Genomic DNA, 60,948 nt, shown 5'->3' on the forward strand with positions numbered 1-60,948 from the left:
CAGGGAACACCAGCCTTCTCCTCCTCCATATCAGGGAACACCAGCCTTCTCCTCCTCCATATCAGGGAACACCAGCCTTCTCCTACATATCAGGGAACACCAGCCTTCTCCTACATATCAGGGAACACCAGCCTTCTCCTCCTCCATATCAGGGAACGCCAGCCTCCTCCTCCTCCATATCAGGGAACACCAGCCTTCTCCTTCTCCATATCAGGGAACACCAGCCTTCTCCTCCTCCATATCAGGGAACACCAGCCTGCTTCTCCATATCAGGGAACACCAGCCTGCTCCTCCATATCTGGGAACACCAGCCTGCTTCCCCCAAAGTGATCGATAGTATATAGTGATGTTGATCGGTCCGTAACCCCCGACATTTAAAATGTAGGCGCCAGCAGAGGGCTTCAAAGTAGGCCTATGACTCCTTTCCAATCGGAAAACTCCCGGTTGCCGCATTGAAAGTGCCCTTCGTCGCGAAGTCTTCCTCCACGAAGTGCTGTCTGCAGATCCTGCTAACTCGAGCTGGCACTTCCTTCCTCTTCAGGTCTTCAAAACGTTGTGGGTCCTTGAGCAGCCGACGGGGATTTTGTTTGGAGCCAATTCATACAGCCTGGCGCTATACAGTTCATGTTTGAATTACTACGTGTTGTTGCCATCTTTGTTGTCTGCCACCTAACCTCACTCAATTCAATTCAATTCCAGGGCTTTATTGGCATGGGAAACATGTGTTAACATTGCCAAAGCAAGTGAGGTAGACAACATACAAAGTGAATATATAAAGTGAAAAACAACAAAAATTAACAGTAAACATTACACATACAGAAGTTTCAAAACAATAAAGACATTACAAATGTCATATTATATATACAGTGTTTTAACAATGTACAAATGGTTAAAGGACACAAGATAAAATAAATAAGCATAAATATGGGTTGTATTTACAATGGTGTTTGTTCTTCACTGTTGCCCTTTTCTCGTGGCAACAGGTCACAAATCTTGCTGCTGTGATGGCACACTGTGGAATTTCATGGGAGTTTTTCAAAATTGGATTTGTTTTCGAATTCTTTGTGGATCTGTGTAATCTGAGGGAAATATGTCTCTCTAATATGGTCATACATTGGGCAGGAGGTTAGGAAGTGCAGCTCAGTTTCCACCTCATTTTGTGGGCAGTGAGCACATAGCCTGTCTTCTCTTGAGAGCCATGTCTGCTTACGGCGGCATTTCTCAATAGCAAGGCTATGCTCACTGAGTCTGTACATAGTCAAAGCTTTCCTTAATTATGGGTCAGTCACAGTGGTCAGGTATTCTGCCGCTGTGTACTCTCTGTGTAGGGCCAAATAGCATTCTAGTTTGCTCTGTTTTTTTGTTAATTCTTTCCAATGTGTCAAGTATTTATCTTTTAGTTTTCTCGTGATTTGGTTGGGTCTAATTGTGCTGATGTCCTGGGGCTCTGTAGGGCGTGTTTGTGTTTGTGAACAGAGCCCCAGGACCAGCTTGCTTAGGGGACTCTTCTCCAGGTTCATCTCTCTGTAGGTGATGGCTTTGTTATGGAAGGTTTGTGAATCGCTTCCTTTTAGGTGGTTGTAGAATTTAACGGCTCTTTTCTGGATTTTGATAATTAGTGGGTATCGGCCTAATTCTGCTCTGCGTGCATTATTTGGTGTTCTACGTTGTACACGGAGGATATTGTTGCAGAATTCTGCGTGCAGAGTCTCAATTTGGTGTTTGTCCCATTTTGTGAAGTCTTGGTTGGTGAGCGGACCCCAGACCTCACAACCATAAAGGGCAATGGGCTCTATGACTGATTCAAGTATTTTTAGCCAAATCCTAATTGGTATGTTGAAATTTATGTTCCTTTTGATGGCATAGAATGCCCTTCTTGCCTTGTCTCTCAGATCGTTCACAGCTTTGTGGAAGTTACCTGTGGCGCTGATGTTTAGGCCAAGGTATGTATAGTTTTTTGTGTGCTCTAGGGCAACAGTGTCTAGATGGAATTTGTATTTGTGGTCCTGGTGACTGGACCTTTTTTGGAACACCATTATTTTGGTCTTACTGAGATTTACTGTCAGGGCCCAGGTCTGACAGAATCTGTGCATAAGATCTAGGTGCTGCTGTAGGCCCTCCTTGGTTGGTGACAGAAGCACCAGATCATCAGCAAACAGTAGACATTTGACTTCGGATTCTAGCAGGGGGAGGCCGGGTGCTGCAGAATTTTCTAGTGCCCGCGCCAATTCGTTGATATATATGTTGAAGAGGGTGGGGCTTAAGCTGCATCCCTGTCTAACCCCACGACCCTGTGTGAAGAAATGTGTGTGTTTTTTGCCAATTTTAACCGCACACTTGTTGTTTGTGTACATGGATTTTATAATGTCGTATGTTTTACCCCCAACACCACTTTCCATCAGTTTGTATAGCAGACCCTCATGCCAAATTGAGTCGAAGGCTTTTTTGAAATCAACAAAGCATGAGAAGACTTTGCCTTTGTTTTGGTTTGTTTGGTTGTCAATTAGGGTGTGCAGGGTGAATACATGGTCTGTTGTACGGTAATTTGGTAAAAAGCCAATTTGACATTTGCTCAGTACATTGTTTTCATTAAGGAAATGTACAAATCTGCGGTTAATGATAATGCAGAGGATTTTCCCAAGGTTACTGTTGACACATATTCCACGGTAGTTATTGGGGTCAAATTTGTCTCCACTTTTGTGGATTGGGGTGATCAGTCCTTGGTTCCAAATATTGGGGAAGATGCCAGAGCTAAGTATGATGTTAAAGAGTTTTAGTATAGCCAATTGGAATTTGTTGTCTGTATATTTTATCATTTCATTAAGGATACCATCAACACCACAGGCCTTTTTGGGTTGGAGGGTTTTTATTTTGTCCTGTAACTCATTCAATGTAATTGGAGAATCCAGTGGGTTCTGGTAGTCTTTAATAGTTGATTCTAAGATCTGTGTTTGATCATGTATATGTTTTTGCTCTTTATTCTTTGTTATAGAGCCAAAAAGATTGGAGAAGTGGTTTACCCATACATCTCCATTTTGGATAGATAATTCTTTGTGTTGTTGTTTGTTTAGTGTTTTCCAATTTTCCCAGAAGTGGTTAGAGTCTATGGAATCTTCAATTACATTGAGCTGATTTCTGACCTGCTGTTCCTTCTTTTTCCGTCGTGTATTTCTGTATTGTTTTAGTGATTCACCATAGTGAAGGCTTAGACTCAGGTTTTCCGGGTCTCTATGTTTTTGGTTGGACAGGTTTCTCAATTTCTTTCTTAGATTTTTGCATTCTTCATCAAACCATTTGTCATTATTGTTAATTTTCTTTGGTTTTCTATTTGAGATTTTTAGATTTGATAGGGAAGCTGAGAGGTCAAATATACTGTTAAGATTTTCTACTGCCAAGTTTACACCTGCACTATTATAGTGGAAAGTTTTACCCAGGAAATTGTCTAAAAGGGATTGAATTTGTTGTTGCCTAATTGTTTTTTGGTAGGTTTCCAAACTGCATTCCTTCCATCTATAGCATTTCTTCATGTTACTCAGTTCCTTTGGCTTTGATGCCTCATGATTGAGTATTGCTCTGTTTAAGTAGACTGTGATTTTGCTGTGGTCTGTTAGGGGTGTCAGTGGGCTGACTGTGAACGCTCTGAGAGACTCTGGGTTGAGTTCAGTGATAAAGTAGTCTACAGTACTACTGCCAAGAGATGAGCTATAGGTGTACCTACCATAGGAGTCCCCTCGAAGCCTACCGTTGACTATGTACATACCCAGCGTGCGACAGAGCTGCAGGAGTTGTGACCCGTTTTTGTTGGTTATGTTGTCATAGTTGTGCCTAGGGGGGCATATGTGGGAGGGAATGCTGTCACCTCCAGGCAGGTGTTTGTCCCCCTGTGTGCTGAGGGTGTCAGGTTCTTGTCCGGTTCTGGCATTTAGGTCGCCACAGACTAGTACATGTCCCTGGGCCTGGAAATGATTGATTTCCCCCTCCAGGATGGAGAAGCTGTCTTCATTAAAATATGGCGATTCTAGTGGGGGGGATATAGGTAGCACACAGGAGGACATTTTTCTCTGTTAGGATCATTTCCTTTTGAATTTCTAGCCAAATGTAGAATGTTCCTGTTTTGATTAATTTAATGGAGTGAGTTAGGTCTGCTCTATACCAAATTAGCATACCCCCTGAGTCCCTTCCCTGTTTCACACCTGGTAGTTTGGTGGATGGGACTACCAGCTCTCTGTAACCTAGAGGGCAACCAGTGGGTCCGTCTCCTCTATACCAGGTTTCTTGCAGGATGACAATGTCTGTATTACCGATTTCTTTGGTGAAGTCCGGGTTTCTGCTCTTTAGGCCAAAGGCAGATGACCTCAGGCCTTGGATATTCCAGGATGATATAGTGAAGGCTTTTTGTTCCATAGAGTGTCCAATGTCGTTGCTCGTGGTTTGGCCTCAGGCCAGTAAGTGTGAGCAGAGCCTGCTGAGCATCTGGTACATGCCATTGGCTTGGGCGTGTGTGAGAGTGGGGGTTGGGACTGTTTGCCCGCTCACTACCTGGGCGTATGTGTGGCTTCCATGTTGAGGCCCTCTTTGCGGGGGTGGGGTGCATGGGGTGGGCAGGAGTGGCATAGGTCTGATCTGAGGGGGCCTAAATGGGGTGTGGGCATGGTTGACGTGGGGGGGTGTTGATTGGTTGGGGTGGGGGTGTGGATGTGTCTGGGTGTACTGTGGTCTGGATGTAATTCCTCTTGGCGTGGGTCCTCTATGTGTAGGTCCAGGGAGGGGTCCTGCAGGTCTGGGAGGGTGTCTCGCTGGTCTGGGTGGGGTGTCTATTGATCTGTTGCTCCTGTGTGAAGTGTTGGGGATACGTTTGAGAGCAATGTCCTTTAGAGTCCGGGCAAAGGTGGGCACTGCTGCCTTGTAGAGGTGGACCTGGTCATAGAGGCTGTTCAAGTCCAGGGTGGAGTGGTGGGCCAGGAAAACATTTGGTTTTGAGGCACAGTCACGGGAAATACTTGCGTTTACCCAATGTATTGTGGCAGGGTGGAAGTCTTTTCGTGGTAGCAGGGTGGAGATAACCACTTGTGCGTTGGGGAAAGTAGAAGAAGCCTTTTCAATCACTCCCTTCAGTGCTGTGGCCACTCTTTCCTGCTGTGCTCTCAGGTCGTTTGTGCCTGTGTGTATTATTATGTGGCTGGGTGAACCTAGTTGGTCCTCAGACAGAAGGTCGAGGGCGCGCTGGGTGTTTGGACACCAGAGTTTAGACACACTGTGTTTGTGAAAATGTTTTTTTTCTTCTATATATTTCCCATTTGAGTCCATAAGTAGTACAATCTGTGTCTTGTGTTTGTACTCAGTGGGTGTGAGGGGGTTGTCAGAAGGGCTATCAGGGTGGCTGACAGGGGGGGTGTTCAGAGGGGGTGAGAGCCGCTGGGCTTGTGGTTCTTCATTTGTCTATTCTGCTGTGATGTCGACTCTATGGTCAGGGTCTGGTGTGGACTGTTCTGCTGTGGTGTCGAGACTTTTGTCAGGTGCTGAGGTGGGCTGTTCTGCTGGCTTCTCTGTGGGGGTGGCCACCTCTCTAGTGGGTTGTTCTCTGCCACACGCCGTCCCCCTCAACCTCTCCTCCGTCCCCCTCACACTCTCCTCCATCCCCCTCAACCTCTCCTCCACCAACAGTCTGATCCTCTCCTCTAATGCTCTGTTCTTCTCCTGATTCTGCTCTTTCTCCTGTTGAAGTTGTCTCACTCTCTTCGATTCACTCTCCATGTGAAAACTCAACACCACAATCTGCTGATTTCTGGCAATTTAACATGGCATATCTCAAATAAACCTTGTCGACGATCAAAATACTAAATATAGATGGTTTTTTTTAATGTTAAATGGACATGTTTATTATTAGTGGATTGAATATATCTCTTTGCTTATATTTATTTCCTAACGTGTTTCCATTCCCATTTAAGGCAATATCTTATTTAGTCAAATATAATATACAAATTAGCGGCTTGGTCGATACTGCTTCTATATAGTGTAACAATACATAGATGTGGCTGTATACAGTCCACTCAGACCTGTCCTGACGTTCTGACTGACACGTTATCATCTACCTTCCAGCCCTCCATTCACCCACTCAGACCTGTCCTGACAGGTTGTCATCTACCTTCCAGCCCTCCATTCACCCACTCAGACCTGTCCTGACACGTTGTCATCTATCTTCCAGTCCTCCATTCACCCACTCAGACCTGTCCTGACAGGTTGTCATCTACCTTCCAGCCCTCCATTCACCCACTCAGACCTGTCCTGACACGTTGTCATCTATCTTCCAGTCCTCCATTCACCCACTCAGACCTGTCCTGACAGGTTGTCATCTACCTTCCAGCCCTCCATTCACCCACTCAGACCTGTCCAGACACGTTGTCATCTATCTTCCAGTCCTCCATTCACCCACTCAGACCTGTCCTGACACGTTGTCATCTACCTACCAGCCCTCCATTCACCCACTCAGACCTGTCCTGACACGTTGTCATCTACCTACCAGCCCTCCATTCACCCACTCAGACCTGTCCTGACACGTTGTCATCTACCTTCCAGCCCTCCATTCACCCACTCAGACCTGTCCTGATGTTCTGACGGACACCTTATCTACCTTCCAGCCCTCCATTCAGAATAACTAATTTCTGTAAGTACATAGATGTAGATAATGAATGTTCACTAGTGGCTAACGTAGTTAAAAAATATTCATTTAATCTTTATTCAGATACAAAAATGTTGATTTTTTTTATTTTACCTTTATTTAACCAGGCAAGTCAGTTAAGAACAAATTCTTATTTTCAATGACGGCCTAGGAACAGCAGGGTAACTGCCTGTTCAGGGGCAGAACGACAGATTTGTACCTTGTCAGCTCGGGGGTTTGAAATTGCAACCTTCCGGTTACTAACACTCTAACCACTAGGCTACCCTAGGATACTAATGGGAAACATTCATGAAGTAGCAGGGAAATGTTGTAATAACACTGCTGGGAACATTCATAAAGTAGCTAGGAAATGTTTTTTTTGTCAGCAACTTATCATCGTTATCCGAACTACGTTATCACATTTTCATACAACTTTAGCTTGAAGACTAAGGGCTCTATTGAATCCACTACGCCCAAGTTCAGCTTTACAGCGTGATTGAAATGTAAAGGCAATGCATTCAAGGTAAACCCTGCACGTGTCGGCTCAATCCGAAATGACCTTTTATATTTTTATAGCGGAATCTGTAACACTTCAGCTGTACAGACTGAATAGAGCCCTGGTGCACAAATTAACTCAATGAAACCAAAATACTAAATTCATGAAGGTTATAATTAAGAAATACACACTGGGTCCATGCTTTCGAAACATAAGCAACCGTTTCCATTTTAAAAACAGGTTCTCCGGCACAAAATGCTGATCAGGAAATTAAAATCCTAAATTTACTGAAGAGTGAATTGAATAAGGAACTACCTCTTTCTTCAGCCTTAAACACAAACACAGTGCTATTGCCTAATATCCATATTGAATAGACTATATTACAGGAACACCAAAATGTAGGACCGACAACATTGATATTGCCTAATATCCAGATTGTGGAAAGAACCAAATCAAATCAAATGTATTTATTTATATGGCCCTTCTTACATCAGCTGATATCTCAAAGTGCTGTACAGAAACCCAGCCTAAAACCCAATGTTTAGAATATGGTATGTTTACAGGTTTAACTCTCATTATCATCCAACAGATGGCAGTATTGCAGTCCCATTATCACCCTACAGATGGCAGTATTGCAGTCTCATTATCACCCTACAGATGGCAGTATTGCAGTCTCATTATCATCCAACAGATGGCAGTATTGCAGTCCCATTATCACCCTACAGATGGCAGTATTGCAGTCTCATTATCATCCTACAGATGGCTGTCTCATTATCATCCTACAGATGGCAGTATTGCAGTCTCATTATCACCCTACAGATGGCAGTATTGCAGTCTCATTAGCATCCTACATATGGCAGTATTGCAGTCTCATTAGCATCCTACATCTGATGGCAGTATTCCAGTCTCATTATCATCCTACAGATGGCAGTCATTATCATCCTACAGATGGCAGTATTGTAGTCTCATTATCATCCTACAGATGGCAGTATTGCAGTCTCATTATCATCCTACCGATGGCAGTCTCATTATCATCCTACAGATGGCAGTATTGCAGTCTCATTATCATCCTACAGATGGCAGTATTGCAGTCTCATCACCCTACAGATGGCTGTATTGCAGTCTCATTATCACCCTACAGATGGCAGTATTGCAGTCTCATTAGCATCCTACAGATGGCAGTATTCCAGTCTCATTATCATCCTACAGATGGCAGTCATTATCATCCTACAGATGGCAGTATTGTAGTCTCATTATCATCCTACAGATGGCAGTATTGCAGTCTCATTATCATCCTACCGATGGCAGTCTCATTATCATCCTACCGTTGGCAGTCTCATTATCATCCTACCGATGGCAGTCTCATTATCCCCCTACAGATGGCTGTCTCATTATCGTCCTACAGATGGCAGTATTGCAGTCTCATTATCGCCCTACAGATGGCAGGCTCATTATCATCCTACCGATGGCAGTCTCATTATCATCCTACAGATGGCAGTATTGCAGTCTCATTATCATCCTACAGATGGCAGTATTGCAGTCTCATTATCACCCTACAGATGGCAGTATTGCAGTCTCATTATCACCCTACAGATGGCAGTATTGCAGTCTCATTAGCATCCTACAGATGGCAGTATTCCAGTCTCATTATCATCCTACAGATGGCAGTCATTATCATCCTACAGATGGCAGTATTGTAGTCTCATTATCAGCCTACAGATGGCAGTATTGCAGTCTCATTATCATCCTACCGATGGCAGTCTCATTATCATCCTACCGATGGCAGTCTCATTATCCCCCTACAGATGGCTCTCATTATCGTCCTACAGATGGCAGTATTGCAGTCTCATTATCACCCTACAGATGGCAGGCTCATTATCATCCTACCAATGGCAGTCTCATTATCACCCTACAGATGGCAGTATTCTAGTATCATGATCATCCTACAGATGGCAGTCTCATTATCATCCTACAGGTGGCAGTATTGCAGGCTCATTATCATCCTACAGATGGCAGTCTCATTATCATCCTACAGATGGCTCACTGCAGGCTCATTATCATCCTACAGATGGCAGTATTGCAGGCTCATTATCATCCTACAGATGGCAGTATTGCAGGCTCATTATCATCCTACAGATGGCTGTCTCATTATCACCCTACAGATGGCTCACTGCAGGCTCATTATCATCCTACAGATGGCCGTATTGCAGGCTCATTATCATCCTACAGGTGGCAGTCTCATTATCACCCTACAGATGTCTCACTGCAGGCTCATTATCATCCTACAGATGGCGGTCTCATTATCACCCTACAGATGGCTCACTGCAGGCTCATTATCATCCTACAGATGGCAGTATTGCAGTCTCATTATCACCCTACAGATGGCAGTCTCATTATCACCCTACAGATGGCAGTCTCATTATCATCCTACAGATGGCAGTATTGCAGTCTCATTATCATCCTACAGATGGCAGTCTCATTATCGCCCTACAGATGGCTCACTGCAGGCTCATTATCATCCTACAGATGGCAGTATTGCAGGCTCATTATCATCCTACAGATGGTAGTATTGCAGTCTCATTAGCATCCTACGGATGGCAGTCTCATTATCACCCTACAGATGGTAGTATTGCAGTCTCATTATCACCCTATAGATGGCAGTATTGCAGTCTCATTATCACCCTACAGATGGCTCACTGCAGGCTCATTATCATCCTACAGATGGCAGTCTCATTATCACCCTACAGATGGTAGTATTGCAGTTCTTTAAAGACGTTTATCTCGAGTCAGGAGGACTCGAATCAACAGTCTAGAAGGGGAATATTGGCAAATTTGTCAAATGTCTCTAACCCCTCGAACACAATGTTGGACTCTGTCAAAGTGCCCACCTCTCTCACTCAGGGAGAGATACATCACAGGGTTCCCCCCCATTCACTGCCGCGCTAGATACAACTGTGTGGAATATCACAAACCTATGAAAATAATCAACTTTGTCACATCGATTGTGAGATACGCCATCTACTTCTTATGTGATACATTTGGGTTTTGGGCTCACATCTACTTCTTATGTGATACATTTGAGTTGTGGGCTCACATCTACTTCTTATGTGATACATTTGGGTTGTCTCACATCTACTTCTTATGTGATACATTTGAGTTGTGTGCTTACATCTACTTCGTATGTGACACATTTGTACTTTTTCTGAGATCTTTGCCGAGCAGGAAACAGCAGTGTACTGCTCCTGCAACCAACACAAGCAGGAAACAGCAGTGTACTGGTCCTGTAACCAACACAAGCAGGAAACAGCAGTGTACTGCTCTTGCAACCAACACAAGCAGGAAACAGCAGTGTACTGCTCTTGCAACCAACACAAGCAGGAAACAGCAGTGTACTGCTCCTGTAACCAACACAAGCAGGAAACAGCAGTGTACTGGTCCTATAACCAACACAAGCAGGAAACAGCAGTGTACTGGTCCTGTAACCAACACAAGCAGGAAACAGCAGTGTACTGGTCCTGTAACCAACACAAGCAGGAAACAGCAGTGTACTGGTCCTGTAACCAACACAAGCAGGAAACAGCAGCGTACTGGTCCTATAACCAACACAAGCAGGAAACAGCAGTGTACTGCTCCTGCAACCAACACAAGCAGGAAACAGCAGTGTACTGGTCCTGCAACCAACACAAGCAGGAAACAGCAGTGTACTGCTCCTGCCACCAACACAAGCAGGAAACAGCAGTGTACTGCTCCTGCAACCAACACAAGCAGGAAACAGCAGTGTACTGCTCCTGCCACCAACACAAGCAGGAAACAGCAGTGTACTGCTCCTGCAACCAACACAAGCAGGAAACAGCAGTGTACTGCTCCTGCAACCAACACAAGCAGGAAACAGCAGCGTACTGGTCCTATAACCAACACAAGCATGAAACAGCAGTGTACTGCTCCTGCAACCAACACAAGCAGGAAACAGCAGTGTACTGCTCCTGCAACCAACACAAGCAGGAAACAGCAGTGTACTGCTCCTGTAACCAACACAAGCATAGGGCTGTAACGTGTGCCATGTTATCTGATGAGAACCGCTTCAATTTAGCCTGCAAGTAAATCCCTGATTGTAATTAGCTGATACGCATTTTCTGCCAGAGAACCTGTTTTAAAATGTCAAATGGATTATATATATATAATGTATCAGCTCACGGATCTGTTTTATATTCCTCCATTTAATAATTACATTTTACAACTTTCCAAATCATATCATTAACATCTGAGGGTTCATCCAAAATCAAATCCACATTTTAAATTGTAACTTTATTGTAATTGTAATCATGTCTCAAGAGGAAAAAACTAAAGTAGGACTTTTTGGGGGAGATTTGATAAAAACAACACTCAAACATAAGTCAGAACACTAGCCTTGTCTATGCTCTCATGTGATTTCAGATTCTCTGTCCGGGAAAATGTCTTTCCACAATTAGGTTCCCGAACTAAAACTCTATCCAAACTCTATCCAAACTGTGTTTATGTTCTCATGCCTTTTCAGGTTCCCTAACTTGGAACAATGTTAAGGCTTCTCTGCAGAGTGTATTCTCTTATGTTTGTTTAAGTTCCCCAACTGGGTAAAACTCTTTCCGCACTGGGAACAGGGGTAAGGCTTCTCTCCAGAGTGTATTCTCTTATGTTTATTCAGGTTCCCTAGCTGGATAAAACTCTTTCCACAATGGGAGCAGTGATAAGGCTTCTCCCCTGTGTGTGTCCTCTCATGCTCTTTTAGGTTCCCTAACTTGGTAAAATCCTTTCCACACTGGGCGCAATGGTAAGGTTTCTCCCCTGTGTGTGTCCTCTCATGCTCCTTCAGATTATCTAACAACCTAAAATTCTTTCCACAATGGGAACAAGGGTAAGGCTTCTCTCCAGAGTGTATTCTCTTATGTTTGTTCAGGCTCCCTAACTGGGTAAATCTCTTTTCACAATGGGCGCAGTGGTAAGGCTTATCTCTAGAGTGGATTATCTCATGCTTTTTTAGGTTCCCTAACTGGGTAAAATCCTTTCCACACTGGGAGCATCGGTAAGGTTTCTCCCCTGTGTGTGTTCTCTCATGCTCTTTCAGATTATCTAACAACCTAAAATTCTTTCCACAATGGGAACAAGGGTACGGTTTCTCCCCAGAGTGTATTTTTTTGTGTTTGTTTAGGTTCCCTAACTGGGAAAAACTATTTCCACACTGGGAGCAATGGTAAGGTTTTTCCCCTGTGTGTGTCCTCTCGTGCTCCTTCAGGGTATCTAACAACCTAAAATTCTTTCCACAATGGGAACAGGGGTACGGTTTCTCTCCAGAGTGTATTCTCTTATGTTTGTTCAGGCTCCCTAACCACATAAAACTATTTCCACATTGGGAGCAGTGATAAGGCTTTTCTCCTGTGTGTATTCTCTTATGTTTTTTCAGGCTCCCTAACAAAGTAAAACTCTTTCCACACTGGGAGCATTGGAATGGCTTTTCTCCTACGTGTGTCCTTTTATGCTCTTTCAGCTTCCATGACCACTTAAAACTCATATTACACAGGGAGCAGTGATGTCGTCTCGCTGGTTTGGGAGTCTCTGTGTCTGGTTCCCCTGAAGGACTCTTCCGTCTGTCAGAGTGAGAGGCTGGTCTCTTTCCTGCCAAAAACAAAGAGTATTTGGTTAAACTGAGAGACCTGAATGAAATATCCTCATGATAAAACCTGTCTTCCTATGAGGTTTAATCTAGAGACTAGATCCCTCATTATAAAACAGTACATTTGGATCGTGGATACTGATTGGTTAATAGCCGTTAGTTATTCATGATGATCCCTGGGTAATGCCTGTTAACAATTATATTTGAATTATCCCTATACAACCACTGTCCAAGGACCTGCCAGGCAATTTATAAACTAATCTCCACAATCCCACAGCCAATTTATAAACTAATCTCCACTGTCCCATAGCCTAGCCAGGAAATTCATAAACTAATCTCCCCTGGAAAAAAGCATCTAGACATTATTACCCCATTCTTCTAGTCTAGTAGTGAGTAAAATGAGGTAAGCTAGTTTTGCTGAAGAGAATAACGTTTTGAAGTTGAGGACTTCTCCCCTTCTCACCATCTCTAATTCAGTTCTACGTGTAGGCTAAAGGCTAGACCTTGTGTTTAGCCAAGCTGACAGCAGCTAGCATAGCTTGGTGGTAGCTGCAGCTGGCAATCCTCTCTAGTTAATATTTCTCTGTCAAATCAGTTCGCTGACAGCAGCTAGCTAGCATAGCTTGGTGATAGCTGCAGCTGGCTATGCTCTCTTGGTGATATTTCTGTCAAATCAGTTAGCTGACAGCAGCTAGCTAGCATAGCTTGGTGATAGCTGCAGCTGGCTATGCTCTCTCGGTGGTATTTCTGTCAAATCAGTTAGCTGACAGCAGCTAGCTAGCATAGCTTGGTGATAGCTGCAGCTGGGTATCCTCTCTATCACAAAGCTATGCTAGCTAGCTGCTGTCAGCTAACTGATTTGACAGAAATCTCAGGTCAAGACCCCGGTGAGGACGACGAGCACGCAGATGAGCATCCCGGAGACGGTTTCTGACAGTTTGTGCAGAAAATCTACAGTTGCGCAAACCCACTGTTTCATCAGCTGTCCGGGAGGCTGGTCTTAAATGAAGAAGCTGGTCCTGGGCTGGTCACACGTGGTCGGCAGTTATGAGGCCGGTTGGATGTACTGCCAATGTACACGACATTGGAGGCGGCTTATGGTAGAGAAATTAACATTAAATTCTCTAGCAACAGCTCTGGTGGACATTCCTGCAGTCAGCATGCCAATTGCACGCTCCCTCAAAACTTGAGACATCTGTGGCATTGTGTTGTGTGACAAAACTGTACATATCAGTGGTCTTTTATTGTCCCCCAGCACAAGGTGCACCTGTGTAATGATCATGTTGTTTAATCAGCTTTTTTGATATGCCACACCTGTCAGGTGGATGGATTATCTTGGGCAAAGGAGAGATGCTCACTAACAGGGATGGAAACACAAAATTAGAGAGAAATAAGCGTTGGATACATATGGAACATTTCTGAAATATTTTATTTCAGCTCCTGAAACACAGGATTTATATTTATTGTTAAGTGTACCCTACAGATGAAGGCTACACGTGGACATAAACGTTGCCCAACTTGAGCGTAGATACTCTAGCTCCGATCACAGCCATTCAACTTTGTTTTAAAGCCACCATTGGCTTCATGGTGAAATCCATGAGCAGTTTCCTTCCTCTATGGCAACTGGGTTAGGTAGGACGCAAGTATCTTTGATAGATCTAAAGTAGGGTTGGGTGGTATACAGTTTTTTGCGAAATACCGATATTGAAGCGCGGACCGGTTTGGGTTTTTAACTTGACCTTCTATACCGGTATTTTGAATGTTTGGTTTGTTAAAATGTGATACGCAGTGTGTAACGTCCATTTTTATAGTTCGATACTTGAGTCATCTCTCTCTCTATGCGGCTTTCCACGTCCCTCTGTCACAGGAGCGCATTTGGATGTTCGTCAACAACAAGACACTTGCGTTCAGTCTGCATGGTCAATGGTTGATAACAACCATGCAGTTGTCACTTTGCTTCTTAAATATAAATCTACTAGCATTTTATATACTTACACTATTAGCTTGTGTTTCTTGCATGTGCAAACAGCTAGTTTGTCTTTTATTAGCAAATTGTTCCTCGATCTTGTTAGCCGCTAATGCTAATCGCTAACTTAGCTAATAAATGTACTGAGTAAGAGCAAGCGTAATGTTATTTATTTAACCTTTATTTAACCAGGTAGGCTTAACAAGTTCTCATTTACAACTGCGACCTGGCCAAGATAAAGCAAAGCAGTGAGACCACAAACAACAACACAGAGATACACATGGAGTAAAACAAACATACATGCAATAATACAGTAGAACAAAAGAAAACAAAAAGTCTATATACAGCGAGTGCAAATGATAAGGAAGTTATTATAATTAGCTATACAGCCTGATAACACCAGTGACGGTGTAGACCTAAATCAGCATGTTGTTCGAGCAACAGTGTCTTCTAAATTAAAAGAGGTACAACGCAAAAGCAAGAATAAGCTACATGAAGAAGCTAAGAGAAAACATTCAATGTTGCCAAAGATTATAGGGTCCCCCTAGGAAACACCTATCAACACATTAGTTCCTACCCTGTCACAACGTCCCTGGCATTTTCATTCGTTGTTATGTCAAACGCTGTATTCAAAGTGCCCACTATTATATTCTAACTATATAATTAGAATAGACATTCTAGTCCCATGATTCCAACAGTTAACCCAAGTGTTTTGCTCTAAATCGCAAGTCAAATTGCAAGATTTGGTTAAAAATAAGGCCCAGATATCTAGCCCATATTGAGCATTCCTACTTGGCGGTGTGGAAATGATCTCAAATGCAGGAATTGGTTAACATGATGACTTTTTTTTTGGGGGGGGGGGGGGGGGTTGAAGTTGAATTGAACAGTATAAACCAATCAGAATGGAGAAAAACTAATTGAAATCACTTGGAATATATGTGCTGCCACCCTAATATCACTCACTACTCATAAAGCAAATGTAGAAGTTTTATTATTAAAAAACGATTCAGTCAAATACCGTCAATTTATGTTAAAATACCATGATAGAACATTTTGACCATATCGTCCAGTCCTAATCTAACGTGTAATTAATAACTTCACCTCAAGCTCAAAGGGATATTAAATGTCTGCTTCTTGTTGTTGTTAAACACACCAATAGGTGACCTTCTTTGTGAGGCATTTGAATTTATATATTTTTTGTAAATACACTACCGGTCAACCATTTTAGAATACCTACTCATTAAAGGTTTTTCTTTATTTTTACTATTTTCTACATTGTAGAATAATAGTGAAGACATCAAAACTATGAAATAACACATACGGAATCATGTAGTAACCAAAACAAGTGTTAAACAAATCAAAATATATTTTATATTTGAGATTCTGCATATAGCCACCCCTTTGTCCTGATGACAGCATTGCACACTTGGCATTCTCTCAACCAGCTTCATGAGGTAGTCACCTGGAATGCATTTCAATTAACAGGTGTGTCCAAACTTTTGGCAGGTACTGTATATAAAAAAGTTAACCAGTTTAATTTAGACAAATATAAGATTTTTATGCAATGTCCTATTTAAACTTGCCTGAACTCCAACATATAGACCAAGATCTTAAGGATAACGATGCATGTGGTTTCATTTGAAAATGAATAACTTTATATGTGCACATGCTCAGTTGGACTTTTACATGGAATCGCCCTTAAAAATATATATTGGGAAGCATTTAATCCATTAACGTTTTCTTGGAGGATCAAACTCATGGAAGCTTTATAGCGGTAGTCTCCTTTAACACCTGATTTACTGAACACAAGGCACATCTCAACAGGTGGTCCAGGTAAGTCATGGCACGACACATCTCAACAGGTGGTCCAGGTAAGTCATGGCACATCTCAACAGGTGGTCCAGGTAAGTCATGGCACATCTCAACAGGTGGTCCAGGTAAGTCATGGCACATCTCAACAGGTGGTCCAGGTAAGTCATGGCACATCTCAACAGGTGGTCCAGGTAAGTCATGGCACATCTCAACAGGTGGTCCAGGTAAGTCATGGCACATCTCAACAGGTGGTCCAGGTAAGTCATGGCACATCTCAACAGGTGGTCCAGGTAAGTCATGGCACATCTCAACAGGTGGTCCAGGTAAGTCATGGCACATCTCAACAGGTGGTCCAGGTAAGTCATGGCACATCTCAACAGGTGGTCCAGGTAAGTCATGGCACATCTCAACAGGTGGTCCAGGTAAGTCATGACATCTCAACAGGTGGTCCAGGTAAGTCATGACATCTCAACAGGTGGTCCAGGTAAGTCATGGCACATCTCAACAGGTGGTCCAGGTAAGTCATGGCACATCTCAACAGGTGGTCCAGGTAAGTCATGGCACATCTCAACAGGTGGTCCAGGTAAGTCATGGCACATCGCAACAGGTGGTCCAGGTAAGTCATGGCACATCTCAACAGGTGGTCCAGGTAAGTCATGGCACATCTCAACAGGTGGTCCAGGTAAGTCGTGACACATCTCAACAGGTGGTCCAGGTAAGTCGTGACATCTCAACAGGTGGTCCAGGTATGTCGTGACATCTCAACAGGTGGTCCAGGTAAGTCATGGCACATCTCAACAGGTGGTCCAGGTAAGTCATGGCACATCTCAACAGATGGTCCAGGTAAGTCATGGCACATCTCAACAGGTGGTCCAGGTAAGTCATGACATCTCAACAGGTGGTCCAGGTAAGTCATGACATCTCAACAGGTGGTCCAGGTAAGTCATGACATCTCAACAGGTGGTCCAGGTAAGTCATGACATCTCAACAGGTGGTCCAGGTAAGTCATGGCACATCTCAACAGGTGGTCCAGGTAAGTCATGGCACATCTCAACAGGTGGTCCAGGTAAGTCATGACATCTCAACAGGTGGTCCAGGTAAGTCATGGCACATCTCAACAGGTGGTCCAGGTAAGTCATGGCACATCTCAACAGGTGGTCCAGGTAAGTCATGACACATCTCAACAGGTGGTCCAGGTAAGTCATGACATCTCAACAGGTGGTCCAGGTAAGTCATGACATCTCAACAGGTGGTCCAGGTAAGTCATGACATCTCAACAGGTGGTCCAGGTAAGTCATGACACATCTCAACAGGTGGTCCAGGTAAGTCATGACATCTCAACAGGTGGTCCAGGTAAGTCATGGCACATCTCAACAGGTGGTCCAGGTAAGTCATGGCACATCTCAACAGGTGGTCCAGGTAAGTCATGACATCTCAACAGGTGGTCCAGGTAAGTCATGGCACATCTCAACAGGTGGTCCAGGTAAGTCATGGCACATCTCAACAGGTGGTCCAGGTAAGTCATGACACATCTCAACAGGTGGTCCAGGTAAGTCATGACATCTCAACAGGTGGTCCAGGTAAGTCATGACATCTCAACAGGTGGTCCAGGTAAGTCATGACATCTCAACAGGTGGTCCAGGTAAGTCATGACACATCTCAACAGGTGGTCCAGGTAAGTCATGACATCTCAACAGGTGGTCCAGGTAAGTCATGACATCTCAACAGGTGGTCCAGGTAAGTCATGACATCTCAACAGGTGGTCCAGGTAAGTCATGACATCTCAACAGGTGGTCCAGGTAAGTCATGACATCTCAACAGGTGGTCCAGGTAAGTCATGACATCTCAACAGGTGGTCCAGGTAAGTCATGACATCTCAACAGGTGGTCCAGGTAAGTCATGACACATCTCAACAGGTGGTCCAGGTAAGTCGTGACACAAGTTCCTCTATTTGTTCCTCAAGCAAATGAAGAATGACATCACCATTTCTCATCAGACCAACTCCTTTAAGTTAAAGTTAACTTAATTTTGCTCGAAACATTTTTTATTTGTTTACCCTTTTGTGTGTGTAATTTACTGTATTCACATTTATATAAAGCTTTTCAACAGGAAAAGTTACAACAACAACAAATCACTGGAGGATGTATAACAATACCTACAGAACAACATATTCAAGTGTAGAATTGTCTTTTAAAACCACACATTATTTCACTAACTGCAGAGTTTGTCCTTACTGGTGTTAATCAGATCAATGTCCCTGTTTTATAAGATAGTACTCACTGTATTGACTGGTGTTAATCAGATCAATGTCCCTGTTTTATAAGATAGTACTCACTGTAATTACTGGTGTTAATCAGATCAATGTCCCTGTTTTATAAGATAGTACTCACTGTACTTACTGGTGTTAATCAGTTCTCCAGTCTTCTGTTCTTCGTCCTCCTCCAATGTGACAGTAATCTCCCCCTCTTCCTTCTTCACTCCAAAAACGTCTTCCTCCTCTTTCACTGTGACAGTCATCTCCCCATCCTCCTCCTTCATTACAAAAACGGTATCTTCCTCTTCCTTCACTGTATCATCCTCCTCCTCTTTCACGCTGAAAGCCTCTTCCCCTTCTTCTTTCACTGTAACAGCCTCACCTTCTACTTCTTTCTTGACGGTAACAGTCTCCTCTTCCATGAGATTTCCTTTCTCCGTCAAGCAATTCTCAGTGTAGCTTAGTAAACTCATGGTCGGGGATGTTAGCTCATTAGCATTAGCGACTAGACTAGTGTTAACTTAACCAGACAGCTAACAGCAACAACGTCAATATGAAATTAAATGGGATAACTAGTTCTTTCACACAGAAGTATGTTTAAAACATAGTTGCAAATTAAACCAGGAAATTGTCTAAAGAACTTGAATGTTCCGACGTTGTTGTCTAGCGAGCTACCGAGGTGGCTGCAGTTGTTGAAGAAGCGTTCCGTCCACTAGATTATACGTCACAGTAGAAACATCGCCTGAAAGACACATATCGCCATCTGCTGTCTGGAGGGAGGAAACGCAGTTGAGGAGGGAAAACTTTTTCTTTTATTAATTGAATTATATTATAAAGCAGTTCAGGGAAACGTTTTTTCCCTCTCCATTAAATATGAATATTATATCAACACATACAAAGAGCAACAAGTGTTGATTGATTAGTTCAGATATAATACATAGATACATAGATATGATCAAAATAAACACCTACAGTTATTGACACCCTTGATAAAGATGAGGGGAAAAAATGACTGTCAAAAATAAAATAATTCCAATATTTTGCTATATTATTGGAATTTTTTTTTTGTTTTAATGTAATACAAACGCTAAGAGATCGGGTTGAACACAGAGCTCCTTGGCAACACACGCCAATGGTGGGTTTAGAGTCAAGTCAGAATCCAGCAGCAGAGAAGGACTCGCCTGGTGGTTAGAGCATTGTTTTCCCTCCTCAGCAGCTACTCTTCCTGGGGTTTATTATGGATCCCCATTAGTTCCTGCCAAGGCAGCAGCTACTCTTCCTGGGGTTTATTATGGATCCCCATTAGTTCCTGCCAAGGCAGCAGCTACTCTTCCTGGGGTTTATTATGGATCCCCATTAGTTCCTGCCAAGGCAGCAGCTACTCTTCCTGGGGTTTATTATGGATCCCCATTAGTTCCTGCCAAGGCAGCAGCTACTCTTCCTGGGGTTTATTATGGATACCCATTAGTTCCTGCCAAGGCAGCAGCTACTCTTCCTGGGGTTTATTATGGATCCCCATTAGTTCCTGCCAAGGCAGCAGCTACTCTTCCTGGGGTTTATTATGGATCCCCATTAGTTCCTGCCAAGGCAGCAGCTACTCTTCCTGGGGTTTATTGTGAATCGGGACAGGTCTCTGAATGTCCTTGAGTGGCCCAGCCACTCTTCAGAGAAGAATAGGATCTGCAGAAAATTGGAGAAACTTCCCAAATACAGGTGTGCCAAGCTTGAAGCCTCATACCCATGAAGACTCAAGGCTGTAATCACTGCCAAAGTTGTTTCAACAAAGTACTGAGTAAAGGTCTGTATACTTTGTAAATATGATATTGGATTTATTTATTTTTATATAAAAACCTGCTTTTGCTTTGTCATTATGGGTTATTGTGATGTCATTATAGGGTATTGTGGTATCATTATGGGGTATTGTGATGTCATTATAGGCTATTGTGGTATCATTATGGGGTATTGTGATGTCATTATAGGGTATTGTGTTTTTTTGATTGATGGAAAAAAACGATTGAATCAATGTTAGCTGTGATGTAACAAAATCTGGGAAGAAGTCAAGGGGTCTGAATACTTTCTGAATACACGGTATACTAATGGGTATAATGGTGGAATCTGATTGGAATATTTTACGAATATAAAGTAGCTTGTGTAGGTGGGCTGTGTCATGGAAAGAGCAGGTGTTCATAATGTTTTGTAATTCAGTGTATATAATGAATGTGTACTAGCGGCGTTCCACATTTGATTTTTATTCAGACAAAAAAAAAAAATGTTGCATCAATCAAATGCTTTTTACAATCAGCACCTGTGTTTTCTTCCTCTGACATGGTGGATTAATACATCGATGAGGCAGCAAGTGCATCTTCTTCATGTCAACAACTCTTATCAATGTTATCAGAACAACGTCATCACATTTTCATACACCTTTAGTTTGAAGACTAGTACACTGTCAAGACGTGGCCCTTTGGGGTGTATATCGTGGCTCCCCACCCCTCTCTCATTCTGGGGGGGGTCACGACGTGGTCCTTTGTGGTGTATATCGTGGCTCCCCACCGCTCTCTCATTCTGGGGGGGGGGTGGTCACGACCTGGTCCTTTGGGGTGTTTTTCGTGGCTCCTCCTCTCTCATTCTCTCTCTCCCACCACAAGTTTTATGGTCATAAATTCCTGGCAGAGACTCTCTCCCCCTGGTCATGCAGAAAGAGAGGGGGAATAAACCTAACTTCTATTTCCCAAGATTGAAAGATTAAACAATATTTCTAATTTTGAGAATGTGGGAATGGTCCGTGGGTATTTAAAGAACAATCATGTCAAAGTTGTTTTATTTTGTGACATCAGGAAGAAGTAGTACAGAATAACTGTAGCTTTGGAAGTGTACATTTCTCAGTTATTAGTTTTCTACCTGAATGTTGTGTAAAAAATATGATTTCATATGAAACTATTTGTGAGAAGATGTAATGTCATGTTGGCCTTCTAAACGAGATACTTGTTTAGTTATAAAGTTTCACTGGTCAGTGGCCACACCCCCCGTGAGTCCAGGCTTTACATCAGGTGTAATAGAACCACCCCTTTTTTCCACAGAGTATAAAACCCACTTCCTAAAATAAGTCAGAGAACGCCGGGACAGAGTCCCCACGTTGGAATGGCTACAAGTCTATAGACCATACAGCTGTAATTTTGGCTACACAGCTGGAAAGGTTTAAACTGAGACTATCAATCACTATCGATCACTAGGCGGTTAGAGCGTTGGACTAGTAACCGGAAGGTTGCAAGTTCAAATCCCTGAGCTGACAAGGTACAAATCTGTCGTTCTGCCCCTGAACAGGCAGTTAACCCACTGTTCCTAGGCCGTCATTGAAAATAAGAATTTGTTCTTAACTGACTTGCCTGGTTAAATAAAGGTAAAATAAAAAATAAAATAAAAAACTACAGAAGAAGGAGCAAATTCTAGAAAAAACTAATTACTAGTCTGAAGCTAGAAATGACGTAAACCTAGAACGAGAATACCAACAACCGCCGAAGCATCTACCCTATGAGAACATTTCTGAATGGTACTCTGAAGTACCCATTCTAACCACCTACAACCACGAAAGACATTGTGACTTCTGGGAAAGTTAACCAACGGAGAGTTTCAACGGAGAGACAACAACGACGACATAAAAGCGTAAATATGTACATTGCAATTTCTTTCAGAATGAGCGGCCGTTCACGTGCAAAGTATTAGCATGTCCATGAGTACAATTATCCTCTGTGTGTAGTGAATCCATGTTGTCTTTCCCGCTCTTTTCTCAGTCCCCACCCGTTTCCTTTGTCTACCAAGCCGTCATATCGGCTTCGTCCAGCTAGGGACTTTTGTCATTGTATCATGCAGTAATCCAAATATACACTGTTTATCTGTTATGTAATTCTGTGTGATTATTTAGTTAGTTAGTAAATAAATAATTAAGCCAATTTGTATATCGCTGATTCATGAGTTAGGGTTTCGTGTAATGTAATGTCGTTCAGTAATGATAACTGATAATAACAATTTATTCAAAACAATAAGCGACTGTTTTTTTTATTTTTTTATTTTATTTAATTTAATTTACCCTTTATTTAACCAGGCAAGTCAATTAAGAACAAATTCTTATTTTCAATGACGGCCTAGGAACAGTGGGTTAACTGCCTGTTCAGGGGCAGAACGACAGATTTGTACCTTGTCAGCTCAGGGGTTTGAACTCGCAACCTTCTGGTTACTAGTCCGACGCTCTGACCACTAGGCTACCCTGCCGCCCCAGGGTAGCCTAGTGATAATATATAAAAAATATCTGAAGAGTTATATTCGGGAAATTGACATTCTATAAACAAAATCTTCCCGTGGTGCCTCGACTTCCTAGTTAATTAAAGTTTACATGATTAGTTTAATCAGTAACACAGTACACACAGAGAACTGATTTGATAAATAAGTCTTCACATTTAATGATAGTCACAGACACGACAACACAAATTAATTAAATGAAACAAAACGACTAAATTGACAAGTTTTTTTCAAAGTTAGAAACAAGAAATACACATTCATTCAAATCTATTTAATAAAATCTACACCTTTCCAAATCAAAGCATTAACATCTAAAGGGTTCATATTTCTATTCAATAAATCCAAATCCATAATCAAAATAAAATACACGTTTTAAAATGTCTCGTCTCGAGAGGAAAAAAAACTCAAGTAGGCCTATTTTTTTTTCTGGTAATATTTCATACAAACATGATTTCATGCGACATCAACAAAAACACAAATTCTCAGTCAAAACACATGTCAGAACACAGGCCCCCTTTATGATCTTATTGTAGGTGTCCTGGAAAGTGTGGTCTTATCTTCCCCTGTGTGTTCCCTCTCATGTGTTGTCAGGTTACCTAACTGGGTAAAACATTCGCTGATTCGGGAACATTTAGTAATTTTGAGGGATTTTCTATTGGACAAATTCTGATAAGTCCCTCCCCGTTTTGTAATGAATACACCCCAGGGGTTGGAACCAAAATTCTAGAACCAGAACTCCTTTCATTCCGCACCAATCAGTGTGGACAGAGCAGCTTGCTATGGGAGCGGGCAAGCTAGTTATTTACATGCGTGTTGGACAGACAAGTGTAGAGCGCAAGAAGCCACATACATTTTGCGGGCGGAGAGAGCGAGAGAGGGAGGAGCAGGCTTGTCTTGAAGAGCTGGGCATCTTGTTGTAGCGTATCATTATCTGAATTAGACCCACAGAATTATACCTACGGAGGAGGAGGCTTCTACGGAGGAACGTTGAACTTCAGTGTCACCAGCATTAAAAACACATCTTACCTTTCTGTAGTTAATAAATCCAATGTGAAACGTGATAACTATAGTATCATTGAAAAAGTGAATCCCTTCTTCTCTAATTAAAAATCTCTCTTATCTTCTGAATCAAACTTGAAAACGTCAGTACAGTAGTTTATGCCTCTGGTGGGGAGGGGCTACAGCTATGATGCTTCTGAGGGGGAGGGGCTACAGCTATGATGCTTATGAGGGGGAGGGGCTACAGCTATGATGCTTCTGAGGGGGAGGGGCTACAGCTATGATGCTTCTGTGGGAGGGAGGGGCAGGTACTCAAAACACAATGGAAAACATTTTCAGCTGGGAGAGTTCTGAGTGAGAATTAGGGCTTTGCCCTTTGTTGGCTTTAAAAACTATATATATTTTTTATTTTATTCTGTTTTAAAAAAAATAAGAAAATTCTCCCCAATTTCATGACATCCAATTGGTAGTTACAGTCTTGTCCCATCGCTGCAACTCCAGTACAGACTCGGGAGAGGCAAAGGTCGAGAGCCGTGCGTCCTCCGAAACACAACCCAGCCAAGCCGCACTGCTTCTTGACACAATGCCCACTTAACCCGGAAGCCAGCTGCACCAATGTGGTGGAGTTAACACTGTATACCTGGCGACCGTGTCAGCGTGCATTGTGCACGGCCCGCCACAGGAGTCGCTAGTTCACGATGGGACAACAACATCCCTGCCGGCCAAACCCTCCCCTATCCCGGACGATGCTGGACCAAACCCTCCCCTAACCTGGACGATGCTGGGCCAAAACCTCCCCTAAATCGGACGATGCTGGGCCAAAACCTCCCCTAACCTGGACGATGCTGTGCACCACCTCATTGTTCTCCCGGTTGTGGACGAATGCGAGCCTGGACTAGAACCAGGATCTTTAGTGACACAGCTAGCACTGAGACAGAACCTGGACTAGAACCAGGATCTCTAGTGACACAGCTCCAATGGAGACAGAACCTGGACGAGAACCAGGATCTCTAGTGGCAAGCCTGGACTAGAACCAGGATCTCTAGTGACACAGATACCACTAAGACAGAGCCTGGACTAGAACCAGGATCTCTAGAAACACAGCTAGCACTGAGACAGAGCCTGGACTAGAACCAGGATATCTAGTGACACAGCTACCACGGAGACAGAACCTGGACTAGAACCAGGATCTCTAGTGACAGAGCTAGCACTGAGGCAGAACCTGGACTAGAACCAGGATCTCTAGTGACACAGCTAGCACTGAGACAGAACCTGGACTAGAACCAGGAGCTCTACTGAGACAGAACTGAGACAGAGACAGAACCTGCACTGAGACAGAACCTGGACTAGAACCAGGATCTCTAGTGGCACGCCTGGACTAGAACCAGGATCTCTAGTGGCACAGCTAGCACTGAGACAGAACCTGGACTAGAACCAGGATCTCTATTGACACAGCTACCACTGAGACAGAACCTGGACTAGAACCAGGATCTCTAGGCCCACAGCTCGCACTGCGATGCCTTAGACCGCTGCGCCACTCGAGAGGCCCTGTAACTGCCTGGAACTTAATTAAAGTAAGTTCCCAGTGTTTCCAGATTTCTATGAAATATGACTTATAATTACTTATAATATGAGTGAAATACTTTCCTTCCAATCGTTTCTTTAATAAATATGTTAAAAGCATCTTTTCTGTGTTGGAATGGTGTGGGCGTACCCCAACAACAGAATGGTGTGGGCATACCCCAACAACAGAATGGTGTGGGCGTACCCCAACAACAGAATAGTGTGGGTCGTACCCCAACAACAGAATAGTGTGGGTCGTACCCCAACAACATAATGGTGTGGGTCGTACCCCAACAACAGAATGGTGTGGGTCGTACCCCAACAACAGAATGGTGTGGTCGTACCCCAACAACAGAATGGTGTGGGCGTACCCCAACAACAGAATGGTGTGGGCGTACCCCAACAACAGAATGGTGTGGGCGTACCCCAACAACAGAATGGTGTGGGCGTACCCCAACAACAGAATGGTGTGGGCGTACCCCAACAACAGAATAGTGTGGGTCGTACCCCAACAACAGAATGGTGTGGGCGTACCCCAACAACAGAATAGTGTGGGTCGTACCCCAACAACAGAATGGTGTGGGTCGTACCCCAACAACAGAATAGTGTGGGTCGTACCCCAACAACAGAATAGTGTGGGTCGTACCCCAACAACAGAATGGTGTGGGTCGTACCCCAACAACAGAATGGTGTGGGTCGTACCCCAACAACAGAATGGTGTGGTCGTACCCCAACAACAGAATGGTGTGGGCGTACCCCAACAACAGAATGGTGTGGGCGTACCCCAACAACAGAATGGTGTGGGCGTACCCCAACAACAGAATGGTGTGGGCGTACCCCAACAACAGAATGGTGTGGGCGTACCCCAACAACAGAATAGTGTGGGTCGTACCCCAACAACAGAATGGTGTGGGCGTACCCCAACAACAGAATAGTGTGGGTCGTACCCCAACAACAGAATGGTGTGGGTCGTACCCCAACAACAGAATGGTGTGGGTCGTACCCCAACAACAGAATGGTGTGGGTCGTACCCCAACAACAGAATAGTGTGGGTCGTACCCCAACAACAGAATGGTGTGGGTCGTACCCCAACAACAGAATAGTGTGGGTCGTACCCCAACAACAGAATGGTGTGGGTCGTACCCCAACAACAGAATAGTGTGGGTCGTACCCCAACAACAGAATGGTGTGGGTCGTACCCCAACAACAGAATAGTGTGGGTCGTACCCCAACAACAGAATGGTGTGGGTCGTAGCCCAACAACAGAATGGTGTGGGTCGTACCCCAACAACAGAATGGTGTGGGTCGTACCCCAACAACAGAATGGTGTGGGTCGTACCCCAACAACAGAATAGTGTGGGCGTACCCCAACAACAGAATGGTGTGGGTCGTACCCCAACAACAGAATGGTGTGGGTGTACCCCAACAACAGAATGGTGTGGGCGTACCCCAACAACAGAATAGTGTGGGTCGTACCCCAACAACAGAATAGTGTGGGCATACCCCAACAACAGAATGGTGTGGGCGTACCCCAACAACAGAATAGTGTGGGTGTACCCCAACAACAGAATAGTGTGGGTGTACCCCAACAACAGAATAGTGTGGGTCGTACCCCAACAACAGAATGGTGTGGGTCGTACCCCAACAACAGAATGGTGTGGGTCGTACCCCAACAACAGATTGGCTCATCCTCCGCAGGGAGGTAACGTGTTCTATGAGGAAATAGTATTTTTTTTAAACAGTCTGTTTGAGATACAAGTTTGAGGGTTTTTGAAGTGTCAATTTATGCTTTGGCCACAAATATGAGTATAGCATGTCTCAACATTATGTCGATGACTTTTTAAAGAAGAGTTTCACTGGACAGTTACTGTAAGAGAACGTTATTAATACTTGACTATTAAAATAAAGTTTCTGTTTCAAAACGGATCACTTTCTTTCCCGGTTCGGTTTCTGTTTCAAAACGGATCACTTTCTTTCCCGGTTCGGTTTCTGTTTCAAAACGGATCACTTTCTTTCCCGGTTCGGTTTCTGTTTCAAAACGGATCACTTTCTTTCCCGGTTCGGTTTCTGTTTCAAAACGGATCACTTTCTTTCCCGGTTCGGTTTCTGTTTCTTCATTGTTTTTGTTCTCACGCGGTTTTCTGTTCTGTTCTTCGAACTGTTTCCAACTCCTGGGGTCGTTGTTAAAACTGTGTGTGTTCTCTCGTGCCTTTTCAGGTTCACCAACTGGGTAAAATCCTTTCCACACTGCGGACAATGGAAAGACTTCTCTCCCGTGTGTATTTTCTCATGCCTTTTCAGGTTCCCTATCTGGGTAAAACCCTTTCCACACTGGGAACATTGGAAAGGCTTCTCTCTTGTGTGTGTTCTTTTATGGTCCTTCAGATTCCCTAACCGTGTAAAACCCTTCCCACACTGTGTGCATTGGAAAGTCTTCTTTCCTGTGTGTAATTTTTCATGTTTGTTTAGGTTCCCTAACTTGGTAAAATTCTTTCCACACATAGAGCAATGGTATGCTGTCTCCCATGTGTGTGTCCTTTCATGCTCCTTCAGGCTCCCTAACCTTTTAAAACTATTTCCACACTTGGAGCATTGGAATGGCTTCTCTCCTGTGTGTGTTCTCTCATGCTTTTTCAGGTTTCCTAACCATGTAAAATTCTTTCCACACTGCGAACATTGGAACGGCTTCTCTCCTGTGTGTACTCTTTTATGATCCTTCAGGTTCCCTAGCCGTGTAAAACCCTTCCCACACTGGGAGCATTGGAAAGGTTTCTCTCCTGTGTGTAATTGTTTATGTTTTTTTAGGTTCCCTAACTTGGTAAAATTCTTTCCACACAGAGAGCAATGGTAAGATGTCTCCCCTGTGTGTGCCCTTTCATGCACCTTCAAGCTCCCTAATTGTGTAAAATTCTTTCCACAATGGGAGCATTGGAACGGCTTTTCTCCTGTGTGTGTTCTCTCATGCTTTTTCAGGCTCCCTAACAGGGTAAAACCCTTTCCACACTGAGAACATTGGAAACGCTTCTCTCCTGTGTGTATTAATTTATGTTCGTTCAGGCTCCGTAACCGTGTAAAACTCTTTCCACACTGGGAACATTGGAATGGCTTCTCTCCTGTGTGTACTCTTTTGTGATCCTTCAGGTTCCCTAACCGTGTAAAACCCTTCCCACACTGGGAGCATTGGAAAGGCTTCTCTCCTGTGTGTAATTCTGTATGTTTTATTAGGTTCCTTAGCTTGGTAAAATCCTTTCCACACAGGGAGCAATGGTAAGATGTCTCCCCTGTGTGTGTCCTTTCATGCTCCTTCAAGCTCCCTAACTGTGGAAAACTCTTTCCACACTGGGAGCATTGGAACGGTTTCTCTCCCGTGTGTGTTCTCTCATGCTTTTTCAGGTTCCCTAACCACCTAAAGCCCTTTCCACACCGGGAGCATTGGAAAGGCTTCTCTCCTGTGTGTATTATTTTATGTTCTTTCAGGCTCCCTAACCGTGTAAAACTCTTTCCACATTGGGCACATTGGAAAGGTTTCTCTCCTGTGTGTATTCTCTCATGCCTTTTCAGGTTCCCTAACCGGGTAAAACTCTTTCCACATTGGGAACATTGTGAAATCTTCCCTCCTGTGTCTGTTCTATCATGACTTTTCAGCTTCCATAACCACTTAAAACTCTTTTTACACTGGGACCAGTGATGTCGTCTCACTGGTTTGGGCGTCTCTGGGTCTGGTTCCCCTGAAGGACTCTTCCTGCTGTCAGAGTGAGAGTCTGGTCTCTCTCCTGCCAAAGACAAACAGAGTATTTGGTTAAACAGAGAGATCTAAATTAAAGCTCCACATGATAAAACTGTAAAATTGAGGTTTAATCCAGACTAGATCGCTCATTATAAAATAGCAAATTTGAATCCTGGATGCTGATTGGTTGATTGCTTTAGTTATTCAAGATAATTAATGGGAAATGCCTGTTAACAGTTCCATTTGAATTACCCCTACACATCCACTGTCCCACAGCCTAGCCAGGCAAGTCATAAACTAATCTCCACTGTCCCACAGCCCTGCCAGGCAATTTATAAACTACTCTCCACAGTCCCACAGCCCTGCCAGGCAATTTATAAACTAATCTCCACTGTCCCACAGCCCTGCCAGGAAATTTATAAACTCATCTCCACTGTCCCACAGCCCAGCCAGGCAATTTATAAACTCATCTCCACTGTCCCACAGCCTAGCCAGGCCATTTATAAACTCATCTCCACTGTCCCACAGCCCTGCCAGGCAATTTATAAACTAACTCCACTGTCCCACAGCTCAGCCAGGCAATTTATAAACGAATCTCCACTGGACAAAAACAAATTTAGACATAATTACCCCGTGCTTCTAGTCCAGCATTTGGTTTGCAACAGAAGGGATTTGAATAAATAAACCTCTGCAACTGTTAGAACCATTTTGTCTGTAAAATAGAATGTGGCTAGAACTTATTGTGATGATTTAATATTGGACACTTTTTACCCTCATTATTTATATAGATACCAATATATATATATATATATATATATTATATACCAATATGAAATACCACCTGTTATACATCAACATCAATTACAACCTGTTCTACCACCAATATCAATTACAACCTGTTCTACCATCAATATCAATTACAACCTGTTTTATATCAATTACAACCTGTTTTACCACCGAAATCAATTACAACCTGTTCTACCACCAATATCAATTACAACCTGTTTTACCACCAAAATCAATTACAACCTGTTTTACCACCAACATCAATTACAACCTGTTTTACCACCAATATCAATTACAACCTGTTTTACCACCAAAATCAATTACAACCTGTTTTATATCAATATCAATTACAACCTGTTTTATATCAATTACAACCTGTTTTATATCAATTACAGCCTGTTTTATATCAATTACAGCCTGTTTTATATCAATTACAACCTGTTCTACCACCAATATCAATTACACCCTGTTTTATTTTTATATCAATTACAACCTGTTTTATATCAATTACAACCTGTTTTATCACCAATATCATTTACAACCTGTTTTATATCAATTACAACCTGTTTTATAACAATTACAGCCTGTTTTATATCAATTACAGCCTGTTTTATATCAATTACAACCTGTTCTACCACCAATATCAATTACAACCTGTTTTATATCAATTACAACCTGTTTTATATCAATTACAGCCTGTTTTATATCAATTACAGCCTGTTTTATATCAATTACAGCCTGTTTTATATCAATTACAACCTGTTTTATATCAATTACAGCCTGTTTTATATCAATTACAACCTGTTTTATATCAATTACAACCTGTTTTATATCAATTACAGCCTGTTTTATATCAATTACAGCCTGTTTTATATAAATTACAACCTGTTCTACCACCAATATCAATTACAACCTGTTTTATATCAATTACAACCTGTTTTAAATCAATTACAGCCTGTTTTATATCAATTACAGCCTGTTTTATATCAATTACAACCTGTTTTATATCAATTACAACCTGTTCTACCACCAATATCATTTACAACCTGTTCTACCACCAATATCAATTACAACCTGTTTTACCACCAATATCAATTACAACCTGTTTTACAACCTGTTTTACCACCAACATCAATTACAACCTGTTCTACCACCAAAATCAATTACAACCTGTTTTATATCAATATCAATTACAACCTGTTTTATATCAATTACAACCTGTTTTACCACCAATATCAATTACAACCTGTTTTATATTAATATCAATTACAGCCTGTTTTATATCATTTACAACCTGTTTTATATCAATTACAACCTGTTTTATATCAATTACAGCCTGTTTTATATCAATTACAACCTGTTTTATATCAATTACAGCCTGTTTTATATCAATTACAACATGTTTTATATCAATTACAGCCTGTTTTATATCAATTACAGCCTGTTTTATATCAATTACAACCTGTTTTATATCAATTACAACCTGTTTTATATCAATTACAGCCTGTTTTATATCAATTACAACCTGTTCTACCACCAATATCAATTACAACATGTTTTATATCAATTACAACCTGTTTTATATCAATTACAACCTGTTCTACCATCAATATTATCAGTGTAGATGAAGGGGAGGAGACAGGTTAAAGAAGGATTTTTAAGCCTTGAGACAACTGAGACATGGATTGTGTATGTGTGCCATTCAGAGGGTGAATGGGCAAGACACAATACTTCAGTGTCTTTGAAAGGTGTATGGTTGTAGGTACAAAGCACACCGGTTCGTGTCAAGAACTGAACTTTCCTGTGTTTATCAAGAATGGTCCACCACCAAAAGGACATCCAGACAAATTGACACAACTGTGGGAAGCATTCATGGGGCAGCAAACCTGTGGAATGCTTTCGACACCTTGAAGAGCCTCGATATACAGTGCCTTCAGAAAGTATTCAGACCCCTTCACTTTTTCCACATTTTGTTCGTTACAGCCTTATTCTAAAATTGATTTAATAAATAAAAATCCTCAGCAATCTACACACACTACCCCAAAATGACAAAGCAAAAAACATTTTTTATTTTTTATTTTTGCAAATGTATTACAAATAAAAAACAGAAATACCTTATTTACATAATTATTCAGACCCTTTGCGATGATACTTCGAAATTGACCTCAGATGCATCCTGTTTCCATTGATCATCCTTGAGACGTTTCTACAACTTGATTGGAGTCCACCTGTGGTCATTTCAATTGATTGGACATGATATGGAAAGGCACATACCTAGGGCATTTTGGGGAATATTCAGAGGTGGAAACCTTCCGTGGGAATATGGGAATTAACGGGAATATATGGGAATTTGCGGAAATATATGCAAATGCATATTAATACAGTGGCTGTCACGTTCTGACCTCTTTTTATGTCTTTGTGTTAGGTTGGTCAGGGCGTGAGTTGGGTTGTCTATGTTCTTTGTTATGTCTTTGTGTTAGGTTGGTCAGGGCGTGAGTTGGGTTGTCTATGTTCTTTTTTATGTCTTTGTGTTAGGTTGGTCAGGGTGTGAGTTGGGTTGTCTATGTTCTTTTTTATGTCTTTGTGTTAGGTTGGTCAGGGCGTGAGTTGGGTTGTCTATGTTCTTTTTTATGTCTTTGTGTTAGGTTGGTCAGGGCGTGAGTTGGGTTGTCTATGTTCTTTGTTATGTCTTTGTGTTAGGTTGGTCAGGGCGTGAGTTGGGTTGTCTATGTTCTTTTTTCTATGTTATATTTTCTCCGTGTTTGGCCTAGTATGGTTCTCAATCAGAGGCAGGTGTCGTTCGTTGTCTCTGATTGAGAATCATACTTAGGTAGCCTTTGTTTTGTGGGTGATTATTTTCTGTTTAGTGTTTTCTGCACCTTAGGTTTCCCAGACCCTGCCGATGAAAAACATCAGCATGATGCTGCCACCACTATGGGGATGGTGACTCTTGGGGTGATGAGAGGTGTCTGGTTTGCGCCAGACATAGCATTTTCCTTGATGGCCAAAAAGCACAATTTTAGTCTCATCTGGTATGTCTGTTTCGGTTTTTCACAGTTATTTTGTATTTCAGTGTTCAGTAATAAAACATCATGAACACGCTGCGCATTGGTCCGATATTTCATACTCGTCGTCAGACGACGAAGACAACCGTTACAGTGGCTTTGCGAAAGTATTCACCCCCTTGGCATTTTTTTTCTTCTATTTTGTTGCCTTACAACCTGGAATTAAAATAGATTTTGGGGGGGATTGTATCACTTGATTAACACAACATGCCTACCACTTTGAAGATTCAAAATATTTTTTATTGTGAAAAAAACAAGAAATAACACCAAAAAATAAAACGTGAGCGTGCATAGCTATTCACCCCCCAAAGTCAGTACTTTGTAGAGCCCTTTTGCAGCAATTACAGCTGCAAGTCTCTTGGGGTATGTCTCTATAAGCTTGGCACATCTAGCCACTGAGATTTTTTCCCATTCTTCAAGGCAAAACTGCTCCAGCTCCTTCAAGTTGGATGGGTTCTGCTGGTGTTCAACAATCTTTAAGTCATACCACAGATTCTCAATTGGATTGAGGTCTGGGCTTTGACTAGGCCATTCCAAGACATGTAGATGTTTCCCCTTAAACCACTCAAGTGTTGCTTTAGCAGTATGCTTAGGGTCATTGTCCTGCTGGAAGGTGAACCTCCGTCCCAGTCTCAAATCTCTGGAAGACTGAAACAGGGTTCCCCAAGAATTACCCTGTATTTAGCGCCATCCATCATTCCTTCAATCCTGACCAGTTTCCCAGACCCTGCCGATGAAAAACATCAGCATGATGCTGCCACCACTATGCTTCACTATGGGGATGGTGTTCTTGGGGTGATGAGAGGTGTCTGGTTTGCGCCAGACACAGCATTTTCCTTGATGGCCAAAAAGCACAATTTTAGTCTCATCTGACCAGAGTACCTTCTTCCATATGTTCGGGGAGTCTCCCATATGCCTTTTGGTGAACTCCAAAAGTGTTAGCTTATTTTTTTCTTTAAGCAATGGCTTTTTTCTGGACACTCTTCCATAAAGCTCAACTCCAATCTCCGCTGTGAAGCTTTGCAGCTCCTTCAGGGCTATCTTTGGTCTCGTTGTTGCCTCTCTGATTAATGCCCTCCTTGCCTGGTCCATGAGTTTTGGTGGGCGGCACCCTCTTGGCAGGTTTGTTGTGGTGCCATACTCTTTCCTTTTTACAATAATGGATTTAATGGTGCTCCGTGGGATGTTCAAAGTTTTGTATATTTTTTATAAACCAACCTTATTCTGTTCCTATCCACAACTTTGTCCCTGACCTGTTTGGAGAGCTCCTTGGTCTTCATGGTGTCGCTTGCTTGGTGGTGCCCCTTGCTTAGACTCTGGGGCCTTTCAGAAGAGGTGTATATTTCCTGAGATCATGTGACACTTAAATAAAGTCCACCTGTGTGCAATCTAACTAATTATGTGACTTCTGAAGGTAATTGGTTGCACCAGATCTTATTGAGGGGCTTCGTAGCATTGGGGGTGAATAACATTTAGCACAGCAGATCTTATTGAGGGAATTCGTAGCATTGGGGGTGAATAACATTTAGCACACCAGATCTTATTGAGGGGATTTGTAGCATTGGGGGTGAATAACATTTAGCACACCAGATCTTATTGAGGGGATTCGTAGCATTGGGGGTGAATAACATTTAGCACACCAGATCTTATTGAGGGGCTTCGTAGCATTGGGGGTGAATAACATTTAGCACACCAGATCTTATTGAGGGGCTTCGTAGCATTGGGGGTGAATAACATTTAGCACACCAGATCTTATTGAGGGGCTTCGTAGCATTGGGCTGAATAACATTTAGCACACCAGATCTTATTGAGGGGCTTCGTAGCATTGGGGGTGAATAACATTTAGCACACCAGATCTTATTGAGGGGATTCGTAGCATTGGGGGTGAATAACATTTAGCACACCAGATCTTATTGAGGGGATTCGTAGCATTGGGGGTGAATAACATTTAGCACACCAGATCTTATTGAGGGGCTTCGTAGCATTGGGGGTGAATAACATTTAGCACACCAGATCTTATTGAGGGGCTTCGTAGCATTGGGGGTGAATAACATTTAGCACGCCAGATCTTATTGAGGGGATTCGTAGCATTGGGGGTGAATAACATTTAGCACACCAGATCTTATTGAGGGGCTTCGTAGCATTGGGGGTGAATAACATTTAGCACACCAGATCTTATTGAGGGGATTCGTAGCATTGGGGGTGAATAACATTTAGCACACCAGATCTTATTGAGGGGATTCGTAGCATTGGGGGTGAATAACATTTAGCACACCAGATCTTATTGAGGGGATTCGTAGCATTGGGGGTGAATAACATTTAGCACACCAGATCTTATTGAGGGGATTCGTAGCATTGGGGGTGAATAACATTTAGCACACCAGATCTTATTGAGGGGATTCGTAGCATTGGGGGTGAATAACATTTAGCACACCAGATCTTATTGAGGGGATTCGTAGCATTGGGGGTGAATAACATTTAGCACACCAGATCTTATTGAGGGGATTCGTAGCATTGGGGGTGAATAACATTTAGCACACCAGATCTTATTGAGGGGATTCGTAGCATTGGGGGTGAATAACATTTAGCACACCAGATCTTATTGAGGGGATTCGTAGCATTGGGGGTGAATAACATTTAGCACACCAGATCTTATTGAGGGGATTCGTAGCATTGGGGGTGAATAACATTTAGCACACCACATCTTATTGAGGGGATTCGTAGCATTGGGGGTGAATAACATTTAGCACACCAGATCTAATTGAGGGGATTCGTAGCATTGGGGGTGAATAACATTTAGCACACCAGATCTTATTGAGGGGATTCGTAGCATTGGGGGTGAATAATATTTAGCACACCAGATCTTATTGAGGGGATTCGTAGCATTGGGTGTGAATAACATTTAGCACACCAGATCTTATTGAGGGGCTTCGTAGCATTGGGGGTGAATAACATTTAGCACACCAGATCTTATTGAGGGGCTTCGTAGCATTGGGGGTGAATAACATTTAGCACACCAGATCTTATTGAGGGGATTCGTAGCATTGGGGGTGAATAACATTTAGCACACCAGATCTTATTGAGGGGATTCGTAGCATTGGGGGTGAATAACATTTAGCACACCAGATCTTATTGAGGGGCTTCGTAGCATTGGGGGTGTATAACATTTAGCACACCACATCTTATTGAGGGGATTCGTAGCATTGGGGGTGAATAACATTTAGCACACCAGATCTTATTGAGGGGATTCGTAGCATTGGGGGTGAATAACATTTAGCACACCAGATCTTATTGAGGGGATTCGTAGCATTGGGGGTGAATAACATTTAGCACACCAGATCTTATTGAGGGGATTCGTAGCATTGGGGGTGAATAATATTTAGCACACCAGATCTTATTGAGGGGATTCGTAGCATTGGGGGTGAATAACATTTAGCACACCAGATCTTATTGAGGGGCTTCGTAGCATTGGGGGTGAATAACATTTAGCACACCAGATCTTATTGAGGGGATTCGTAGCATTGGGGGTGAATAACATTTAGCACACCAGATCTTATTGAGGGGCTTCATAGCATTGGGGGTGAATAACATTTAGCACACCAGATCTTATTGAGGGGATTCGTAGCATTGGGGGTGAATAACATTTAGCACACCAGATCTTATTGAGGGGATTCGTAGCATTGGGGGTGAATAACATTTAGCACACCAGATCTTATTGAGGGGATTCGTAGCATTGGGGGTGAATAACATTTAGCACGCACCACTTTTCCGTATTTTTAAACATGTCTTTAATTTTAAAACATATTATTTTTGAAATTTCACTTCACCAATTTGGACTATTTTGTGTCTGTCCAGTACATGAAATAAAAAAAATACAAATCTATTTAAATTACAGGTTGTAATGCAACAAAATAGGAAAAAACGCCAAGGGGGATGAATACTTTTGCAAGGCACTGTACCATTTAAATGTAGATGTTTTTTTCATTAGATATATTTACCATGCTATATTATATATATCATATTATACGGAGACGGAAACATAAACCTTTTACCTTATCATAAGTAGACATGATTACAAATGATTAAATCCTTCCATATTATACGGAGACGGAAACATAAACCTTTTACCTTATCATAAGTAGACATGATTACAAATGATTAAATCCTTCCAATATAAATAAATAAAAACAATTTAGTTCCCGAATTTAACTTTTATTAAATGAGTTGACTCTTAGAAACCAAAGGTAAACTACTGATGATGCGCTCCCCAAATTTCACCAGGCTCACTGTTGATGAACTCTTGGAAGTGCTTGCACAAAGGATAGTAACATCTCATCCTGTGTTCTTGGAATCACATGGAATGATTTCACTTAACAGCAAAGGAAAGGGAATTTTGAATGATCCCCAATGATCCATCGCATCTCCCAAAAACATTTTCAACATACATCTGTAAAATGATAGTCTAGAAACTAAAGCTTTGTTTGTTTTTCTCTCAGGCTTCCATGTCTTCTCCCTGGACCTCCTCAATGTCCACCTCTTGAACATCAGACTCTGAAGGCCTCATCTTCACTGTCACTTTCCAACCTTGTTGAGGATGGCTCGTTGTCAGGCTCAAAAAGCCTCAAATTTGCCCGGATGGCCACACATTTTTCAACCATTGTATTGGTCAGCCTGTTGCATGGTTTGGTGTGTGTGTTCCTAAACAAGGACCAGTTGCGCTCTGTGGGGGCTGATGTTGGTGGGATTTGGAGGATGATGTAGGCAACAGGGGAAAGAGCCTCAGATCCACAAAGTCCCTTCCACCAGGTGGCTGATGAGATATGTTGGCACGACTGCCATATTGCATCTCCATCCCAAAGCCCTTCCTTGGAAGTGACCTTTGCCAGACTGCCAAGAACCTTGCCCTCATCCAGGCCAAGGTGGTGAGACACGGTAGTGATGACACCATAGGCATTGTTGGTCTCTGCAGCAGACAGGATGCTCTTGCCAGCATAATTGGGGTCCAACATGCTGCGGCGTGTCTGGGCTTCAGGCAGAAGTCTTCACACTTTTTGAGGTTTTTCAGAACTGTAGTTTCCTCTGCTTGGAGCAACAGTGAAGTGGGCAGGGCAGTACGGATTTCTTCTCTTACTCTGCAAGCAGAGTCTGAACATCAGACAGGATGGCATTGTCTCCCTCAATCTGTGCAATGACTACTGCTATAGGTTTCAGGAGTTTCAGGCTGCTTACCACTCTCTCCCAAAATACATAATCCAGGAGTATCCTCTTGATGGGGTTGTCCATATCGGCAGACTGTGATATGGCCATTTCATGGAGAGACTCCTTCCCCTCCAGGAGACTGTCAAACATGATGACAACACCACCCTAACGGGTGTTGCTGGGCAGCTTCAATGTGGTGCTCTTATTCTTCTCACTTTGCTTGGTGAGGTAGATTGCTGCTATAACTTGATGACCCTTCAAATACCTAACCATTTCCTTGGCTCTCTTGTAGTGTATCGATTGTTTTCAGTGCCATGATGTCCTTGAGGAGCATATTCAATGCATGAGCAGCACAGCCAATGGGAGCCAATCCTCCACTTTAGACCAATCAGCCTTCATGTTCACAGCATTGTCTGTCACCAGTGCAAATACCTTCTGTGGTCCAAGGTCTTTGATGACTGCCTTCAACTCATCTGCAATGTAGAGACCGGTGTGTCTGTTGTCCCTTTTGTCTGTGCTTGCTTGACCTTCACTTGAACTCTGTTGAACTCTACATTCAGCAAATGAGTAGGTAAAGCATGTCTGGTTGGAGGGGTGTATGCTGGGCGAAGAACATTCAGAAATCTCTTCCAATACACATTGCCTGTGAGCATCAGAGGTGAACCAGTTGCATACACAGCTCGAGCAAGACATTCATCAGCATTTTCTCTGATTATGTTCCTCCATTGAGTCAAAAATACTTCTGATTCCAGGAGGACCATGAGCTGTTGCTATCGATAAAGGTGTCTGATTCTTCATTTTCACCTCGAATAGAAGTAGAGGGACTTTTGTCAGAGGTTGCTTGTTGTGAGCACTGAGGGAACTTCATGCACTTGTCCAGATGATTCTGCATCTTTGTTGCATTCTTTACATATCATTTGGCAGAGTATTTACAAATGTACACAGTTTTTCCTTCTACATTAGCTGCAGTGTGTCACGACTTCCACCGAAGTTGGCTCTCCTGCCTGTTCGGGTGGTGCTCGGCGGTCGTCGTCACCGGCCTACTAGCCGCCACCGATCCCTTTTTCGTTGTCTATTGGTTTTGTCTTATTAGTTGCACTTGTGTCTATTTGTTTTGTCTTATTAGTTGCACCTGTGTCTATTTGTGTGCTTGATGGGCTTCTTTATTTAAAGTACGTTTACCTGCCCAATCCGTGCAGGATTACTCATATGTTACGTGTGTATGTTTTTTTGGTGTTCATGCTCTGGACCTGGTACCCTGTTGTGTTGGGTTGGTCCACATTTTCCGCACCCACCATAATTTGCAAATAAATAAATAAAAAATCCTACAATGTGATTTTCTGGATTTTTTTTTCTAACATAGTCTGTCATAGTTGAAGTGTACCTATGATGAAAATTACAGGCCTCTCTCATCTTTTTAAGTGGGAGAACTTGCACAATTGGTGGCTGAGTAAATGCTTTTGTACCTGTTTCCTCCAGCATCTTCACATGGTCCTTTGCTGTTGTTCTGGGATTGATTTGCACTTTTCTCACCAAAGTCATGTGTCTCTAGAAGTGGAATCTGTCTGGGTGTTATATAATGTGTGTCTCTAGAGGTGGAATCTGTCTGGGTGTTATAATATATATATATATAATGTGTATCTCTGGCTGTGTGTCTGTTATGGGATTTTTTATGAATAATGACTAAATGAGGTATACGGCAAGAATTCTACCCTGTCTGAAGGGTTATATGACATGTACCTAGGAAGAAATGTCATTCTTGTAGTGTTCAATAATGTGTGTTCATTAGGAAGGGGTTATATGACATGTACCTAGGAAGGGGTTATATGACATGTACCCAGGAAGGGGTTATATGACATGTACCTAGGAAGGGGTTATATGACATGTACCTAGGAAGGGGTTATGTGACATCTACCTAGGAAGGGGTTATATGACATGTACCTAGGAAGGGGTTATATGACATGTACCTAGGAAGGGGTTATATGACATGTACCTAGGAAGGGGTTATATGACATGTACCTAGGAAGGGGTTATATGACATGTACCTAGGAAGGGGTTATATGACATGTACCTAGGAAGAAATTAATGTATGTGGAGAAAGAGAACGGAGAGGAGCATTAACCTGTGTTTGAACCGATCGGGATGTAAATCTGGGGAGATAAGACAGGACAGGGAGAGCCCCTCCAGAGCTCTAGTATCTGGGGGAGCCTGGAACTGTCAGCTGAGTGGTTATAAACTGTGGTGAGACTCATGAGAAAATCCCTATGTATGTGTGTATGTATATGCGTAGGTTAGGATGGTATAAAAGGAATGTATTTGTGTATAAACTGCAGAGCTCTCGCAAGTAAATCGGGATCTGATCAAATGTGAGCTGGGAATTCTGTCTGTTTTATTTCAGACCAGGACTTTACAACCTCTGGGTCTCAGACAGATAAAGATCATTGTAATTTATGAACATTGATTACAACATTACTGAACAGTGTCCTAAAGTGCGCAGCCACCAAAAAATAGTCCTCGGTTTAAAATTTCACTACCGAGTTCCAACTGCCTCTGGAAGCAACGTCCCCTTGTCTGTTTGTTCGCGATCAAAACGCAACACAATCTACACCGGTCATAGAAGGATAAATCAAATGCATTTACTCAATAAAAATTAATGGAAATATGTTGGTCATCTTTTAAATATATATATATATAACTGTTTTATAAAGAAAGAAGAAACCTGCGTTCATTAACAGAACGTTCCAGATCCCTCCTCTCCACGTCGTCCTTAAGAACAGCCCTCAGTGTGTTGGAACATTAACTAACAGAACGTTCCAGATCCCTCCTCTCCACGTCGTCCTTAAGAACAGCCCTCAGTGTGTTGGAACATTAACTAACAGAACGTTCCAGATCCCTCCTCTCCACGTCGTCCTTAAGAACAGCCCTCAGTGTGTTGGAACATTAACTAACAGAACGTTCCAGATCCCTCCTCTCCACGTCGTCCTTAAGAACAGCCCTTAGAACATTAACTAACAGAACGTTCCAGATCCCTCCTCTCCACGTCGTCCTTAAGAACAGCCCTCAGAACATTAACTAACAGAACGTTCCAGATCACTCCTCTCCACGTCGTCCTTAAGAACAGCCCTCAGTGTGTTGGAACATTAACTAACAGAACGTTCCAGATCCCTCCTCTCCACGTCGTCCTTAAGAACAGCCCTCAGAACATTAACTAACAGAACGTTCCAGATCCCTCCTCTCCACGTCGTCCTTAAGAACAGCCCTCAGTGTGTTGGAACATTAACTAACAGAACGTTCCAGATCCCTCCTCTCCACGTCGTCCTTAAGAACAGCCCTCAGTGTGTTGGAACATTAACTAACAGAACGTTCCAGATCACTCCTCTCCACGTCGTCCTTAAGAACAGCCCTCAGTGTGTTGGAACATTAACTAACAGAACGTTCCAGATCCCTCCTCTCCACGTCGTCCTTAAGAACAGCTCTCAGTGTGTTGGAACATTAACTAACAGAACGTTCCAGATCACTCCTCTCCACGTCGTCCTTAAGAACAGCCCTCAGTGTGTTGGAACATTAACTAACAGAACGTTCCAGATCCCTCCTCTCCACGTCGTCCTTAAGAACAGCCCTCAGTGTGTTGGAACATTAACTAACAGAACGTTCCAGATCCCTCCTCTCCACGTCGTCCTTAAGAACAGCCCTCAGTGTGTTGGAACATTAACTAACAGAACGTTCCAGATCACTCCTCTCCACGTCGTCCTTAAGAACAGCCCTTAGAACATTAACTAACAGAACGTTCCAGATCCCTCCTCTCCACGTCGTCCTTAAGAACAGCCCTTAGAACATTAACTAACAGAACGTTCCAGATCCCTCCTCTCCACGTCGTCCTTAAGAACAGCCCTCAGTGTGTTGGAACATTAACTAACAGAACGTTCCAGATCCCTCCTCTCCACGTCGTCCTTAAGAACAGCCCTCAGTGTGTTGGAACATTAACTAACAGAACGTTCCAGATCCCTCCTCTCCACGTCGTCCTTAAGAACAGCCCTCAGTGTGTTGGAACATTAACTAACAGAACGTTCCAGATCCCTCCTCTCCACGTCGTCCTTAAGAACAGCCCTCAGTGTGTTGGAACATTAACTAACAGAACGTTCCAGATCACTCCTCTCCACGTCGTCCTTAAGAACAGCCCTCAGTGTGTTGGAACATTAACTAACAGAACGTTCCAGATCCCTCCTCTCCACGTCGTCCTTAAGAACAGCCCTTAGAACATTAACTAACAGAACTTTCCAGATCCCTCCTCTCCACGTCGTCCTTAAGAACAGCCCTTAGAACATTAACTAACAGAACGTTCCAGATCCCTCCTCTCCACGTCGTCCTTAAGAACAGCCCTCAGTGTGTTGGAACATTAACTAACAGAACGTTCCAGATCCCTCCTCTCCACGTCGTCCTTAAGAACAGCCCTCAGTGTGTTGGAACATTAACTAACAGAACGTTCCAGATCACTCCTCTCCACGTCGTCCTTAAGAACAGCCCTCAGTGTGTTGGAACATTAACTAACAGAACGTTCCAGATCACAATGATCCTTCCTCGTCTCGATTCTGTCCTCTTCATCATTTGAAATCAGACACGAGTGGTATGGTATCATAGATATTTAAAATCAGATCAGTCCTATAACTGAACAACGACGGACCTAATACTAACCCGATTTGATATTTAATCATGTTTTTTTTAAATAATAACTTTTCTCTCATGGGATGTCGAGTACAGAGACTGAGCAAAACAACAGAGACATTCAGAGCACAACAGAGACATTCAGAGCACAACAGAGATATTCAGAGCACAACAGAGATATTCAGAGCACAACAAAGACATTCAGAGCACAACAGAGACATTCAGAGCACAACAGAGATATTCAGAGCACAACAGAGACATTCAGAGCACAACAGAGATATTCAGAGCACAACAGAGATATTCAGAGCACAACAGAGATATTCAGAGCACAACAGAGATATTCAGAGCACAACAGAGATATTCAGAGCACAACAGAGATATTCAGAGCACAACAGAGATATTCAGAGCACAACAGAGATATTCAGAGCACAACAGAGATATTCAGAGCACAACAAAGACATTCAGAGCACAACAAAGACATTCAGAGCACAACAGAGACATTCAGAGCACAACAGAGATATTCAGAGCACAACAGAGACATTCAGAGCACAACAGAGACATTCAGAGCACAACAGAGATATTCAGAGCACAACAGAGACATTCAGAGACGGTTTAAAAATAAATAAAAGCATCTTATCCATTAACATTTTGTTCACTCTTTTGTAGCTTTTTCCAATTCCGACAGTACAGAACAACATATCCAAGAGTATAATATCCTTCTAAAAGCACACGTTAGTTTAACAACTTACTGGTGTTTTATTAGATAATACTCACTGTATTTACTGGTGTTAATCAGATCAATGCCCCTGTTTTATTAGATAATACTCACTGTAATTACTGGTGTTAATCAGATCAATGCCCCTGTTTTATTAGATAATACTCACTGTAATTACTGGTGTTAATAATATCAATGCCCCTGTTTTATTAGATAATACTCACTGTAATTACTGGTGTTAATCAGATCAATGTCCCTGTTTTATAAGATAGTACTCACTGTAATTACTGGTGTTAATCAGATCAATGCCCCTGTTTTATAAGATAATACTCACTGTAATTACTGGTGTTAATAATATCAATGCCCCTGTTTTATAAGATAGTACTCACTGTAATTACTGGTGTTAATCAGATCAATGTCCCTGTTTTATAAGATAGTACTCACTGTATTTACTGGTGTTAATCAGATCAATGTCCATGTTTCATAAGATAATACTCACTGTAATTACTGGTGTTAATCAGATCAATGTCCCTGTTTTATTAGATAATACTCACTGTAATTACTGGTGTTAATCAGATCAATGTCCCTGTTTTATAAGATAGTACTCACTGTAATTACTGGTGTTAATCAGATCAATGTCCCTGTTTTATAAGATAATACTCACTGTACTTACTGGTGTTAATCAGATCAATGTCCCTGTTTTATAAGATAGTACTCACTGTATTCACTGGTGTTAATCAGATCTCCAGTCTTCTGTTCTTCTTCGTCCTCCAATGTGACAGTAATCTCCCCCTCTTCCTTCTCTCCAAAAACGTCTTCCTCTTCTTTCACTGTAACAGTCATCTCCCCCTCCTCCTCTCCAAAAACGTCTTCCTCTTCTTTCACTGTAACAGTCATCTCCCCCTCCTCTTCCTCCTTCAATCCAAAAACGTCTTCCTCTTCTTTCACTGTGACAGTCTTCTCCCCCTCCTTTATTCCAAAAACTGCAGCCTCCTCTTTCTCTTCCTTCTCCTCTTCTTCTTTCACGGTAGTCAACATCCTCCTCCTCTTTCACTCTGAAAGCGTCTTCCTTTTATTTCACTGTAACAGCCTCCTCGAAACCCTCTTTCTCCGTGTAGCAGACCTCTTCTTTAGCAACTGGGGGAGAGTAGCTTTGTGACTTTATGGTCGATGATGTTAGCTAGCTAGCTAGTTAGCGTTAGCCTAGTCCTACTGCTAAGTTAACCAGCTAGCTAGAGAATCTAACAACGTTAAATATTATATTAAATGTAATAATAGCTTGATGACAACAACCAAAAATATGTGTTTTTAAACAACAGTGGCGTATATATACGCCAGAAAGCTTCTAAAGAGCTCCAATATTTCGGCCCTGTTGGTTAGTAAGCTCCCGAGATGGCTGAACTGTTCATGTTGATGACGCGCTCCGTCCACTAGAATACACGTCACACTCTGGCAGCGTCGCCTGAAAGACGCACATCGCGATCTGCTGACTGGAGTGAGAAACGCAGTTGAGAGAAGTTTTATTTTATTTCGATAACATTTTTCTTTTTATGTAATGTTTTTTCATTAAATAATATTCTTTTATTTAGACGTACAAAGGAAAAGGGTGTGTGTTTGATTGATTGGTGCTGATTTGAAATGAGTGAGATGATAGTGCAAAACAATCCTAACTGCATCCCCAGGCCCTGGTATATCACCAGACTGCATACAAACCTAACTGCATCCCCAGGCCCTGGTATATCACCAGACTGCATACAAACCTAACTGCATCCCCAGGCCCTGGTATATCACCAGACTGCATACAAACCTAACTGAATCCCCAGTCCTTGGTATATCAACAGACTGCATACAAACCTAACTGAATCCCCAGTCCTTGGTATATCAACAGACTGCATACAAACCTAACTGCATCCCCGGTCCCTGGTATCTCATCAGACAGTACTATCATCATAAGCTGCACAAGAACTCACTACTGTAATGGTCCAGGTTACAAAGTGGCTCAGTGACTCGTGTTTGCATCTCAATGTGAAAAAAACTGTTTGCATGTTCTTCACAAAGAGGGCAACAGATGCTACTGAGCCAGATGTCTATGTGTCAGGGGAGAAGCTCCAGGTGGTATCCGATTACCTTGGCATCATACTTGATTCCAACCTCTCTTTTAAAAAGCATGTGAAAAAGGTCATTCAAATAACCAAATTCAACCTAGCTAATTTCAGATTTATACGAAATTGTTTGACTACAGAGGTAGCAAAACTGTACTTCAAATCTATGATACTCCCCCACTTAACATACTGTTTGACTAGTTGGGCCCAAGCTTGCTGTACAACATTAAAACCTATTCAGTCTGTCTACAAACAGGCTCTCAAAGTGCTTGATAGGAAGCCCAATAGCCATCATCATTGTCACATCCTTAGAAAGCATGAGCTATTGAGTTGGGAAAATCTTGTGCAATACACCGACGCATGTCTTGTATTCAAGATCCTCAATGGCCTGGCTCCCCCTCCACTCAATATTTTTGTTAAACAGAAAACCCAGACATATGGCAGCAGATCCACAAGGTCTGCCATGAGAGGTGACTGTATAGTTCCCCTAAGGAAAAGCACCTTTAGTAAATCTGCATTCTCTGTGAGAGCTTCCCATGTCTGGAATACACTGCCATCAGACACACATAACTGCACCACATATCACACTTTCACAAAATGCTTGAAGACATGGCTAAAGGTCAATCAGATTTGTGAACATGGTCCCTAGCTGTGTGTTTCCACTCTCCATGTTGTCTGTTGTCTGTAGCTTGTGAGGTGTGGAAACACTTTGTTGCTTTTATGAATTTTGTCTTGCTGCTTTTTGTTTTATGCTGCTCTGTCTGTATGCTACGTCTTGCTTGTCCTATGTTGCTCTGTCTGTATGCTATGTCTTGCTTGTCCTATGTTGCTATGTCTTGCTTGTTCTATGTTGCTATTGTCTATATTGTAATTGTTTTTAATAACCTGCCCAGGGACTGCGGTTGAAAATTAGCCGGTTGGCTAAAACCGGCACTTTTACTGAAATGTTGATTAATGTGCACTGTCCCTGTAAAAATGAACTCAAACTCAACTCAACCCCCCCCCCCCCCCCCCCCCCCCCCCGCCCCCCAGATACTGGTGAAATAAAATAAAAAAACTGGAACTCTGTATTTATAATACCAGTTTATTATACACCTCCATTCTGATACTGACCAGAACTCTGTATTTATAATACCAGTTTATTATACACCTCCATTCTGATACTGACCAGAACTCTGTATTTATAATACCAGTTTATTATACACCCCCCCCCCCATTCTGATACTGACCAGAAATCTGTATTTATAATACCAGTTTATTATACACCTCCATTCTGATACTGACCAGAACTCTGTATTTATAATACCAGTTTATTATACACCCCCCCCCCATTCTGATACTGACCAGAAATCTGTATTTATAATACCAGTTTATTATACACCTCCATTCTGATACTGACCAGAACTCTGTATTTATAATACCAGTTTATTATACACCCCCCCCCCATTCTGATACTGACCAGAAATCTGTATTTATAATACCAGTTTATTATACACCTCCATTCTGATACTGACCAGAACTCTGTATTTATAATACCAGTTTATTATACACCCCCCCCCATTCTGATACTGACCAGAACTCTGTATTTATAATACCAGTTTATTATACCCCCCCATTCTGATACTGACCAGAACTCTGTATTTATAATACCAGTTTATTATACACCCCCCCATTCTGATACTGACCAGAACTCTGTATTTATAATACCAGTTTATTATAGCCCCCCCCATTCTGATACTGACCAGAACTCTGTATTTATAATACCAGTTTATTATACACCCCCCCCCCATTCTGATACTGACCAGAACTCTGTATTTATAATACCAGTTTATTATACCCCCCCATTCTGATACTGACCAGAACTCTGTATTTATAATACCAGTTTATTATACACCCCCCCCCATTCTGATACTGACCAGAACTCTGTATTTATAATACCAGTTTATTATACCCCCCCATTCTGATACTGACCAGAACTCTGTATTTATAATACCAGTTTATTATACACCCCCCCCCCCCATTCTGATACTGACCAGAACTCTGTATTTATAATACCAGTTTATTATACACCCCCCCATTCTGATACTGACCAGAACTCTGTATTTATAATACCAGTTTATTATACACCCCCCCCCCCCCCAATCTGATACTGACCAGAACTCTGTATTTATAATACCAGTTTATTATACACCCCCCCCAAAAAAAACTTTCAACGTAGTTGAACAACAACAAAAAAAGTCAGGTTGTTTCATAAACAATAATTATATAATAATTATTACTAAATGTTACATGAATTGTAAATATGAAAATCAAAACCAAATGTACACCCCTTTGTTAATATGTAGTGGCAATACGTCACTTCATGGTGAGGCATGGAATAATAAAACATGTATCTGTTGTCAGGCTGAATGTTTGAAATATGAGGTGATTTGAGACATGCTTCTTCAGTAGCGGAATAAAGACAATTAGCACTTGAATGTTGTCAAGAAATACTGGAGTGATGTAAGATTGTTAACCAAATTGTTCATAGACCATACATTTAAATCAAGTTGTTTTCAAGTCGTTGAAACAACCTGAAAAATAATTATTTTCAACCAAAAACCGGACGTATTTTGGACGTCGGGCAAAGTCTTCTGTCCAATGACATTTTGCTAGATGGGATAGCCCCAACGTCAAAACAGTTTTAACGTGTCCAAATCAATAACCAATATGCAGAAACAGTTTGTGATATATTGAAAACCTAAATATAAAATGTACTATCTACACAATAGGATTCATATTGCTTGTATATATATATATATATTAAACTGCCCAAGCACCAAAAACGCTGTAGTTTTGACACGAGGCCATAACTCACTGATACGGGTCGCTAAAATAAAAGGGACGCAACACTTATTTGTCATCAATCACATCGATATCGTGTTGAAATCAATTGTGCCGAGAGGAAGGGAGATGAGGTTGCACGTCCTGTTAAAACGATACAGCACCAAAAACCACACGGAATCTGGGAATAATGTGTATATCACTGGTTAGAGGACAACTCGTAGAAAACAGATCGCTACATTTTGAAGTGTTGCATTTTTGTTTCAAGTGGGTCACCAACGCGGTAAGTGTAACGCAACACTTTTTCTTAAATCACATCAATAGTAACTCTTTAATTCGACATTGTTGGAAGAGATAGAGACCCTGTCACAACAAAGATCCTAAACGGTAAAATAATGATTTAGCCATCTGACTTTAACATTGTTGGAAGAGATAGAGACCCTGTCACAACAAAGATCCTAAACGGTAAAATAAAGATCTAGCCATCTGACTTTGCACCAGAGAGGTTTATTGAAACTGCCCAAAGAATATATAATAATACAAGAAAGTGCCTAAATAAAAGGTGAAAACAAAAGAACAATAGGTCCCAGGCTTCTATTTCAATGATAATTACATGATCTCAGGCCATCATCACTGTGAATAGGTCCCAGGCTTCTATTTCAATGATAATTACATGTCACATGATGGTGCCAAGAAAACGCATCAGAACATCTCTAAATCAGTACCTAGTACAACAGAATGCATGCTCTACATTATATACCAAATAAAGAAAAGCGGACAGAGAAACATGTATTGCTTATACATGGGAACGTTTCCTCAGAATAAATCAAACAGGATGGTAGGAGTAGGGAGCTAGAGGCACCACTAGAGGGAGGTATGGAGCTAGAGGCACCACTAGAGGGAGGTATGGAGCTAGAGGCACCACTAGAGGGAGGTATGGAGCTAGAGGCACCACTAGAGGGAGGTATGGAGCTAGAGGCACCACTAGAGGGAGGTATGGAGCTAGAGGCACCACTAGAGGGAGGTATGGAGCTAGAGGCACCACTAGAGGGAGGTATGGAGCTAGAGGCACCACTAGAGGGAGGTATGGAACACCAATAACAGGCAATATACCAGTTACAGACAACACTCAAATAACAATTCTTCATTCACGCCTGATGGGTGGAGAGTTTTTAAATAGAACATCCACCTGCATTCTGGGTGGAGAAGACTAAGTTCAAGATGACCAACCCTACGTGGAGGTTTATCTGCTGAACAGAAGGACATGGAGGAGACGGGCCTCTGAGAACCACCCCTACCTGAAGGTTTATCTACTGTATAGAACAGGACATGGAGGAGACGGGCCTCTGAGAACCGCCCCTACCTGAAGGTTTATCTACTGTATAGAGCAGAAGGACATGGAGGAGACGGGCCTCTGAGAACCGCCCCTACCTGAAGGTTTATCTACTGTATAGAGCAGAAGGACATGGAGGAGACGGGCCTCTGAGAACCACCCCTACCCCTACCTGAAGGTTTATCTACTGTATAGAGCAGAAGGACATGGAGGAGACGGGCCTCTGAGAACCACCCCTACCTGAAGGTTTATCTACTGTATAGAGCAGAAGGACATGGAGGAGACAGGGCCTCTGAGAAATTACATGCAATAGGGGATGTTGGGTAATTTCTCCTTAAAGTCTCGTGTTCTTATCTGTCAACTAACATTAGAGGGAGGACGTCACATCGAGACTAGAGGGATGACATGGCATCAAGACTAGAGGGAGGACATCAAGACTAGAGGGAGGACATGGCATCAAGACTAGAGCAACGTCTCATCAAGACTAGAGCGACGTCTCTTCAAGATGAGGATGAGCCTTGGGGGGGGGGGGTGAGCCTCAAACTCCTACATTTCTACTGAGACCATTATCAAGCCATTCTTTAGGGGGGGGTATGAGCCTCAAACTCCTTCTACATTTCTACTGAGAGCATCATCAAGCCATTCTTTAGGGGAGGGGGCGATGAGCCTCAAACTCCTCCTACATTTCTACTGAGAGCATCATCAAGCCATTCTTTAGGGGGGGTATGAGCCTCAAACTCCCTCTACATTTCTACTGAGAGCATCATCAAGCCATTCTTTAGGGGAGGGGGTGTATGAGCCTCAAACTCCCTCTACATTTCTACTGAGAGCATCATCAAGCCATTCTTTAGGGGAGGGGGTGATGAGCCTCAAACTCCTCCTACATTTCTACTGAGAACATCATCAAGCCATTCTTTAGGGGAGGGGGGGGGGGGTATGAGTCTCAAACTCCCTCTACATTTCTACTGAGAGCATCATCAAGCCATTCTTTAGGGGAGGGGGTGATGAGCCTCAAACTCCTCCTACATTTCTACTGAGAGCATCATCAAGCCATTCTTTAGGGGGGGGGTATGAGCCTCAAACTCCCTCTACATTTCTACTGAGAACATCATCAAGCCATTCTTTAGGGGAGGGGGCAATGAGCCTCAAACTCCCTCTACATTTCTACTGAGAGCATCATTAAGCCATTCTTTAGGGGAGGGGGCGATGAGCCTCAAACTCCTTCTACATTTCTACTGAGAGCATCATCAAGCCATTCTTTAGGGGAGGGGGCGATGAGACTCAAACTCCCTCTACATTTCCAGCCTCTGTTTTACTACAACACACAAGAGCTTCAGTCTCAGAAATTGTGTGAACGGAAATCCCTCAGAAATGTGGGATGCGCACTTGAAGCATGTGGGATACTGTTCTTGTCTGTAGGTTTTGTGTACTAAGTAGTAGACAAAGACCCGGAGTGAAGGAGCACAAGGGAAGGAAGGATCTCTCACTCAATATATATTTTACATTGTGACATGATTAACTAAAATACTCCTACTACAACATTCTACATTATGACATAATTAAAATACACCTTCTACAACATTCTACATTATGACATCATTAAAATACTCCTACTACAACATTCTACCTTATGACATCATTAAAATACTCCTACTACAACATTCTACCTTATGACATCATTAAAATACCCCTTCTACAACATTCTACATTATGACATAATTAAAATACCCCTTCTACAACGTTCTACATTGTGACATCATTTCATTGATATCATGAAACAACTCCATGTATTTTCTGATGTTTAATCAGATATCTTTTTACCAGAGTATCTCTTGTCACATTGATCACAGCTACAATATTTATTTCCTGTGTGTGATATCAGCTAGTTTGGCTGAGCAAAATTCTTCCCAGATTGATTTCAACTATAAGGATTCTGTCCTGTGTGTGTTCTCTGGTGTATAGTCAGATGGCTCGATGTAGTAAAACACTTCCCACATTGAGCACATCTATAAGGTTTCTCTCCTGTGTGTGTTCTCTGGTGTATAGTCAGACTGCTAGATGTAACAAAACTCTTCCCACATTGATCACAGCTGTAAGGTTTCTCTCCTGTGTGTGTTCTCTGGTGTATAGTCAAACGGCTAGAAGTAACAAAACTCTTCCCACATTGATCACAGCTATGAGATTTCTCTCCTGTGTGTGTTCTCTGATGTATAGTCAGCTGGCTAGATGTAACGAAACTCTTCCCACATTGATCACAGCTATAAGGTTTCTCTCCTGTGTGTTTTCTCTGGTGTATAGTCAGGCTGCTTGAGTGAGTAAAGCTCTTCCCACATTGATCACAGCTATAAGGCTTCTCTCCTGTGTGTGTTCTCTGGTGTGATTTTAAATGTCCTGACGAAACAAATCTCTTTCCACAGTCAGAGCAGTGGTAAGGTTTCACTCCGGTGTGTGTTCTCTGGTGTGTAGTTAGCCGTCTAGATTCAGTAAAACTCTTCCCACATTGAAAACAGCTATAAGGTTTCTCTCCAGTGTGAATTCTCTGGTGTGATTGTAATGTAGATGATTTTGAAAAGGTCTTCCCACAGTCAGAGCAGCTATAAGGTTTTTCTCCGGTGTGAATTCTCTGGTGTGATTGTAATGTAGATGATTTTGAAAAGCTCTTCCCACAGTCAGAGCAGCTATAAGGTTTCTCTCCTGTATGGATTCTCTGATGTATTTTAAGGTCTGCTGAAGAGTGGAATCCCTTCCCACAGTCAGAGCAACAGTGAGGTTTCTCTCCAGTGTGTATTCTCAGGTGTGCTGTCATGCTGCGTGAGTGAGCAAAACTCTTCCCACATTGATTACAGCTATAAGGCTTCTCTCCTGTGTGTGTTCTCTGGTGTAAAGTCAGCTGGCTAGATGTAGTAAAATTCATCCCACATTGATCACAGATATAAGGATTCTCTCCTGTGTGTATTCTCTGGTGTGTAGTCAGACGGCTTGATGAAGAAAAACTTTTCCCACATTGAGAACAGTTATAAGGCTTCTCTCCTGTGTGGATTCTCTGGTGTGTTTTCAGGCTGCTTGGAACATTAAAACTCTTTCCACATTGATCACAGCTATACGGTTTCTCTCCTGTATGGATTCTCTGGTGTCTTATAAGGTCTGCCGAAGAGGTAAGTCTCTTCCCACAGTCAGAGCAGCAGTGAGATTTATCATCTGTGTGAATTCTCTGGTGTAGTTTTAGTGAATCTGATCTTGAGTAACTCTTCCCACAGTCAGAGCAGCAGTGAGGTGTCTTTCCTGTGATTCTCCGCTGGTGTTTCTTGGGTTGTTCCGATGCGGAGAGACTCTGCTCTGCCTCGTCAGCATCATGAGGTTGTTGAGGATCCCCAGAGGATCCACTATAGTCCCGTCTCTCTCCTGTGTGAACAACAAAGTCAGACAGATGATTAAAGGCCCACAACAGCGGTAAATCCACTGTTTATTTGAGGTGAAAGGTGATTGCCCGTGATGTTTTACAACAATTTAAGTCTGTAATGAAATGTTTAAAAATGCTTTTACAAACTTATTTGAAAACTGTCTTAAGGACATTCAAGTGAGCAAAAACAGCCGTATTGGCCTGAACAGTGGGTTAACTGCCTGGTTCAGGGGCAGAACAACAGATTTGTACCTTGTCAGCTTGTGGGTTTGAACTGGCAACCTTCCAGGTACCATTCCAACACTCCAACCACTAGGCTACCCTGCCCTCCCTGTCTTAAGGACATTCAAGTGAGCAAAAACAGCCGTATTGGCCTGAACAGTGGGTTAACTGCCTGGTTCAGGGGCAGAACAACAGATTTGTACCTTGTCAGCTTGTGGGTTTGAACTGGCAACCTTCCAGGTACCATTCCAACACTCCAACCACTAGGCTACCCTGCCCTCCCTGTCTTAAGGACATTCAAGTGATCAAAAACAGCCGTATTGGCCTGAACAGTGGGTTAACTGCCTGGTTCAGGGGCAGAACAACAGATTTGTACCATGTCAGCTTGTGGGTTTGAACTGGCAACCTTCCAGTTACCATTCCAACACTCCAACCACTAGGCTACCCTGCCCTCCCTGTCTTAAGGACATTCAAGTGAGCAAAAACAGCCGTATTGGCCTGGAACAGTGGGTTAACTGCCTGGTTCAGGGGCAGAACAACAGATTTGTACCTTGTCAGCTTGTGGGTTTGAACTGGCAACCTTCCAGTTACCATTCCAACACTCCAACCACTAGGCTACCCTGCCCTCCCTGTCTTAAGGACATTCAAGTGAGCAAAAACAGCCGTATTGGCCTGGAACAGTGGGTTAACTGCCTGGTTCAGGGGCAGAACAACAGATTTGTACCTTGTCAGCTTGTGGGTTTGAACTGGCAACCTTCCAGTTACCATTCCAACACTCCAACCACTAGGCTACCCTGCCCTCCCTGTCTTAAGGACATTCAAGTGAGCAAAAACAGCCGTATTGGCCTGAACAGTGGGTTAACTGCCTGGTTCAGGGGCAGAACAACAGATTTGTACCTTGTCAGCTTGTGGGTTTGAACTGGCAACCTTCCAGTTACCATTCCAACACTCCAACCACTAGGCTACCCTGCCCTCCCTGTCTTAAGGACATTCAAGTGAGCAAAAACAGCCGTATTGGCCTGGAACAGTGGGTTAACTGCCTGGTTCAGGGGCAGAACAACAGATTTGTACCTTGTCAGCTTGTGGGTTTGAACTGGCAACCTTCCAGTTACCATTCCAACACTCCAACCACTAGGCTACCCTGCCCTCCCTGTCTTAAGGACATTCAAGTGATCAAAAACAGCCGTATTGGCCTGAACAGTGGGTTAACTGCCTGGTTCAGGGGCAGAACAACAGATTTGTACCTTGTCAGCTTGTGGGTTTGAACTGGCAACCTTCCAGGTACCATTCCAACACTCCAACCACTAGGCTACCCTGGCCTCCCTGTCTTAAGGACATTCAAGTGAGCAAAAACAGCCGTATTGGCCTGAACAGTGGGTTAACTGCCTGGTTCAGGGGCAGAACAACAGATTTGTACCTTGTCAGCTTGTGGGTTTGAACTGGCAACCTTCCAGTTACCATTCCAACACTCCAACCACTAGGCTACCCTGCCCTCCCTGTCTTAAGGACATTCAAGTGAGCAAAAACAGCCGTATTGGCCTGAACAGTGGGTTAACTGCCTGGTTCAGGGGCAGAACAACAGATTTGTACCTTGTCAGCTTTCCAGGTACCATTCCAACACTCCAACCACTAGGCTACCCTGCCCTCCCTTCTAGTGGATGATAGTAGTTAATACACTCCAACCACTAGGCTACCCTGCCCTCCCTTCTAGTGGATGATAGTAGTTAATACACTCCAACCACTAGGCTACCCTGCCCTCCCTTCTAGTGGATGATAGTAGTTAATACAGTTATTAAAACCCTAGGTACTAATTCAACACCGTGGGGGGAAAACCCAGGGGAGTTCTCATAGGTTGACAGCAAAAATAGCCTCCATTTACAGGTTGCTTGTGAGTGAATTTCATACTACTTTTGGATTATAATTGTAAATGCTCGTTTGTGCCATTGTTTCAAATCAAATGCTTTATATTTAAAAAACAACTACTTTAATTTCAACCAGTAAAAAGCTCTTTGGCTAGCTTTGCAACCAGCCTATGTCAATAAGCGCTAGCATTCCAGCTAACAGCTTTGCTACTCGCCTAGCATTAGCATTTTAGCTAACAGCTTTGCTACCAGTCTATGTCAATAAGCGCTAGCATTCCAGCTAACAGCTTTGCTACTAGCCTAGCATTAGCATTCTAGCTAACAGCTTTGCTCCCAGTCTATGTCAATAAGCGTTAGCATTTCAGCTAACAGCTTTGCCACCTGCCTAGCATTAGCATTCTAGCTAACAGCTTTGCTACCAGCCTATGTCAATAAGCTTTAGCATTCTAGCTAACAGCTATGCTTCCAGCCTAGCATTAGCATTTAAGCTAACAACTGCTGCATCCAAAATACATGTTTTGCAATTATCACAACCAAATAGTATCTTAGAAAATGTAAGAAATAATCAAAACAACAATTGTAAGTCTACGACAACCCCAAAAACTGTTTATTGTTTAGCAGTAATAACCTGGTAAATCTAGACTGTTGAATGGTCTCAGATGACAACATAGACCTACTGTAGGACCCATAAATTCACCTAACAATAACATAGAACTACTGTAGGACCCATAACTTCACCTAATAACAACATAGACCTACTGTAGGACCCATAAATTACAACATAGACCTACTGTAGGACCCATAACTTACAACATAGACCTACTGTAGGACCCATAACTTACAACATAGACCTACTGTAGGACCCATAACATACAACATAGACCTACTGTAGGACCCATAACTGACAACACAGATCTACTGTAGGACCCATAACTTACAACATAGACCTACTGTAGGACCCATAACTTACAACATAGACCTACTGTAGGACCCATAACTGACAACACAGATCTACTGTAGGACCCATAACTGACAACACAGATCTACTGTAGGACCCATAACTGACAACACAGATCTACTGTAGGACCCATAACTTACAACACAGACCTACTGTAGGACTCATAACTTACAACATAGACCTACTGTAGGACCCATAACTTACAACATAGACCTACTGTAGGACCCATAACATACAACATAGACCTACTGTAGGACCCATAACTTACAACATAGACCTACTGTAGGACCCATAACATACAACATAGACCTACTGTAGGACCCATAACATACAACATAGACCTACTGTAGGACCCATAACTGACAACACAGATCTACTGTAGGACCCATAACTGACAACACAGACCTACTGTAGGACCCACAACTTCACCTAGCAAAAACATAGACCTACTGTAGAACCCATAACTTACAACACAGACCTACTGTAGGACCCTTACAACAGACCTAGGACTATAAATCATTTAATATTTCAGGTGAAACATGGAAACTAAAATGTCTTTGTCATGACATTTCATAACCTGATCACCAAATAATTGTGTGAATAATCCCACTAGGCTACTCTGTAATGTGCTGTCATTCTAAATGTCCTGAAAAAAGGAAAATAGCTCTGTGTTTTGTACAATAGCCTATCCATCAAGGAACAGTTCTCTACACATTATGAGCTAAGTATCTGTGTGTCCAAACTGACATTTGAAAACATATTACCTTGATGCTTTCTCAGTTAAATCTAACTAGACCTGCTGTAAATCAAATCAAATATGATTTGTCACATGATGAATACAACAGGTGTAGTAGACCTCACAGTGAAATGCTGAATACAACAGGTGTAGTAGACCTCACAGTGAAATGATGAATACAACAGGTGTAGTAGACCTCACAGTGAAATGATGAATACAACAGGTGTAGGCCTCACAGTGAAATGATGAATACAACAGGTGTAGTAGACCTCACAGTGAAATGATGAATACAACAGGTGTAGTAGACCTCACAGTGAAATGCTGAATACAACAGGTGTAGTAGACCTTACAGTGAAATGCTGAATACAACAGGTGTAGTAGACCTTACAGTGAAATGCTGACTGACCAGCCCTTAACCAACAAGGCAGAGTTAACTGTGGAGACTATATACAGGGGCTACCAGTACAGAGTCAATGTGGAGACTATATACAGGGGCTACCGGTACAGAGTCAATGTGGAGACTATATACAGGGGCTACCAGTACAGAGTCAATGTGGAGACTATATACAGGGGCTACCGGTACAGAGTCAATGTGGAGACTATATACAGGGGCTACCAGTACAGAGTCAATGTGGAGGCTATATACAGGGGCTACCGGTACAGAGTCAATGTGGAGACTATATACAGGGGCTACCAGTACAGAGTCAATGTGGAGACTATATACAGGGGCTACCGGTACAGAGTCAATGTGGAGACTATATACAGGGGGTATCAGTACAGAGTCAATGTGGAGGCTATATACAGGGGCTACCGGTACAGAGTCAATGTGGAGGCTATATACAGGGGGTACCGGTACAGAGTCAATGTGGAGGCTATATACAGGGGGTACCGGTACAGAGTCAATGTGGAGGCTATATACAGGGGGTACCGGTACCGAGTCAATGTGGAGACTATATACAGGGGGTACCGGTACAGAGTCAATGTGGAGACTATATACAGGGGGTACCGGTACAGAGTCAATGTGGAGACTATATACAGGGGGTACCGGTACAGAGTCAATGTGGAGGCTATATACAGGGGGTACCGGTACTGAGTCAATGTGGAGACTATATACAGGGGGTACCGGTACCGAGTCAATGTGGAGACTATATACAGGGGGTACCGGTACAGAGTCAATGTGGAGGCTATATACAGGGTCTACCGGTACTGAGTCAATGTGGAGGCTATATACAGGGTCTACCGGTACTGAGTCAATGTGGAGGCTATATACAGGGGGTACCGGTACCGAGTCAATGTGGAGGCTATATACAGGGGCTACCGGTACTGAGTCAATGTGGAGACTACATACAGGGGGTACCGGTACAGAGTCAATGTGGAGGCTATATACAGGGGGTACCGGTACAGAGTTAATGTGCGGAGGTACAGATTAGTCATTTAGCAGATCAACCAGACTAGACCCTGCTGTAAATCAACCAGACTAGACGCTACTGTAAATCAACCAGACCCTACTGTAAATCAACCAGACCCTGCTGTTAATCAACCAGACTAGACCCTGCTGTAAATCAACCAGACCCTACTGTAAATCAACCAGACCCTGCTGTAAATCAACCAGACTAGACCCTGCTGTAAATCAACCAGACTAGACCCCGCTGTAAATCAATCAGACTCTGCTGTAAATCAACCAGACTAGACCCTGCTGTAAATCAACCAGACTAGACCCTGCTGTAAATCAACCAGACCCTACTGTAAATCAACCAGACTAGGCCCTGCTGTAAATCAACCAGACCCTACTGTAAATCAACCAGACTAGACCCTGCTGTAAATCAACCAGACTAGACCCTGCTGTAAATCAATCAGACCCTCCTGTAAATCAATCACACAATAACAGATGAGGAACATCAATGTAGGGATATTAGGGCCAACGTGGAGCACGCAACCAACTGTCTTCACCAGCGTAGCGAATGACATTCTTTGTGAACACAGTTTTCCAGAACTTTGGCTGTTGTTGCATGTCGTGCTGTATCACATCATCACTTAAATGTCATTCAGAAAATTACTTCCTGGATCAGCTGATGATATTTTAAACTAAGTCATAATTATTGAAGAGCCATGTTAATGAGGGAACTGACTTGGTGTTCTGAATCAATTCATGGCGACTCTTTATTGAAGAGCCAGGTTAATGAGGGAACTGACTTGGTGTTCTGAATCAATTCATGGCGACTCTTTATTGAAGAGCCAGGTTAATGAGGGAACTGACTTGGTGTTCTGAATCAATTCATGGCGACTCTTTATTGAAGAGCCAGGTTAATGAGGGAACTGACTTGGTGTTCTGAATCAATTCATGGCGACTCTTTATTGAAGAGTCAAGTTAATGAGAGAACTGACTTGGTGTTCTGAATCAATTCATGGTGACTCTTTATTGAAGAGTCAGGTTAATGAGGGAACTGACTTGGTGTTCTGAATCAATTCAAAATGACTCTTTATTGAAGAGTCAGGTTAATGACAGTATTGATGTTAGTGTTCTGAATCCATTCAAAATAACTCTTTATTGAAGAGTCAGGTTAATGACAGTATTGATGTTAGTGTTCTGAACCAATTCAAAATGACTGTTTATTGAAGAGTCAGGTTAATGAGAGAACTGACTTGGTGTTCGTAAATCAATTCAAAATGACTCTTTATTGAAGAGCCGAGTTAATGACAGCAATGATGTTGGTGTTCTGAATCATTTCAAAATGACTCTTTATTGAAGAGCCAGGTTAATGAGAGAACTGACTTGGTGTTCTGAATCATTTCAAAATGACTCTTTATTGAAGACCAGGTTAATGAGAGAACTGACTTGGTGTTCTGAATCAATTCAAGGTGACTCTCTGTTAGAAGCGATTCTATTGTGCTAACTCATAAATGTGAAGACTGTTTACACAGCGTAACCTTTAAGAAGCCCATTATGGCCACTTAAGAAGCCCATTATGGCCACTTTAAGAAGCCCATTATGGCCACTTTAAGAAGCCCATTATGGCCACTTTAAGAAGCCCATTTTAAGAAGTCCATTATGGCCACTTTAAGAAGCCCACTTTAAGAAGCCCACTTTAAGAAGCCCACTTTAAGAAGCCCATTATGACCACTTTAAGAAGCCCACTTTAAGAAGTCCATTATGGCCACTTTAAGAAACCCATTATGGCCACTTTAAGAAACCCATTATGGCCACTTTAAGAAGCCCCCGTATGGCCACTTTAAGAAACCCATTAAGGCCACTTTAAGAAGTCCATTATGGCCACTTTAAGAAGCCCACTTTAAGAAGTCCATTATGGCCACTTTAAGAAGCCCACTTTAAGAAGCCCACTTTAAGAAGCCCACTTTAAGAAGCCCACTTTAAGAAGCCCACTTTAAGAAGCCCATTATGACCACTTTAAGAAGCCCACTTTAAGAAGTCCATTATGGCCACTTTAAGAAACCCACTTTAAGAAGCCCCCGTATGGCCACTTTAAGAAGCCCCCGTATGGCCACTTTAAGAAACCCATTATGGCCACTTTAAGAAACCCACTTTAAGAAGTCCATTATGGCCACTTTAAGAAGCCCCCGTATGGCCACTTAAGCCCCCATTATGGCCACTTTAAGAAGTCCATTATGGCCACTTTACGAAGCCCACGTATGGCCACTTTAAGAAACC

The 60,948-nt window shown here is 42.6% G+C and overlaps 2 protein-coding genes across 3 annotated transcripts; both read right to left on the reverse strand.

Moving 5' to 3' along the window:
* Positions 1 to 11,351: 11,351 nt before the first annotated feature.
* LOC116358860 (zinc finger protein 23-like) lies at positions 11,352 to 19,585 on the reverse strand. Of its 2 annotated transcripts, none has more exons than XM_031811112.1 (2): positions 18,979 to 19,585; positions 11,352 to 12,803 (listed from the first exon to the last, which is right to left on the reverse strand). In XM_031811112.1, exons 1-2 carry the CDS (start codon positions 19,304 to 19,306, stop codon positions 11,710 to 11,712), a joined length of 1,422 nt encoding a protein of 473 aa, XP_031666972.1. In that variant the 5' UTR covers positions 19,307 to 19,585; the 3' UTR covers positions 11,352 to 11,709. The 2 variants fall into 2 exon arrangements, with proteins under 2 accessions (XP_031666972.1, XP_031666971.1); XM_031811111.1 differs by having other exon boundaries at positions 18,970 to 19,585.
* A 7,689-nt stretch (positions 19,586 to 27,274) lies between these two features.
* Positions 27,275 to 45,251, reverse strand: LOC116358855 (gastrula zinc finger protein XlCGF57.1-like). Its single transcript, XM_031811102.1, has 2 exons — positions 44,565 to 45,251; positions 27,275 to 29,464 (listed from the first exon to the last, which is right to left on the reverse strand). Exons 1-2 carry the CDS (start codon positions 44,881 to 44,883, stop codon positions 27,774 to 27,776), a joined length of 2,010 nt encoding a protein of 669 aa, XP_031666962.1. The 5' UTR covers positions 44,884 to 45,251; the 3' UTR covers positions 27,275 to 27,773.
* Between the last annotated feature and the right edge of the window lie 15,697 nt (positions 45,252 to 60,948).

Source organism: Oncorhynchus kisutch, unplaced genomic scaffold, assembly GCF_002021735.2.
Source record: "Oncorhynchus kisutch isolate 150728-3 unplaced genomic scaffold, Okis_V2 Okis01b-Okis20b_hom, whole genome shotgun sequence".
Classification (NCBI taxonomy): Eukaryota; Metazoa; Chordata; class Actinopteri; order Salmoniformes; family Salmonidae; genus Oncorhynchus; species Oncorhynchus kisutch.

Coding starts and splice junctions, on each gene's coding strand:
- LOC116358860 (XM_031811111.1), bottom strand. CDS start 19,306: ATGAGTTTACTAAGCTACACTGAGAATTGCTTGACGGAGAAAGGAAAT. Junction 12,804..18,969: donor GATTAACACCAGTAAGTACA/GTGAGTACTATC, acceptor TGTTTTTGGCAG/GAAAGAGACCAGCCTCTCAC.
- LOC116358855 (XM_031811102.1), bottom strand. CDS start 44,883: ATGTTGACTACCGTGAAAGAAGAAGAGGAGAAGGAAGAGAAAGAGGAG. Junction 29,465..44,564: donor GATTAACACCAGTGAATACA/GTGAGTACTATC, acceptor TGTCTTTGGCAG/GAGAGAGACCAGACTCTCAC.